General features: G+C 39.8%; 2 protein-coding genes, 4 non-coding genes and 1 pseudogene across 6 annotated transcripts in view; 6 read left to right on the top strand and 1 right to left on the bottom strand.

Moving 5' to 3' along the window:
- Positions 1-18,034, bottom strand: part of SUMO1 (small ubiquitin like modifier 1) — a 26,648-nt gene extending 8,614 nt beyond the window's left edge. The window contains exons 1-3 of the mRNA XM_032860063.1: positions 17,788-18,034; positions 4,304-4,378; positions 1,357-1,434 (exon numbers count right to left, since the gene is read on the bottom strand). Of these exons, the coding sequence (XP_032715954.1) occupies positions 1,357-1,434; positions 4,304-4,378; positions 17,788-17,799 (165 nt within the window). The 5' untranslated portion in view covers positions 17,800-18,034. The remainder of the gene's footprint in view (positions 1-1,356; positions 1,435-4,303; positions 4,379-17,787) is intronic.
- A 1,705-nt stretch (positions 18,035-19,739) lies between these two features.
- Positions 19,740-20,849, top strand: LOC116869234 (annotated as a pseudogene).
- A 20,360-nt stretch (positions 20,850-41,209) lies between these two features.
- NOP58 (NOP58 ribonucleoprotein) lies at positions 41,210-71,267 on the top strand. The gene is made up of 15 exons (XM_032860061.1): positions 41,210-41,439; positions 48,380-48,456; positions 50,032-50,084; positions 52,723-52,844; positions 55,991-56,127; positions 58,377-58,441; positions 59,782-59,916; positions 60,665-60,810; positions 61,570-61,696; positions 63,196-63,359; positions 65,063-65,197; positions 65,374-65,435; positions 67,725-67,858; positions 70,471-70,637; positions 70,996-71,267. Exons 1-15 carry the CDS (start codon positions 41,395-41,397, stop codon positions 71,044-71,046), a joined length of 1,620 nt encoding a protein of 539 aa, XP_032715952.1. The 5' UTR covers positions 41,210-41,394; the 3' UTR covers positions 71,047-71,267.
- LOC116869266 lies at positions 49,194-49,282 on the top strand. The gene has a single exon (XR_004383008.1). It is a non-coding gene; the product is annotated as a small nucleolar RNA SNORD70 (small nucleolar RNA).
- On the top strand, positions 50,185-50,271 carry LOC116869267. The gene has a single exon (XR_004383009.1). It is a non-coding gene; the product is annotated as a small nucleolar RNA SNORD70 (small nucleolar RNA).
- On the top strand, positions 60,871-60,950 carry LOC116869271. Its single transcript, XR_004383012.1, has one exon. It is a non-coding gene; the product is annotated as a small nucleolar RNA SNORD11B (small nucleolar RNA).
- Positions 61,850-61,933, top strand: LOC116869270. Its single transcript, XR_004383011.1, has one exon. It is a non-coding gene; the product is annotated as a small nucleolar RNA SNORD11 (small nucleolar RNA).
- Positions 71,268-72,089: the final 822 nt, after the last annotated feature.

Here is a 72,089-nt window from a genome sequence, read left to right as displayed (position 1 = left end):
TTTATTTATTTGACAGAGAGAGATGCAGCGAGAGAGGGAACACAAGCAGGGGGGTGGGAGAAGGAGAACCAGACTTCCTGCCAAGCAGGGAACCCAATGTGGGGCTCGATCCCAAGAACCTTGAATCATGACCTGAGCTGAAGGCAGACGCTTAACCACTGAGCCCCAGGCGCCCCATCATTGAGCATTTTTAAGCATCATGTTAAGAGCTTTGTGTAGGTCATCTGCATGAGGTAGGTACTGTAATATTCCCAATCTACTAATGGGGAAGCAAAGCACATAATTTGTCTAAGATCCCACAGACAGTGGGAGAGACTGAATTTGAATCTAAGTAGGTTAAAGGTATTATTGATCTAATAATAATTGAGCTCACGAAGGCCAGAATCTGAGGTTTTTCTATTAATAAATCAACAAGCGGCCTTTATTTTATTGAAAAAAGAAAATTCTTTGATGTTGAAAATACAGACTGCAATTAGCAATAATCTGTAATACTACATATAAAGATAATAAACTAACAATACTAGGGGCACCTGCGTGGCTCAGTGGATTGGGCCTCAGACTTTGGCTTGGGTCATGATCTCAGGGTTCTGGAATCAAGTCCCGCATCAAGCTCTCTGCTCAGAGGGCAGCCTGCTTTCCCCTCCCCCTCTGCCTCCCTGTCTGCCTACTTGTGATTTCTCTCTCTGTCAAATAAATAAATAAAATCTTTTAAAAAAATAAAAAATGAAAAATACCCAAACAATATTAGTACTTAACTTTAACATATGGCTAACCAGTCATGATTAAAAATGAGGAAACTTGGGACGCCTGGGTGGCTCAGTTGGTTAAGCGGCTGCCTTCGGCTTAGGTCATGATCCCAGAGTCCTGGGATCGAGTCCCACATCGGGCTCCCTGCTTGGCAGGGAGCCTGCTTCTCCCTCTGCCTCTGCCTGCCTCTCTGTCTGCCTGTGCTCACTCGCTCGCTCTCCCTCTGTCTCTGACAAATAAATAAATAAAATCTTAAAAAAAAAAAAAGGTAAAAAGTTATTAAAAAAAAAATGAGGAAACTTCACAGTGATCACCAAAAATTACTTGCTTTTACTGTTACATATATGGATAAGCCATTAAGATAGAAACACTCATATAACCATTTTTACAACTCTGAGTTACTTTTCAAAACACTTCTGGCATACCTTATGAATTCAAATTTTGAAATGGGCCACAATGGGAAAAAGGCAATTAAACAAGGTATAAGGAGTATTCTCCTTGATCTGCTAATAGTGAAAATAATAAAAGATAATTTTTCTTTTGATAGCCTCCTTACAAGAAAAATTAATGACATATTTTGCATTGTATTTTATTCCATAATATACAAACCTGTCTTTGACAGTATGATTCTTTGAGTTTCTTGAGATGTGTTGTCATTTTCACTTTGAAGTGAATCTCACTGCTATCCTAAGGAGATAAAAGAAAAATAATTATCCTTTTGTGTAAACTATTTGTTTTGCTTGAAACAAATCATTTACTTTCACATATACTACACATAGAAACATAAACCCTGTCACTTATACCTCCCCACTAAAATATTTTTTAACATTCCTAACAAGGTTTATTAAAACACTACTCTAATCATCTTCGGGGCACCCGGGTGGCTCAGTGGGTTAAGTCTCTGCCTTCGGCTCAGGTCATAATCTCAGGGTCCCGGGATGGAGCCCCGCATTGGGCTCTCTGCTTGGCAGAGGGCCTGCCTCCCCACCCTCTCTCTCTGCCCGCCTCTCTGCCTACTTGTGATCTCTGTCAAATAAAGAAATAAAATAAATAAAATCTTTAAAAAAAAAAGCAGCACTCTAATCATCTTCAAAGTTACTTTATGTCCATTTCAAAAGAAATTTAATAAAACAATCAATCTGTCTTGAAGGTTAAAATTAGCAGAATAGGGGCTCCTGGGTGGCTCAGTAAGTTAAAACCTCTGCCTTCAGCTCAGGTCATGATCCCAGGGTCCTGGGATCAAGCCCCACATCGGGATCTCTGCTCAGCGGGGAGCCTGCCTCCCCCCGCCCCTCTCTGTCTGCCTCTCTGCCTACTTGTGATCTCCGTCAAATAAATAAGTAAAATCCTTTAAAAAAATTAGCAGTATAAATAAAAGCATTTATGTCAAAGAATGCATTCCTTCATAATCGCATATCTATTCTATTTTCAAAATAAAGTTGAACTATCACAAACACCCAAAAGCAACTCAAAACAAAAAGTACCCCCCACAACTGACATATTATTGGAAGGTGGTCCAACCTACAAGAGAGGTATATACCATAAAGTAACAGACAAGAAAGTCATGTCGGTCAAGAAGTCACCCCAGAGTCCAGTTTCTCTCGTAAGAGTAAAATGAATAAAAACCTGACTCAAATTGATTTATGGGACCACAGATTATTTTCTTCTACCCAGACTGTCAAACAAACTATCAGGCAACCATCAAAAAATAATACAGGTAAAATTTCAAAGCCAATCCTTACGATTACATATCACATTCACAAGTGCGTATTAGTGAAGGTTGCATGTTTACAATTCTTGTTTGTGACTATAGAGAAAAACAAATTTTCTTCCTATGGATAATTTCACAAACAGATAAAATTTCTACAGCATATCTCATGCCATACACTAAAATCATTTCCAGATAAATTAAGGAGCTAGCATTAACATACTCTTTTACTATTTTCTCTCTTTGAAGAACTCTTTCCCTAACCTTGACATTGGGAAATCTGTATTCTAAAGCAAGATTTTAGCCTAGAAGACACAGCAAAAAAGGACACCGATAACTGAAAATGTCACCCGATAGTTAAGAGACACTAGAGAAAATATTCACAACAGATAGACAAGAAAAACCAAGGGGCGCCTGGGTGGCTCAGCCAGTTAAGTGTCCACCCTGTTCAGTGTAGGTCATGATCCCAGGGTCCTGGGATCCAGCCCTGCGTAGAGTTCCCTCCCTGCTCAGCAGAGAGCCTGCTTCTCCCTCTCCCTCTGCTGCTCCCTGTGCTGTGCTCTGTCAAATAGATAATGAAAATCTCTTAAAATCTTAAAAAATAAATTTTTCAAAATAAGATAAACATAGAAAATGGGAAAAGGATATAAACATAAAATATAAACGTAGTAGAGGCGCCTGGGTGGCTCAGTAGTTAAGCAGCTGCCTTCAGCTCAGGCCCTGATCCCAGGGTCCTGGGACTGAGCCCAGCATAGGGCTCCCTGCTCAGCGGGGTGTCTGCTTCTCCCTCTCTCATTCCCCTTGCTTGTGTTCCCTCTCTCACTGTCTCTGTCAAAGAAATAAATAAAATGTTTTTAAAAAAATATGTAAACGCAGTAGGTAAGTAGTAGCCTAATGTTACACCACAATGCCTACCTCACTTCATCTCATCACGTATGCTTTCATCATCTCACATCACCACAAGGATGAGTACAGTAAGGTATTCAGAGCGAGATCACATTCACATGACTATTACAGTATATAGTTATAATTGTTCTATTTTATTATTAGCTATTATTGCTAACGTCTCACTGAGACTAATTTACAAATTAAAATGCACCAGAGGTATATAGGTATAGGAAAAAACACAGTATATATAGGGGTTCAGTACTATCCACAGTTTCAAGGATCCAATGGGGGGTCTTGGAACATATCCCCACAGATAAGAAGGGACAACTGTATGAAGACTCACTCCTCCAACAATTTTCAACTAACCTTATTATCAGTTAATATCTTTAAAAAGATCAATGAAGATCCAGTCTGAGGAAAAGAGATGCCAGGAAAGACAAAGGGGCAGGAAAATGGTTGAGAAGCCCTTTGGTTTAAGGTCGGCCCCTACCACTCATAGTACTTACTGTATTTGCTACTGAAGATGCTAACCAAAAAAAAAAAAAAAAAAAGTTTTTATCTGGAGAAATTAAGATAATCTAAATCTGCCTAGGATCAATAAAACAGTATCAGCCTCTTCTATCTCCAACAACAGATGCATATGTAGTAAATGAAAATGCCATTTTAATTTTATTTTAAAGATTTTATTTCAGATAAAGTGCATGCATGTACGCACCCACAGGAGGCAGGGGCAGAGGAAGAGGGACAAGCAGCCTCAACACTGAGGAAGAGCAGCCCCATTGCTGGCCTGATCCAGGCCTCCAAGATCACGACCAGAGGTGAAGTCAGACACTTAACTGGCTGAGCCACCCAGGTGCCCCCAAATGCCACTTTTCAATAATTTGCCTTATTTAAATCATTTTTCTGGTGTCAGAAATTATTTACGCTTTAGAGTTAAAGGAGAAAAATAATGAAACTCACCTGTCCAATGACTTTGAGTTTAATGTATTCTCCTTCCTTCTTATCCCCCAAGTCCTCAGTTGAAGGTTTTGCCTCCTGAAAGAAAAGTATATTTAAAGATAAAAGTTCCTATATGCTTTTTTTTTTAATGAAGATTTTATTTATTTGACACAGAGACGGAGATAGTGAGAAAGAGAGAAAGAGCACAAGCAGGGAGAGCGGCAGGCAGGCAGAGGGGGAGAGAGAAGCAGGCTCCCCGCAGAGCAAGAAGCCTGATGCGGGGCTCAATTCTAGAACCCCGGGATCATGACCTGAGCCAAAGGCAGCTGCTTAACCAGCTGAGCCACCCAGGCATCCCCGAATATGCTATTTTAATTACTTACTTGATGAGTACCCACCTCTCTTGAGTACAAAATCTACACTTAAGAATATAAAAATCATTATTTTCTCTGCCACGCGAATTAAGGGAAAAAGTCCTAATTACGATCTGAAACACAATGGTGCTAGAAATCAAAAAAGAGATCTCTTTTATTATAATATACTACAATAATGGTTCTAAAACCTCACCATACATAGGAATCACCTCAAGGGCTTTAAATGCCTGCTGGGCTCCACTTCCAGCTTTTTATTCAGTGGGTCTGGGCTAAGGCTGTAATTTGCATTTCTAGTGAGTTACCAATTGGTGCTATGCTGCTCCGCAGAGCAAAAACCTAGAAACCACAACCCAGTCAACTCCTATTAGTCTGAAGTAGCTTGTTCTCCATAAACCGTAAAACATTCTGAATCCAAGATTCTCCTCTCTCAGCCTATTAGAAGTTAACTACTCCAGTTGCAAAACTGTACCCAGAAATATAAATAAGCCAAATTAGCATAAGAAAGTATTTGGGAAGGAAAATTAAAGAGCCTAATATTAGCCTAATGTACTCTAGAGTCAAATCAGTTTTATAGCATCCACTTATTTTAGACTATCTGAACCAATCTATCCAATTTTAAAAGATTAGGTTTGGCTGAAAAAACTTAGGGGGAATAAGTGGAATAAGTAAAAAGTACAGCATAGGTAGGAACAGGAAAGAAGAGACAAAATTCGAAGCAAGAAAAGAGGGTTATAAAATAATTTTGGGAGCGCCTGGGTGGCTCAGTCGGTCAAGCCACTGCCTTTGGCTCAGGTCATGATCCTGGAGTCCAGGGATGGAGTCCCACATCAGGCTCCCAGCTCCACAGGGAGTCTGCTTCTCCCTCTGATCTTCTCCCCTCTCATGCCTGCTTGCTCGCACTCTCGCTCTCTCTCTCAAATGAATTTAAAAAAAGAAAAATCTTTAAAAAAAATTAAAAAATAAAATAATTTCAAATGAAGGGATACTGAAATGAAAACGAAGTTAACACAATAAATTAGTTAAAACAATTTCATAATTAAGTATCTAAGAAAAGCAAGCCAAGGAAGTAGTTTGGAAATTTTCAGTCAATGTGTTAAAAATAGCTTTCCTGGATACCTTACCTTAATTTGGCCACTGAATTAGCCACTTACTTAAATATATTCTCTTGTTAAACATGTAACAATTTCTGTTAATCCACACTTTTTAAAGAATAGACCAACTATGTTGTATTTTACAACCAAAATAACAGGGGCCACTATAACCTGTATATCTCATGCCAGTAACTTAAAATTCAAAGTCTTCAGGACGCCTGGGTGGCTCAGTCGGTTAAGCTGCTGCCTTCAGCCCAGGTCATGATCCCAGGGTCCTAGGATCAAGTCCCACATCCGGCTCCTTGCTCAGCAGGGAGCCGGCTTCTCTCTCTGCCTCTGCCTGCCTCTCTGCCTGCTTGTTCTCTCTCTCTCTCTCTCTCTCTCTCTGACAAATAAATAAACAAGATCTTAAAAAAAATTAAAAGCCTTCAACATTCAAAACTTAACAGAACATATTAAACTATAAGTAGCTTTTAACTTTAAGATCCAGGATAGAGTCCAAGGAAATACTTAGACTATACAGAATTGACTTCGTTAGTTTAAATCCTTGCCTGTTTTTCATTCTGCAGTACTTTCACCACTTGCTGACTACCGCATATTTTGACAGCAGACAAAATGAACCTTCTTTAGTGAGACAGTATTTCACCTGAAAACTAGATGACTGTCTTTAAATACAGTCTCGCCACCACCTTTCTATGAATTTATATTCATAGTAAACAGTTGCTTCGTCCTTTAAGTATCTAGAGAGGATAAGGACAGTTTATTCCATGCAGTGAAGAGCAATAAAGAGCCATGAAACCCTGAGTTCTCCGTAACTGTGAGGAAAAGGCGTGTTAGGAAGCGGTTGTTTGAATTAACACAAAGGAGGAGAATCCCAACCCCCCGCCCGCAGCAGCAATTCATCGGCACAATGGGAGTGATTTTGCTCCAGTTTCTTAGCTAAGATAGCTGTAGAGGCTACTAAAGGACAAAAGAGTTCTTTCCCCTCCTCCAATGCCTAGTCCACACTGCTTTTCTAAAGCACAGCTTCTCGGACTGGATAACTGCGTCTATCTAAAAGCATTAACAGCTCCCAGTACTTTAAGGCCTAGAACCAAACTCCACAGCACCGAATTCAGTTCCTCCGTTACAAACTCAAATTCTCATTTCTCCCTCACCACTTGCTTTACAAACCTGAGGATTCGCGGAAACTGGACTATCTGCTATTCCCCAACTAAGTCTATCAGCATTCTTCCACCTTCGGCCCTTTGTGGTTCCGGTTTCCTTTATCTAGAATGTATATCCTCCCTCAGACTCTCCTGAAATCACCTCACAGAAATCCAACCCACACATCATTTGAAGTCCAGTATTAAAAAACCAAACCTCCTCCAGAAACCACAGCACCCCCTAACCTTCCAACTGGCCCTAATATTTTCTTTTCATGCTTGTATTTGTAATTTCTTCATCTCTCTCATGGCATTTATTTTTAATTTTAAAATACTCCCTCTTCAACCATTTTCTCCAGTTGTCCTCATCTTTTTCTTTAAACTGCTTAGGACAGTACTTAGCATTAACTGTCTCCACTTTCACCCTTAACCCACTATCCTCTGGTTTATACATCACCATTCCACTTGACACTGCTCTCACCAAGATTACCAGTTTGACTCCTTATTGCTAAATCCATCAGACAATTTCAAATCTCACTTTTAACTCTAACACAGTAAACACTGATGACTTCTTCCTTGGAAACTCTACCTTTGGCCTCCAAGGTTCCACTCTCTCCTTATCTTAGCCAATTCCTTAAATGCTGGGTCTCCTCTAGATTCCATGTTCTCAATCCTCTGCTTTGTTCTCTTTCATGACCCATGATTCCAACCACTTTTCAGATACAAATGACTCAGTCATCCTCTCCAACCAGACAACTTTTCTGAGTTTTACACTCATTTATCCAAGCACTCAGCCATCTCCACTTTGGATGTCCCATGGGTACCTGAATATAAGTATCTAAAACTGAATGCATTATCTCTAACTCCTCTCCTAGTTTTAACTCTCCTTCCTGAAAACCACAATTAAAAAAAGAAAAACAATTCCTCCTGGAGTCCCAATTAAAATAAATGGTTACCACACACTCAACTAACTGCCCCGAAGAGAAACTCATGTGTCATCTGTGGCTATTCGTCCTCTCTTCAATCTCACAGTTAATCTTCATCCTTCTGACAATGTTATCTGTTGGTGGCTCTCAAGTTTGTCCTTCTCTCATTCACTGCCTTATTTCAGGTACTCACTGTTGCACATGAATATTACTACAACAGATGCCCCCAGTCTTCCTCCCTGCAATTCTCCAAATACCACCAAAGCCATCTCAAACATGCAATCTGATTTGCCCAGCATCTTCAATTCGAAGTCCTTAGCTGACATACAAGTACGTGTACTTGTACATACAGTTCATGTACTATTCTCTTACCTCTCTTGCTAATATCATTTGCTCCACCATTTGATCTCTAATTCCTTACACATGGCACCCTCTACCCTATCTCCACCATCTCTGTACATGTTAATCACCTCTGCTTAGAATGCCCTTTCTTACCCTCTTTCAATACCACTCAGGCATCACTTCCTACAAAAATGATTGCTCTAATCACCCTCTTAAACATTCCCATAATGCTTAATCTATTAATCTTACTTTTATCTATAATAACCACATATTTGCATATCTGTATCTTCTACCAGAGTTTGAGTTCCTCACTGGCATACTTCACTCACTCTTCACTGTATTTCTGATCAAGCGCAACAATGCCTGGGACTTTGAAGATATTCAATATGCTTGTTAAATAAATTAATGTTTTCTATGACAGTTTTGTCTTGACTTCCCTACAAGTTTACAAGGAGAGGACCCAAGTTTTTTCATCTTTATCATCTTTGTAATGCCAGGCAAATACTAGGCAGTTATTCAAAGCCTGTGAATAGAGCTAACAACATTATTTTCTGTATCATACCACAAAATCTTACTAATGCTTCATACCTCTACTGTGCACAATAGTCACAACAAGTAAAAACACTTTCAGTTTTTTGTATTCACAGTTGGAAATAAAAGATAATTCACTTCAACTGCATAAGAACATGTGAACAACTAGGATACGAAATTTTCAAAAATAAGCCGCCCGTTTCCCTAGTCACTACATGTCGGTGATCTCTTCCCAACTCTGAAGCACTATGGCAATGTCATCTGTATCACTTGTTTAAAAGCCTCATGCTTGGGGCGCCTGGGTGGCTCAGTGGGTTAAAGCCTCTGCCTTCGGCTCGGGTCATGATCCCAGGGTCCTGGGATCGAGCCCCATATCGGGCTCTCTGCTCAGCAAGGAGCCTGCTTCCTCCTCTCTCTCTCTGCCTGCCTCTCTGCCTACTTGTGATCTCTGTCAAATAAATAAATAAATAAAAATAAATAAATAAATAAATAAAAGCCTCATGCTTGCCTAATGCAGTCATCCAAATTTTCATGTATGTTTTTTCTTTTGACAAACTCGTCTGAAAAACGAGAAGATCTTGGGGATAAAAGGCCAAAGATCATTCCCAGTGATCTCAGTGTCTTTTGTGTGTCTTCTTTCCTTCTCTCCCTGTAAAAGAGCAGCCAATACAGAATAGTATGGCACACTAGTTACAAAAACAGTGTAAGTATTCATTCAGCACTGGGTCTGGGACACTAGGTCATCAGGGAAAACAGAACCCCAGAGAGGACTGGTTGATTTGGCTAGAAAGGATGCATAGCCCTAGAACAGAAGAAACTGTTAATGGAAAGAAAACTAAATATATGAACGAAATCAAAGAGAGGAACCAGAAACCTCTAAGTTTTCAGGTCTGTGTCATCCAGGGCCTGAACCACGGTAACTGGAATGGTAAAGGAATTTACCAGGCACAAGGCACTACCAGCCCTTCCTTCCAAGACATAGAGGGAACAGCTTGAAAACAGAAGATGGCTGGATTTGGAAAGAGAACTAGACTGGAAAGAACAAAAACCAACAAATGTACGAAATTCATGAGAAGAATTTTACTGTGCCATTTCAAAGTCAAAAGAAAAAGAACTCTGATTAGAAGTACTAGCAATCAGAAAGAAAGAAAAAAGGAAAGAGAAAAGAAAAAAAGCAGCATTGGCAATCAGTATGTTGACAATTTAATCTCATGAAGGGAGCATCACACTTAACTACCTCCAACTTGTCAATGACCCTTCGAGCAATACAAGAATTGCCCATTCTTGGGGGTGGGGGATGAGAGAAGGAGCAGGAATCATGGGGAAATATATATTTACTCTTATCTGATGACATTAACAAATCTTCATTTTTTAAGGTGTGATAACAGTATTGTAACAGTATTTTTACTGTTTTTACAGTATTTTTAAATGTGTAACAGTATTGTCAAAAGGAAAAGTTCTTCTCTTTTAGAGATACATATTGAAACATTTACAGATGAAATGATATAATGTCCACCATTGCCTTCAAAATATGAGGAATGGATTGGAGCAGTGTAGATGAAATAAAATAGGCCAGAAGACCGGTATATGAGTACAATTACACACACATTAAAGTTTCCATAAAACCTTTCAAAGAAAATGCATTCACTCAAAGTTTCAAAAAAAAAAAAAAAATCTCTAAACCATAGGTCTGACTATAATACCTCAGTTTATTTCATTTCTTCATGAAAAAAGTCCAACACGGTAAGTTGGATAATTCTAATACTTACATCCATTATTAAAATATACAAAACACAAAGCACCTGGGTGGCTCAGCCGGTTAAGCCTCTGCCTTCGGCTCAGGCTCACATCATGATCCCACCGTCCTGGGATTGAGCCCCAAACTGGGCTCCCTGCTCAGCCATGGGTGTGTGTGTGTGTGTGTGTGTGTGTAACCCAAATTACAATAACATCATCTCCCTCCTATTTCAATGGATTTACCACAATTCTAAAAATACAAAAATAAACATACACTTTCAGTTCCACACTGCATATGTTCAAACTTAAGGCACAGTACTGGAGATTTGTAATGAAACCAACCAGACCCAGCCCCATAACTTCAAGGTTTAAGTCAAGCTGTCCAGACACCAGATCCTCTGCAAATTCACATTCAACCCTACAATTGTGATTAAACACTAGATATGCAACTTCTCAGGAACTAAAATTACAACTGAAAATCGTGTAAAACTACTCTTTGAGCCTAGACTACGGACCCTAGGCAAAGCTTGGAACAAACTGCCTTGACTGTATCCCCAGCAAACAGAGTTAGAGGTATGGCAGACATTGTGGATTAACTATTCAACATCCTTTTTCCCCTTTTTCCTTACAAGGGGAAGACTAGATGTGCCCAGCTAAAAAACATATTTCTCAGTGTCTCATGGCCACATGACATAGTGCTGGCCAACGAGATAAAAGGTGACAGACTTTGTTGGCACATACTTTTCCCCTTTGCTCCATCCCTTTCTCCTGCCTGGAACAAAGACACAAAGTAACTTCTTTGTGTCCACAGGAGACAGGCATGAGAGTGAAGACATCTGTTATGGATGGGGGAAAAAGGAGTATGAAGGCATTGTAGAGCTGCCTTAGTAGGCCTGAACTAACTACTTATATCCAGACTTCCTGTTTCATAAGAAAAATAAGCTGCTATTTGTTTAATGTACTATACATCAGGTTTTCTGTTACTCAGCCCAAAAGAAATCCAAGCAGACATAGAAGGTACTGTAAATAGGTATCATTTGCTTTATATTAAAAACAGAACCTAGAAAACTACCTCAATACGCATCAAGAGTAGAGTAAGTCAGGTGTGGTAAAGTCATACAATGGAATGCAATTTAACAATGCAATTTAATAACATACAACTATGCACAATATGAACAAATCTCCAAACGATGCTGAGCAAAAGAAGTCATACACAGAAGTACACACCATATGACTCCCACTTATGTAACATGGTAATGTATAAAACCAGGTAAACTAATCTAGTAGTCAAACCAGTGGTTCTTAATCTGAGTACTAGCTGCATGGATACGTTCAGTTTGTGAAAATCCAGCAAACTGTAAATGTGTGTGTGTGTGTGTGTGTGTGTGTGTGTGTTAATGGAAAGAAAACTAAATATATGAACGAAATCAAAGAGAGGAACCAGAAACCTCTAAGTATATCTTTGGTAAAACTGAAAAATAACTGGGCCTAAATATTGAGAACAAGAGTCCAGCAAACAGAACTCCACTTTTCCTTCAGAGTCCCATTAGCTCAGTAAAGGCAATGTAATGCAAAAATAATGGTCAAAATAAAAAAGTGTAACAAATACAATGTATCCTAAAATAAACTGAAGTTATGTTGTAGGAATATCCACAATTTAAACTAGTAGGCTACCTGGCTGGCTGAGTCAGAAGAGCATGCAACTCTTGATCCCAAGGTCAAGAGTTCAAGCCCCACATTGGGTACAGATTACTTAAATTAATTTTCTTTTTAAATTTAGCTGTTAAAGTGCTCAATAACAGGATGTGTGACATACCCACATGACTTTTTTAAGGAAGCAGAGTATCAGAAAATGACCTCCCAAAAATCACTTTACAGAAAATTCTAAAATGGGATACTAAACCTACCTTAGAGAAAATTATCCATAACAAACCCAAAGTCCTGGAAAAAGCAAATGACTTGATCTTAGAGATAAAGTTACCAGATCTACTGCTAATAGAACTAAAGATCAAGAAATGTAAAGGGGGCACCTGTGTGGCTAAGCTGCTTAAGTGTCTGCCTTGGGCTCAGGTCAGGATCCCAGGGTCCTGGGACTGAGCCCCACGCCTCACATCGGGCTCTCAAATCAGTGCGGAGCCTGCTCCTCCCTTTCCCTGCTGTTTGTGCTCTCTCTCTCACGTGCGCATGCACGCTCTCTCTCAAAATAAATAAGTAAAATCTTTTAAAAAGAAAAAAAAAAAAGTAATGTAAAAACATCATGAAAACTACTCCATGACAACCAATCCTTCCTCAATAAGGAAGAAACATCATGGAGGCCAAAAGGAGGAGGAAGATACCAGCTGCTTCAAGTTTTTTGTTTTCTTTTTTAAATAAAGATTTTTATTTATTTATTTGGCAGAGAGATATCACAAGTAGGCAGAGAGGCAGGCAGAGAGAGAGGAAAGGAAGCAGGCTCCCTGCTGAGCAGAGAACCAGATGCGGGGCTCGGTCCCAGGACCCCGGGATCATGACCCAAGCCGAAGGCAGAGGCTTAATCCACTGAGCCACCCAGGCACCCCCAGCTGCTTCCAAGTTTTTAAAGCAGTCTTCCAATTCTAGGGCCTAGAATGGTGCCTAGTACATTCTGACATTCTATGAATACCTGTTAAGTGAATGAATCTGACCACTTATTCCTTCAAAAACTAAGTATCCAGTCACTGCGCCGGGCACTTCAGGAAAAAAGAATGAATAAAGCCTGATTTCTGACCCTCAAAAGCAGTCTAATGGAGAAAGACACTTAAGTAAATAATTGTAACACTACATATAAAAGCTATAATAGAGACATTTTCAGCTTTCCTGGCAGTATCATAACCAATGAGGTTTATCCCAGGTGAAGATTACTGCTAATGCTAACATTACTGCTAAGGGGGCTAACAAATAAAGACATATTTGACAACTGCTTTATAGTTCTGAATTTGAACTATTCAACTGACCTTCATCACTACTCTAACCAGTTTTCAAAAACAATTAAATATTGTTTTGATGACATTTTATTTGCAATGTTTTACTATAACCTGTATGGGTGCAACATCCACTAGCAGCAACTCCTGTCTATCACAAAGAAGAGAGACTATATCGTATCGATCCTCTCCTAGGGCATGAAATGCTTACTTTATGTATCAGTAACTACATGCTCAAGTCATAGCTGCAGTTTACCAATCTTATTACGTGATATAAATAGTAGTATACATAATTATGAATTTTAATATATACCCAATTCATCATATTCTCATGCTATCTCAAGCTAACAGTAAGATCAATAAACATAGACAATAAGGAAGAGACAAAGAATACTGAAGGGAATAATGCTATCCTGACAGAAGAAATACCATTAATGTGGTTGATTAAAGATAACTGTAAATTCTTCGTTACTGTTCCCATTGAGAAATGAAATCTAAATGCCTTTTCCTTGTTGACTATAGTTAATAATACTATATTGCATATTTGAAAATTGCTAAGAGATTAGATCTTAAGTTCTCATTACAGGAAAAAAAAACTGTAACTGAGTGGTGATGATTATTAAGTAGACATATTAGAGTGATCAACTCACAATATATACACAAATATCAAATCATTATGCTGTACACTGGAAGCTAACATGTTATATGCCTATTATATCCCCAAAATAAATAAATAAATGACTTTCCCTTGAATTTGGGCTGGCCTTAGTGACCTGCCTGACCAAGAGAATGCAGAGGTCACCTCCAAGGCTAGGTCCTAAGAAGCTTGAGTTTTCCACATACAGTTCTTGGGAGCAGTCACACTCTTGTGAACCCTGAGCCACCACAGATCAATATCCTAGAGCTCCTATGTTGCACAAAACACATGATGAAACCCCTCAGAGACGCCTTGTGACTTTATGAAGAGCCCATCCATTCCAGCCCCCAACCATTAATCCCAGCTAAGGCCCCGTGACACACCAAGTCCAGCCCACAGAGCCCTGACCAAACTGCAGATGTATGAGCAAAATATGAAACTGCTGATTTAAGTCACTAAGTTTTGACGCAGGTTGTAAGGTACCAACAGATAACCAGAATTACACAATGCTTCCAAATCCTTGACTCAAAGGAAAATAAAAGAAAATCACTCAGACTCTCTCTGAGGTGGGAGTGGAGAGACTGAACCTGCTCATAACAGATGGTAGCATTTCAAGTAAATCAGTCATCCAATTATTACAAATCAACAGACCTGAATTAAAGACCTGAAGTTCATGCTGCCTTTGAAGACTTGGGCATGGGTGAGAAGGAAGGGAACACTATAAACCTGAATACAAGGGAGGAAGGGAAAATATTTGTACGAGTTACCCATACCTATTTTGATAGTGAGCTTCTGGTTCTATATTAAGTGCTTAGATTTTGCTGCAAGGTGAAACCAGGCTAAAGGAGAGAACCCAGTGAGATCTATTATTGGTTAAAGGTTACTCTTATCCTTTCTGAGGGATAATGGAAGCTGATGAAAGCTATGGGCCTTTTCCCGCTAAAAATAAATAAATAATTAATTAAAAAAATTTTTTAAATGTGTGTACAAATACAAAACACCATACAATTTCAATGCATTTTTGGCCCTTAGGGTCCACGAAATTTGGGTTTAGAACATGTTTTAGAGGATTATTCAGTAATGGTTCACAAATCCACTATATAACGCTGGCATTGTTAGAATTATAAGTATTTCACTCAAACTTACAAAATAATTTTTCACTCATCAATGGAGGATCCAGCAATTCAAGTCTTGTTTGATTTTAATGTCCACCTCTTTTTTTTATCTAATTGTTACTCAACTGCAACAGCTTAGCCCAGGCAACAAACTTCTGAGAGGTGCCTCAGAAAATGTATTCTTCTAAAAAGATCTTGGTTTAAGTTAGTATTACCTTTTGGGGACAGTGGTTCAGTCTCATGCTGCTGATATTGCACAGTAATAACTTGAGATTCTTACTCCTGCTCATAAGCCAGTTAAGGGTAAGAGTTCAGCTTCATATCACTTTAAATCCTCAGCACCCAGCACTGATATTGTATTGGGTCTTGATTAATAATGATGCTGGTCAAACAGATTGGAGCAACAGTTCTCAAACTTTTTGGTCTCATGACTCTTGTATACTCTTAGAAATTATTTAGAACCCCATAAAGCGTTTGTTAGGTTGGTGATATTTATTGAGGTTTACAGTATCGGACATCGAAACTGAGAAATGTTTTTAAGTATTCATTAATTCATTCAAAAATAACAATAAACCCACTATATATCAGCAGATAAGATTTTTTATTGAAAATATTTTTCAAGGGGCGCCTGGGTGGCTCAGTGGGTTAAAGCCTCTGCCTTCGGCTCAGGTCATGATCCCAGGGTCCTGGGATCCAGCCCCACATCGGGCTCTCTGCTCAGCGGGGAGCCTGCTTCCCTCCTTTCCTTCTGCCTGCCTCTCTGCCTACTTGTGGTCTCTGTCAAATAAATAAACAAAATCTTTAAAAATATTTTTTTTTCCAAAACTAAACTAGCGAGAACAACACTACTTTGAATTTTTTGCAAATCTTTTATGTCTGGCTTATAATAGAAAGCAGCCGGATTTTCACATCCGCTTCTACATTTCAATCTGTTGTGATATCACAGGTCATGTTAGTGTTTAGAAAACACCAGTGAACATTCATGAAAGGATGACAATGAAAAAGACAAATAATTACTTGTATTATCATGAAAATAGTTTTGACCTCAAGGACCTTCTAAAAAAGAACATCTGTCCACCTGTTAGTGTACCAAGTCCGTTATTTCTTCCTTCGTGCCTCTCTTAATGACTGGAATTCAAACTGAAGCAATAAATTCTACAATTTAATTTATAATTCTGTACATTGCTCTTTCATCAGACTATGGTAAATTTCAACATGCTTCTTAACATCAAAATAAAAGGCTGATGAAACTAAGCATTTACCTGTTCTTTCCTCCTTGGTAACCAAGTAAACAACTACCCAGGGAGATACTTATAATGCCACTTATAATTCCCATACCAATTTGGGAATTAATCTAGACTGTTAGTTAAGAAGATCCATCCAAAACTAATCTAGATTATGATTAAGCTTTAAAAATATCAATGTACATTTACCCAATAGTACAAATCCACAAGAGCCTCACTTGCTCTCGGCCAGTGGTACAAAACTGAACCGGGTTGAAAGCCAGGGGAATAACTGTGTTCAATTCAAAAGTTCAAGTACATTAGGAAGTTGAATGGAAAATTTTCTAGATAACTATCACGAAACAAGCAAAAGATCCAAAAAGACTTAAAAGTCAAAGTCATCTGAGCAAACAAAACAAAGCCCAGACAAAAACCTTATGAATTAAAAACTAGCTTAAACGTGGTTAACTGAAGAAGGATGAGGAAGAAAAACTTACCAAGCAAAAGTGAATACTCCTGATCGAGTGCAAATCCCAAGTAAATTCTTGATATGAACACTGAGATGGAAGACTCTGCCATTATAGACAGCTTTCTGTGAATATTATGCAACTGCTCTACATACACGAAGTTTTCCTATCCTTTCCCTCAAAAAGCATCAGTCAGCTTGAGGTTAATGCTCAGATGAAATGTTTTCTGTTGCTCTAGCAGTTTTGCTCTACTTTGTTTCTCGGTTATTCTGAGTGCTCTCTTACAACTGGAGAGTTGCTGAACCAATCCCGAGTAAGAAATGTTAAAGTACAAGAAAAGAGGCGACAGCTCTGCACCACCACACGGAAAGACTCAGCGGAGCAGCGGCGGCCCTGCCCTAGCTGCGATCCGAATAGAAAGCAGAGCTTTTTAGGTTCCCAGCAACACCAGACGTCTCCCGCCCCCATGTCCCCACTCCTGGACTATCTAAACACCGAAAACCAAAAAGTGGAGTCCACCCGCTTTTCAGGGCCAGAGAGTCTCCGGGCTGGGATCCTCTCCCGTTACATAACTGGGGCCTAGCGCCCTGCTTCTGCAGTCAGTCCCCAGGACAGAGAGACGGACGTGTTCCCCAGGGACCCTCTCAGGGAGGTGGAAGCTGGGCTCTGCACCTGGTCGACCCCGGAAAAAGAAGGGGGAACGACTCGAGCGAGGCCGCAATCAGAGACGCTGGGGTACAGGGGGTGATGAACAGGCCCGGAGAGGAGCAGGGCGGCTCCTGGAGGCCCGCCGCAGGCCCCGGCGTCTCCGACACTAGTCCACTCCCCTCCCTCTCCGGCCGAGTCCCCACCGGCCGCCCCCTCCCCCATTCTGCGCTCCCCTCCCCCGCGTCTCCATCCCCGGCCCCAGCCGAGAGGCAGGCGGACCAGCCGAGTAAGGCCTCGGCCACGGCCAAAGGACCGCTCCCAACCCAGTACCTGGTCAGACATGGTGACGGTGGCTTCACCCAGGGTCTCCGCACAGCAGCGGCCTCGGGTAGGCAGAACCTCGCTCCGGGGTTTACAAATCCGTCTCTCTTCCCCACAGCACAACACCGCGGCTGGAGGGACTTCCGCCACGCCCTGCGTCACTTCCGCTACGCGTTGGGAGGAGGAATAGGGAAAAGAGGAAAGGAGAGGCGGGAAAACGGGTGGGGGAGCTGCCCCGGGGCGAGAGGGCCCAAGAGCTGCTTTATTGGTGGTCGCTCGCGTGAATGAACAACAGTCTTTTCTGCTCCACTGAGGACTAGACCTTTCGCCTCCACCCGGAGCCTGCCCTCCGGTGGAAAAGTTCCGGGTCTTAGTGTTTGGAAACATACTAACAGCCACCCTCCTGCCCCTCTAACACCTAGAACGTTTTCGAAAGCTGAGCCAAGAGGTTTCTATTGTCTCTTCCTGGCCTTGCTCGTAAACTTCTCCAAGGACATTAGACTGAATACCAGTGCTTTTTACCATACAGCTAATTTTTGATTAACCGGCCACCCTGCCTATCTCATAACCTCGATTAAAAAAAAAAAAAAAGATCCCATTGGACGCGATCTTGATGGCTACTGATGAAAGAGATTCTTAGGAAAGATTTAAACCAGTGAGGAGGAAGAAGTAATTCTGACCTTGCTTTAAGTTAAAGAATGATCCTTGAATGACTTCTTTAAAATACAATGGCCCTGCTGGCAGAAGGGTAGGAGATAAGGATTTAGACAAATGAAATAGAATTGAGATTCTGGAAATAATAAGCCCTCACACACTGATTTTTGACAAGAATTTTTGACAAGAATATCAAGATAATTCAGTGGTGAAACTCACGAAAAATTAACTTTAATGGATCAAAGGCCTAAATGTAAGAGCCAAAACTACAAAACTCTTAGGAGATGGGGCACCTGGGTGACTCAGTTAAGCAAGGGACTCGATTTTGCTCAGGTTACGTTCTCAGGATTGTGAGATCAAACCCCATCTTGGGCTCTATGCTCAGCACAGTCTGCTTGAGATTCTCTCTCTCTCCCTCTTCTGCTCCCTCTGCCCTTCCCACCTGCACACTCTCTCTCTCTAAATAAGTTAATTAAACTTAAAAAAAAAAAAAAAAAAACCTCAGGAGAAAACATAGGCATAAGTCTTTTTGGCCTTTGATTAGGCAATGGATTCTTAGATATGACACCAAAAACACAAGCAACCAAAGAAAAATAAATAAATTAAACTTCATCGAAATTAAAAACTTCTGTCTTTTGCGTTGAAAAAAATATATAAAGAATGAAGAAAATATTTGCAAGTAATATATCTGCTAAGGATCTAATAGAATACACAAAGAACTATCACAATGCAGTCATAAAAAGATAAATAATACAATTTTTAAATGGACAAAAGATTTAAATAGACATTGCTCCTAAGAAAATGTGCAAATGGACAAATGGATAAGAAAAATGTTCACCACCATTAGCCATCAGAGAAATGCATATTAAAACTACAATGAGGGGTACCTGTGTGGCTCAGTCGAGTGAGCTTCCAACTCTTGATTTCGGCTCAAGTGGTGTTCACCAGGTCATGGGATGAAGCCCCATGTCCAGCTCCCCACTTAGCAGACAGTCTGCTTCTTTCCCTCCTCCCCTTCCCCCAGCTGAACTGTGCACATGGATGCTGTTTCTCTCGCCATCTCTCTCTCTGAAGTGAATAAATTAAAGCACACACTACACACAATGAGATATCATTTCATGCCCACTAAAATGTCTATAACCAAAAAGACAGATGACAATAATTGTTGACAAAGATACGAAGAAATTGGAACTCGTATACTGCTAAGCGGAAACATGAGTTGCTTTGGACATTTCCATGCTACCCAGGGAGGAGTCCCTACAGTGTTATTTTGCATTCCCATCATAACTTAAACGGAAATTTTCACAATGTCCAGAGACATCGATGTCCTACAAATGAAGGAGGAGGATGTCCTCAAATTCTTTACAGCAGAAACCCACTTTGGTGGCACCAACCTTGACTTCCAAATGCAACAGAACATCTACAAAAGGAAAAATGATGGTATCTACATATACATCTGAAGAGAACCAGGGAGGAGCTTCTGCTGGCAGCTCTTGCCATTGTTGCCATTGAAAAGTCAGCTGATGCCGGGGTCATCCATGAATACTGGCCAGTGTGCTGTGCTTAAGTTTGCTGCTGCTAATGGAACCACTCCCATAGCTGGAAGCTTCACTAACCAGATCCAGGCAGCCTTCTGGAAGCCAGGACTTCTAGTGGCTACTGATCCCAGGGCTGATCACCGGCCTCTCTCAGAGGCATCTAATGTCAACCTGCCTACCACCACTCTATGTCACACGGACTCTCTTTATTCCAGATCACTGCGCTATACGGACATTGCCATCCCTTGCAACAAGGGAGCTTACTCGGTGCGTCTGATGTAGATACTGGCCTGGGAAGTTCTGCGCATGCGTGGCACCCTTTCCCATGAACACCCGTGGGAGTCTGTGCCTGGTCTCTACTTCTACAGAGATCCTGAAGAGGTTGAAAAGGATAAGCGGGCCGCTGCTGAAATGACAATGACCAAGGAGGAATTTCAGGGTAAACGGACTGCTCCACTCCTAGATTCACTGCTACTCCGCCTGAGGCCGCAGACTGGTCTGAAAGCGAGCAGGGGCCCTCCGTGCCCAATCAGCGGTTCCCTCCCGAGCACCGGAGCCCTCAGCCGGCCACTGAAGACTGGTCCGCAGCTCCCACTGCTCTGGCCACTGAATGGGTAGGAACAACCCCTGAGTGGTCTTTTTTTTTTTTTTTCCTTTAAGATTTTATTTATTTATTTGACAGAGATCACAAGCAGGCAGAGAGGCGGGGAAGCAGGCTCCCTGCTGAGCAGAGAGCCTGATGCAGGGCTCCATGCAGGGCTCGATCCCAGGACCCTGAGACCATGACCTGAGCCAAAGGCAGAGGCTTAACCCACTGAGCCATCCAGGCGCCCCACCACCGAGTGGTCTTAAGCTGCTCTTTCACAAAGGCAAACAAAAGGGATAAAAGGTTAACAGAAAATAAACCGATTCTAAAAGTTAAAAATAAAAGGCTTTGGAAAATATTCTGGCAGTTCCTCACATTGTTAAAGTAACCATGACCCAGCAATTCTGATAGATATATATCCAAGATAATGGATAAGATACGTCCGTACAAAAACATGTACACAAATGTTCACAGCAGCATTATTCATGATAGCAAAAAAGTGGAAATAATCCAAATGCCAACTAACTTATGGATAAACAAAAGCAGAATACACATAAAATGTAATATTATTAGGCCATAACAATGAACTATTCATACAATGTGGAAGACCCTTGAAAATATTATGCTAAGTGAAGGGAAACAGCCACAAAGTATGGTTCTATTTATATGGTATGTCCAAAATAAGCAAATCTACAGAAACAGGAAGTAGATTACAGGCGCACCTCAGAAATATTGCAGGTTTTATTCCAGATCACTGCAATAAAGTGACTATCACAATAAAGCTAATCAAATAAATTCTTTAGTTTTCCAGTGCATGTAAAAATTGTTTACACTACACTAGTAGTCTATTATGGGTGCAGTCGTATTGTATCTTAAAAATAATGTACATATCTTAATTTTAAAATATTTTATTACAGGGTGCCTGGGTGGCTCCAGTTGTTTAAGCACCTGCCTTTGGCTCAGGTCATGATCCCAGAGTCCTGGGACTGAGTCCCCCATCGGGCTCCCTGCCCAGTGAGGAGTCTGCTTTTCCCTCTGCCTGCTGCCCTGCCTGCTAGTGTTCTCTCTCACTTTCTCTGACAAATAAATAAAATCTAAAAAAATAAAAATTTAAGGGGCTCCTTGGTGGTTCAGTCACTAAATGTCTGCCTTCAGCTCAGGTCATGATCCCAGGGTCCTGAGATCCAGCCCGGCATCAGGCTCCCTACTCAGTGGGAAGCCTGCTTCTCCCTCTCCCACTTCCCCTGCTTGTGCTCCCTCTCTCACTGTCTCTCTCTCTGTGTCAAATAAATAAATAAAATCTTTAAAAAAAAATAAATAAGTTTTAAAATAAATAAATAAGAAACATTGATTCACTTATGTAGACCTCCTATATGTTGACACATTTCATTATAAAATATTTAATAATCATATTATCTTCACAGACTCATCACAAAACATCTTCAATAATATTCATTATTTTTAGACTCATCAGAAAAAAACTTTTATTCATCACTGTCAAATTCACAATGATGAATATGAGTTTTCCGAAATGGTAATTTTTGCATAAAACCTCAGATTTTGTCATTTACAACAAATACTGGCAATTGTTTTCTTTGTTAGACTTATTTGTTCATTTTTTTTGAGAAAATATCTGCTACATGTCTAATGATTATTGGCCTGCCATTTGTTCTATCACTTAAAAACAGTGCTCCTTTTCTTTAAAGTGGCTAAATCAGCTTGTAACTCAATCTTTTATGTACTTTTCCTGGAGATAGCCATCTTATGGAGAATAAATAGCTGAATTTCTTTATATAGAATATTTTTAAAATGTTATTCAAGCACTGACATTTAATAAAATTAGTGTTTTTGTATCCTACTGCTGCTATAACAAATTTCCACAAACTTCATGGCTTAAAAGAACACAGTTTATCTTTTTACAGTTCTGGAAGTCAGAAGTCAAGGTGTTGCAGTGCTATATTCCTTCTGGAGGCTTGAGGGGAGAATTCCTTTTATTACCTTTTTTAGCTTCTGGAGGCCACCTGCGTTTTTTGGTTTGTGGCCCCTTCCTTCATCTCCAGGGCCTGATGGATATTAGCAACTACCTTCTTACCCCTACCCCCTTCCCTCTCCCTCTCCTCCTCACCTTCTGCTGTGGCCACATCTGCTTCTCTGACTCTGACCCTTCTGTCTCCCTTCTCTAAAAACCCTTGTGATGACACTGAACTATCTAGGTTATTCAGGATAACCACCTTATCTCAAGATCCTTAATCACACCTGCAAAATCTTATTTACCTATATGTAAGGTAACATATTCACATATTTCAGGGAGTAAGAAGTGGACATCTTGGGACACCTGGATGGCTCAGTCGGTTAAGCATCTGCCTTCAGCTCAGGTCATGATTCCAGGGTCCTGGGATGGAGTCCCATATCGGGCTCCTTGCTCAGCGTGGAGACTGCTTCTCCCTCTGCCTGCTGCTCCCTCTCTTGTGCTCTGTCTCCCTCTCTCTCTCCAATAAATAAATAAAATCTGTAAAAAAAAAATCTTTTAATTACAAAAAGTAATATATCTTATTTTTCCCTTCTTCAAAAAAACCCAGTTCATCCCAAATTATATACGAAATCAATGGTCTAACCATTAGTGAGTTATTTCATTTCTTTTAAAGGTTTTGTTTATTTATTTGAGAGAAAGAGATAGAAAGCATGAGCAAGGTGGAAGGGCAGAGAGAGAGGGAGAAGCAGACTCCCTGCTGAGCCTGTTGGGGTATTCAATCCAAGGACCCTGAGATCATGACCTGAGCCAAAGGTAGACACTTAACCAACTGAGCCACCCAAGCACCCTAGTGAATTATTTCAAAGACAGTAATCTGATTGTACATCTCTAACAGGATATAATCTAGGAACAAAATGTGTAAACTTTCAATGAATTTAATATTAATAATAATATTAGTATTGTTATTCTGAAGCTATTATATATCAAGTATAGAACAAAGCATATAAATATTTTAAATCTAGAGAATCAGTAGGATGATGCCCCCTTTTTATTCCTGATACTGCTTGTTTCTACCTTCTCTATTTTTTCTTGAACAGTCTTATAAGATGTGTATTAATTTTATTAGTCATTTAAAAAAACACTTTTGCTTTCTTAATTCTCTATACTGCAGGTTTGTTGCTATTTTTTTCCGCTTTTATGCCATTTTTTCCTTATTTTTTTTTTGCTTTTAATTTGCTTTCTTTAGCTTTTTGAGATTAATACTGAGATCTGATTTTTAACCTTTTTTTTCTAATAAATATATGTATTTTTATTTTGTATTATTTTTTTAAGTAGGCTCCATACCCTGAGTAGAGCTCAACAGGGGGCCCAAGGTCATGACCCCGAGCGAGATCAAGACATGAACCAAAATCAAGAATCAGATGCTTAACTGACTTAGCCACCCAGACACCCCGAAATATATATGTTTTTAGAAGTAAATATGTTGGGAGGAGGAAAAAAAAATAAAGGTAAATATTTCACTCTAAACACAGCTTCAACCTCATCCCACAAAGTTTGAAATATTATATTAATATTTTCATTATTAGTTAATTCAAGAAGGAGACATCTTGGGATAAAGCAAAACTTATCACTTAAAAAACACAGTAGTAGGGGCACCTGGAAGGCTCAATCACTAAGGGTCTGCCTTTAGCTCAGGTCATGATCCCAGGGTCCTGGGACCGAACCCTGCATCAGGCTCCCAGCTTGGCAAGGAGCCTGCTTCTCCCTCTCCCCCTCTCTCTGCTTGTGTGCTCACTCTTGCTGTGTCTCTCTGTGTCAAATAAATAAATAAGATCTTTTTTTTTAAATAAATAAGATCTTCAAAAAATTAAAATAAATAAATAAATAAAATGAGATGAATCTACCAACAGCATTTTTCACAGAAGTAGAACAAACAATCTTAAAATTTGTTTGGACCGACAAAACACCCTGAACAGCCAAAGCATCTTGAAAAACAAAACTGGAGGTATCCCAGTTCCAGACATCAAGTTACATTACAAAGCTGTTGTAACCAAAACAGTATGGTACTAGTACAAAAATAGAACATAAATCAATGGAACAGAACAGAAAACCCGTAAATAAACCCAAAATTATATGGTTAATTAATCTTCGGCAAAGGAGGAGAAAGAATATATAATGGGAAAAAAACATTTCCTTCAAGAAATGGTGTTGGGAAAACTGGACAGCTACGTGCAAAAGAATGAAACTAGACCACTTACTTACACTGTAACACAAAAGTAAATTAAAGATGGATTAAAGGCCTAAATGTGAGAACTGAAACCATAAAAATCTTAGAAAAGAGGGCCATTTGGGTGGCTCAGTCAGTTGAACATCCAACTCTTGATTTTGGCTCAAGTCATGATCTCAGGATCATGAGGTCAAGCCCCATGTCAGGCTCTGTGCTTAGCTGGGAGTTTGCTTGAAAGTCTCTCTCCCCCTCTCTCTCTGCACCCCACTCCAAATTAAATAAAAAAATTTTTTTTACAAAAGCTTCTTGGGGCACCTGGCTGGCTCAATCAACAGAGTATGTGACTCTTAATCTTGGGACTTTACGTTTGAGCCCCACATTGGGTGTAGAAATCACTTTTTAAAAAATCTTCACAGCAAAGGAAACAATCAACAATACTAAAAGGCAACTTACCGAATGGGAGAAGATATTTGCAAATGACATATCTGATATGGATAAATCTGCCCATTTTTTAAATTATCTAGTTTTAAAAGTGAGCTGTACTTAGTGGAGGCAGGAGGAATTATATGATTTATGTTTCTATGGGGAAAGAAAACTGCTGCTAAAGTACTACTATTACTGTTACTAAGAACAGCAAACACCATTCGTAAGACACTTTCTTAAGCTGAATCAATTATTTTATTTAATATTCACAATGACCCTAAGAAATAAGTCTATAATAACACTGTTTGCAGATAAGCAAAATGGAGTATAGTTTAAGTAAGTAACTTGTCTAAGATCGCATAGACAAAAAGTTAAAATTTGAGATCGGGCAATCTGGCTCCAGGGTCCATTATCTTAACCCACTATGCCAAGTCATCTGAAATATAGTATAAGTAATTATATTTATATAATATACATATATTCATGTCATTTATATTTATGCCATAAATAAGTTATTTTATATACTATAAGTAATTATATTTCTATACTATGAATAATTTCTGTATCTATCATATATAATACAAATATATAAATATCATATATAAATATGTTTAATATATAAGCATTTATTTATATATAATATACCTAACTTATATATATTGTATGAAATAATATACATATAAAATATGTATATTATATATATAAAATCATATACATACGGAGTATGTATATTATAATCTTTTTTCTTTTTTCTTTTTCTTTTTTTAATGATTTTATTTATTATTTGACAGAGAGAGACACAGTGAGATAGGGAACACAAGCAGGGCGAGTGGGAGAGGGAGAAGCAAACTCCCCACAGAGCTGGGAGCCTGACACGGGGCTTGATCCCAGGACCCCAGGATCATGACCTGAGCTGAAGTCAGACGTTTAATGAGTTTGCAATCTTGTAAACCCCAGAGTTTACAATCTTGTACATCAAACTTTTGGGGGTTTTTAGCTTTTAATTTGGAAATAATTATAAATTCACAGGAAGTTGAAAAGACAGTATAGAGAGGTTCCATATACTCTTTATTCCCCTTCCCCAGTGGCTACATCTTATGTAACTACAGTAAGATTATCAAACCCAGGAGCTTAACATTGTTACAGTATATGTATATGACGTGATGACATTTTATCACATATATAAATTCATGTAAAAACCACCCTGATGAAGACACAGACTATTTCATCACCACAAAGATCACCTTTATGCTCTTCCTTTATAATAGTTGTCACCCCCACTCCATCTCTAACCCTTGTGAACCACTAATTTGTTTTCCATCTCTATATCTTTGTCATTTCAAGAATGTTATATAAATGGAATTATAAAGTATGTGATCACTTTTATCTGTTAGTTTCATGGAAAGTCCCCAGTTCTTGCTCCTTTCTTTTTTTTTTTAATTTTTAATTTAAATTCAATTAATTAACATTTGATGTATTATTTGTTTCGGAGTACAGGTCTGTGATTAATCAGTCTTATATAATAACCAGTGCTTGTTACAACACATATCCTCCCTGATGTCCATCACCCAGTTACCCCATCACTCCACTCCCTCCCCATTAACATGTAATTTATATTTATAAATTCATATATATATTTATAATATATAAATATAAATGTAATATATAAATATATGGGTTTTTTGTTTTGGAGGGTTTTTTGATAGATTTTATTTATTTATTTACTTGAGAGAGAGAGAGAAAGCGCACAAACAGTGGAGAGGGGCAGAAGGAGAGGGAGAAGCAGACTCCCTGCTGAACAGGGAGCCTGCCACAGTGCTTGATCCCAGGACCCTGAGATCATGACCTGAGCCGAAGGCAGACACTCAACCGATTGAGCCACCCAGGTGTCCCAATATATGTTATAGATATAAAAGCATATACATACAGAGTTTACAAACTTATACATCAAACTCTTAACAATTGTTATTTCTTTTTTTTAAGATTTTATTTATTTATTTGACAGACAGAGATCACAAGTAGGCAGAGAGGCAGGCAGAGAAAGAGGAGGAAGCAGACTCCCCACGGAGCAGAGAGCCTAATGTGGGGCTTGATCCCAGGAACCCAGGATCATGACCTGAGCCAAAGGCAGAGGCTTTAACCCTCTGAGCCACCCAGGTGCCCCCCCCCTTTTTTTTCAAGAGAGGAGGAACAGGGAGAGGAAGAGATAAGAGATGGAGAGGAACAGAGGAGAGAGAGAATGTTAAGCTGTTTGCACATCCAGCACTGAGCCCAATGTGAGGCTCGATTTCATAACCCTGAGATCATGACCTGAGCTAAAATCAAGAGTCAGACACTGAGCCAACTGAGTGAGCCACCCAGGTGCCCCAACAATGCTTATTTCTTGAGGAGGCATTACAGGGACTTCTAAATTCTAAGTTATTCTAGGAGGTGCTAACATTTAGATTGTTATCCCATGAATATACTACCTTTGTAGACAAATAACAACTTAGTTCCTGCCATGAGCCAAGCACTGATCTAAGTATGGGGAAAACTGTATTTTAGTAATAAGGTAACTAGCTACAAACAAATAACTCAAAGATTGCAATGTCTTAACAAAATTAGGCTTTATTTTTTATTCACCTCACAGCCCCAACTGGGTGTTTAGAAGGCACTCTTTCTTATTTTGATTCAAGGATTGTGTCTCCTATCAACTTATCGTGGGACCATCTTCTCAGGCTAGTCTACGCAAACATTTTCTATAAAAAGACAAAGAGTAAATATTTTAGGTTTTGTGGGACAAACTGTCACCATTCTGCCATTGTGGCATGAAAGCAGTCATAAATAATAAACAAATAATTGGGCATCACTGTGTTCCAATAAACCTTTATTTACAAAATATGTAGTGGGCTGGATTTCACCCACGGATGACAGTTTACCAGTCCTCATTCCAGGGTCTTCTCAGAGTTCTGGATTGGACCCTCTCTGCATTCAAGAGGCCAGGGGAAATAATAAGGCAGGCTAGAAAGGGAACTCGACTTGACCCATATCCCTTTGGCCAGAATCCAGACACATAGCCCCAAGCAAATGAGCCTGGGATATGATATTTTCTTGTGACTCAACAAAAGGAAAAGAGACTGGTGACCAGCTAGCGAACCTGCAGCAGAGTCAGCTCTTTTTGTCACCAAATATCCTGTTTACTCTTTTTCCTTTGTGTAGATAATACTCTCCATCTCCAAAGAGGACAGCCCAAAGTTCCACCCAGTAAATACATTCAGTTCAAAGTCCAAGCTCTCCAGTTAATGTCCAGTTTTCTCCATCAGACTCGGATATGGCTCTTCACAGTCTGGTGACCTATGAACTAAAAAGACAAATAATCTGGGGCACCTGGGTGGCTCAGTGGGTTAAAGCCTCTGCCTTCGGCTCCCGTCATGATCCCAGGGTCCTGGGATGGAGGCCCTCATCGGGCTCTCTGCTCAGCGGGGAGCCTGCTTCACCCCCACCCTGCCTGGCTCTCTGCCTACTTGTGATCTCTGTTTGTCAAATAAATAACTAAAATCATTAAAAAATTAAAAAGACAAATAATCTGCCCAAACACAGCCACACCCATTGGTAATGCAAAAAAGACAGGAAAACCGAAAAACATACTCATTCAGAAGAAGGAAGAATTGAACACAGAGCACTCACCGGGTCACAGCAATTCTGAAATCCCATTGGGTGAATATGGTTAAGGTCTCTTTCTCTGGGGCTGGGTCCACACCTCTGATGGTTCTGCTACCTCACAACAACCTGCTACCCCATAGGCATGTCCTCACTCCACTCAAGCTCTAATATCCTGTACTGGGCAACCATGGACACGAATGTCTTCCTCCCACTCCAAGTTCTGACACCCATTGCTAGGCCTCCCCTCCACAGGACACCCTTTTTAACCCAGGCAGGCTCTGACCCTCTGTCCAGATGATACCATACTGACACTTAGTTTCCCAGCTTCATCTAATGACTTTAGATAGATAGAATAGTTTAGTAAGAGAAAGAGAGAAAAAAGAAGGAAGAGAAAATAAAAGGTAAAAAGAACAAGGAAAGGCTCAAAGCCCTTTTTTAAAAATAAAGGGGGTTTTTTTGTTTTGTTTTGTTTTAAGAGAGAGAACATGCATGGAGGGGAGGGCAGAGGTAGAGAGAGAGAATCTTAAGCAGGCCCCACACCCACGTCCAGCATGGAGCCAGACACAGGGCTCAATCTCACAACCCTGAGATCAAGACCTGAGCCAAAGTCCAGAGTCAGACACTTAACTGACTGAGCCAGCCAGGTGCCCCAGCTCAAAGCCTTTCTTAACTAATTTCTTATTATTGAGGAGTAGCAGCAGTCAGAATTTTTACCTGCAAGGTTCCAAATTTTAGATTTTATTTCCTTCTATTTCTTTTTACAAATCCATGAGGGAATTCTTTCCTGATCTCATCTCTTTCTTTTAATATCTTGGACACAGTGTTAAAAATAACCTCTATTAAGTTTCTATTTTCTATTCCCCCAGGACTCAGTAGACACATAGTCTGCTGCTCAAGTAATCTCAGGCAACAATTTTGCCAAACGTTTTGCCACTGCATCTCACGACTAACCTTCTTTCCATGGACAGATTTTAGATGCACCGCAGCCCATGACCCAGTTACTGTGTAGACGCCGCATTGGTTTGTCTGTTTGTTCTTATAGTTGTATCCAACTGTAAGGAGTGAACAAAACACATAAAGCCTCTACTCTTACTGAGCTTACATTCTGGAGTATTCCTCTAACTTGTCAGCTGGTTTTATTTTAGGAAGGGCATGATTGTTTTAAATTGTGCTTGGGATTTGTTTTCATCAGGTACAGTAAAACATGGAGACACAGCAACTGTCATAAAGGAAGAAGCGTTTTTATACTCACGGATCCCTAGAAGCAGGGGGCACACAGCACATCACAGAAGACCAAACAGCAACCACCATGAGGCAGACAAGAGGGGGCTGGGAGGAGGGAAGACAAAAGCTTTTCTTTTGGTTTTCTCAGGAAGGAACAGGTGAGGCAGGGTAAGCAAGCTGAGCAGTTTAGGATTGGATAGTTTGACTTCTGTGAGCTCTCCACAATAGGTGTGGTCCCCAGATGCCCAGTACCTGGCCCTGGAGTGATTTAGGGCAGAAGGTTAGGGTGCTGAACTGCAGGAACCTGACCAAAGGAGGTGTGGACTCAGGATTCATTGGTTTGCATATCAAAGACCTTTTCCCAGGTAAGTCCTTGATGATCTCCAGGAATTTGCTAACTCTGGAAGAGGCATTCCTTGCTGGGTCCTTAAGTTCCCAAGACGTCAAAGCATCATAAAATATAAAACATTCTCAAAGGTGAGGAACACTGGGGGCCCCAGCTGGCTCAGTTGGTAGAACATACAACTCTTTGATCTTAGTACTGTGAACCCAAACTCCACATTGGGTATAGAGATTTCTTTTTAAAAAATTTTTTTAATCTTAAAAAGAATTTAAGGGGCACCTGGGTGGCTCAACTGTTAAGCATCTGCCTTCGGCTCAGGTCATGATCCCAGGGTCCTGGGATCCCAGGGTCCCATGATCCCAGGGTCCCGCATGGGCTCCCTGCTCAGCAGGAGGCCTGCGTCTCCCTCTCTCACTTCCCCTGCTTGTTTCCTCTCTCGCTGTGTTTCTCTCTGTCAAATAAATAAATAAAATCTTTCTTAAAAAATTTATATGTGAGGAATACTGATCTCTCTGACTAGAAGATAATCCTATTCCCTACCTAGTTCCCTTCACTTGGATCAGTCCTGTCCACTTAGCAGCACTCAAATGATACCTCCTGCAGCCACATTTTCTCATCCCCAAATATACATCATCCATATTCAAAAAGCATCAAGATTTTGCACACTTCCTTCCTCTCTCTCATCTTCTCTCTCTCCTGAATTTCTCTTAAGGCAACCCCAGACATGTCATTTCATCCATACATACTTCAGAATGCATTCCTTTAAAAAAATGGCTGTTTTCTTAAATTACCATATTATTTAGAAATAAAATCACTCTTCTCTTTTAAAAGAGTAATTAGTATTTTGAGTTACCGTGTTTCTCTGTGGTAGCCAGAATAACCCCCACCCCCACCCCCAAAATGTCCATTTTTAGTCTCTAGAACCCATGGACATGTTACCATGCATGGCAAAAGGGACTTTGCAGATGCAATTAAGACTCTTGAGATGGTAGAGTTATCCTGAATTATTCAGATGGGTCAAATATTATACAAGAGTCCTTAGAATTAAAAAAGAGGAAGGCAAGATAGCCAGAGTCCAAGAAGGAGATGTGACAGCTGAAGCAGGGCCATGAATGTGAGAAACCTTCAGAAGTTGGAAAAGGCAAAGAAACAGATTCTCCCCTGGAGCCTCCAAGCTCTAGCTGTCCTAATGACGCACTGATTTTAGCCCAGTGAGGCCAATTTTTCTTTTCTTTTCTTTTCTTTTTTTAACTTATTTGACAGAGAGAGACACAGCGAGAGAGGGAACACAAGCAGGGGGAGGGGGAGGGGGAGAAGCAGGCTTCCTGCTGAGCAGGGAGCCCGATGCAGGGCTTGATTCCAGGACCCTGGGATCATGACTTGAGCCGAAGGCAGATACCTAACGCCAGAGCCACCCAGGCACCCCAGGCCAATTTTTTACCTACAACTATAAGATAACAAAATCTGTGCTGTTTTAAGCCACTAACTTTGTGGTAATTTGCTACAACAACACTAGCAGACGAATGCACTTTGTATGTGAATATGAATGTATTCTAGCTGACTTAAAAGTACACTATTACTGAAACATACATCTATCGATAACTGATAACATCTTGATTATATATAATTACTTTATAGAAATTGAGCTTTCTTTTTCTTTTAAGATTTTTATTTTTAAGTAATCGCTACACCCAACATGGGGCTTAAACTTACAACCCCAAGATGAAGGGTTACATATTCTACCAACTGAGCCACCCAGGAGCTCTGAACTTTTCTTTTATTGAGCAGTTCTTTGTAATTGTGAGCTTGAGAAACAAGAGAACTTTCATAGTCGTGCTGAAATAATTAAGTATCTGGAAAATGCCAACGATATTTAATTATGATTAGCATCATCTCCTTTAACCAGGTGAAAGTGAACTTCTTTGTGGTTCATCCATTGCTATCTAGGAAACTCCAAATAAAGTTTAGGTGTAACTGTTTTACTATTTTGAATTTGAGGTTTGAGTGTAAGAACAATATTTTAAAATCTTATTTTTAATTTAATTTAATTTAAAAATTTTTCATTTTTTAAAGATTTATCAGAGAAGACAAGATATGAACATAAGTCATATAAGTATTAATATTTATAAGCCAATCAAAATAAGAGTTCTGTTAAACTTTAGATAAGTGGGGACATGTGGGTGGTTCAGTGGGTTAAGCCTCTGCCTTCTGCTCAGGTCATGATCTAGGGGTCCTGGGATGGAGCCTTGAGACAGGCTCCCTCCTTGCTAGGGAGCCTGCTTCTCCTTCTGCCTGTTGCTCCCCTCCTTGTGTGTGCTTGCTCGCTCTCTCTCTCTGGCAAATCAATAAATAAAATCTTTTTAAAAAACTTTAGATAAGTTATAATCTAATTTATATATATATTTTTGAAATGGGCAAAAGTCTACTGCATGTTTATTTTACTCAGAAAATATTTCACACAATAGAAGAATCTTATGTAAATCTTGGGCAAGCTAGGAATTTCGGAAGAATTTTATAACGGGATTTCTCCCTGTGTCATTATGCATTGTGTTTTGTAATACTTTTAAGTCAGGCTATGGACCAAACTAGGGGCATAACTTTAAATTTATTAATATCTTGTCCATACATAAAGCTTTGCTCCAACTTGGCTTAGTTCATTTGTATATTTCCATAAGGCTTTCCTATTTCCCTTTGAAAAAGGGAGAGAGAAAAAGTCATGCTTCTAGAACCCTTTAGATTTCTTGAGAGATCATGAAGCTCCAGACAAGTCAGAAACATCAAGTCCTTCTCTAGATTTCCATTCTATCACGCATTCAGGCTCATTCATGTAGCTGTTATATAAACCAAATGAATCACTTTTTTTTAAGATTTTATTTATTTACTTGAGTGAAAGAGAGAACATGAGCAGGGGAAGGACAGTGAGAGAGGGACAAGCAGTCTCCCTATTGAGCAGGGAGCCTGACATGGGGCTCGATCCCAGGACCCTGAGATCACGACCTGAACTGACATCAGATGCTTAACTAGCTTAGCCACCCAGGTGCCCCTCAAATGAAGCATTTTAAAGTTCTCTTGTCTCTTCTCTAAATCTATATGCCTGGAGTTAACCAAACTGCAAAGTTCACAGCCATCTGTCATGTTTAGGGAGCACACAGTCCTCCACAAGATTGTTTTTACTCTGACACTAAATGCAAATTTTAAGGGGTTCCCCAAATCACCTTGAGGCTTGATAGTGTACTTGAATGACCCAAGGAATTTACTGAAAGCTGTTGTACTCATGGTTACAATTTTTTTAAAGATTTTATTTATTTATTTGACAGACAGAGATCACAAGTAGGCAGAGAGGCAGGCAGAGAGAGAGGGAGGAAGCAGGCTCCCTGCTGAGCAGAGAGCCTGATGCAGGGCTTGATCCCAGGACTCTGAGATCATGACCTGAGCTGAATGCAGGGGCTTTAACCCACTGAGACACCCACGCACTCCCATGGTTACAATTTTTCTAAAAGATTTTATTTATTTGAGAGAGAGAGAGAGACAGAGATAGTGACAGAAAGCACAAGTGGGGAGGAGAGGGAGAAGCAGGCTTCTCACCGAGCCGAGAGTCCAATGCGGGACCCGATTCCAGGACCCTGAGATCATGACCTGAGCCGAAGGCAGACATTCAACTGACTGAGCCACCCAGGCGCCCCCATGGTTATAATTTTTTGCTTTTAATTAATATCCACACCCAAAGTGGGGCTCAAACTGACAACCCTTGAGACCAAGAATTCCAATTCCATGGACTGAGTCAGCCAGGGGATCTTCATGGTTACTATTTATTATGAGGAAATGATAAATATCAAAATCAGCCAATGAAAGAAGCACAATAAGGCAAAATCTAGGAGAACTCCAAACACAAAATTTCCAACATCCTCTCCCATCGAGTTAGTATGTTGTTACTGTCCCAGCGTTTGTGTTTGACAATATTCGTGGACTTCCACCAACCAAGGAAGCTCCCTTGGCCTTCCAGGTCCAGAGTTTTTATTAAGGCTTCATTACATAGGCATGACTGATTGAGTGATTGTCCACTGGGTTGAACTCAGTCTCCAGCTTAGTCACATGGTTGGTCACATGACCAACCCCGACCCTAAACAAAGACACTTCTTTCAACCAGAGATTACCTCCCAGAAGCCAAGAGCACAGGCCAGACCTCTCTTTGAGAAAAGTCAAATTACTTCCCACAGATCTTTGAAAAGAATTTCAGTTTTTTTCTTTCATTGCATTCATTTTCTTCCCTTCGATGGTAATCCTTCTGATTGCATACAAATGACAGATTTTTATGATCAATTAGTTTTCAATAGTTTTCAGAGAGAGGTGGGTAGTCACAGATACAGAAATATAAATGAGCCTGGGTGGCTCAGTGGGTTAAAGCCTCTGCCTTTGGCTTAGGTCATGATCCCAGGGTCGAGCCGCGAATCGGTCTCTCTGCTCAGCAGGGAGCCTGCTTCCTCCCCTCTCTCTCTGCCTGCCTCTCTGCCCACTTGTGATCTGTCTGTCGAGTAAATAAATAAAATCTTAAAAAAAAAAGAAATATAAATGAACCATTATAAAGGCTCCCGACTTTTCTCTTTCAGTGAAGGAAAATATTTTCTTCATTTATGCACAAACAGAAAACTAGTAGCCACAGTTTTCCAATTCAAGGGCTGAAAGGAAACACAGCGTATAAAATTCACCAGCTGGTTATGGCTGTTCCAGATATCAAGAGTTGTTTTCTATTCACAGACACATAGAATGTTTTTAAGCTCATAATGACTCACAGAACAAACAAAAAGACAAACCAACAAATAACCAAAAAGTAAAAAAAATTTTTAAAGACAGTTACTCATGTATATTAACTGTATTCAATTAAAAAAAAAAAAAAGACAGACTTTCTGACTTCTGCTACCCAACCATGACCAGACTCCCTGTGTCTGTCTGCCATCTGGCCTAGAACAAATGGTTATATCATAAACAAACAAATAAATAAGTGCCAGATTCCATGTTTCTGCCACCAGCAATTGTACACAAATCAAAACCAGAACTACATCCAGACCTGGTCATAAACTAGAAACAGAATCAAACAGAAAAAGAATTTGAGCGAAGTGCTATTGCCACAGGAGAGTGAACTCAGAAGCTAAGAAGATTACATCCAGGTAAAAATAGCCCACATGGTACCCTTCTCTGGCACTGCAGTCAGTCAAGATCTGATAGGTAAACTCTACCTGGTTTCCCAGTGGAATTGGTAGAACTGCTGAGGAAGTCTAAAAGAGAAAGTCATTTAGGAAAAAATTTACTTGCCAAGGAAGTTATTGAAGGGGCTAGTATTTAAAACACTTGCTCATCACAAACCAAAATGAAACAAAAGAACCAAACATGTATTAAAAAGAAAATACTCATTTAATTTGGTTACCAAGGTTATTTAATAAAAAAAAAAAACAGCAGTTTTTTCGCATGAATATCTCATCTATCGAGCTTTTCCCTGTCTGCAGGTATTAACATAGCAAAAGGGAGGGATGGAGTTGTTTTTGTTTGAGAGTATAATTTACATTAAATTGCAAGATTTCATTTAACTAGGGATCTACAACTAAAATCTGGTTGTGTTCTGTTTTGTGTTTGTTTTCTTGGGGGACAAGTGGCGTGTGTGTGTATTTATTTCCTATCTGTAGGATGTGATATGCATGTTTACTCTTTTTTTTAATATTTTATTTATTTATTTGACAGACAGAGATCACAAGTAGGTAGAGAGGCAGGCAGAGAGAGAGGGGGGAAGCAGGCTCTCTGCTGAGCAGATACCCCCTCCAATGTGGGGGTTCCATCCCAGAACCCTGGGATCATGACCTGAGCTGAAGGTAGAGGCTTAACCCACTGAGCCACCCAAGCATCCCTGCATGTTTACTCTTAGTGGAAAGAAAGCATGTCAATTTTGTTCCACATTTTTTATTTTCCTTCTTGATCTCTCCCTCCTCTGGTCTATTTGAATCACAGTCCTTTTTTTTTTTTTAAATATTTTATTTATTTATTAGACAGAGAGAGAGAGACAGAGACAGACAGAGTGAAAGAGAACACAAGCAGGGGGACTGGGAGAGGAAGAAGCAGGCTTCCAGCTGAGCAGAGAGCTCTAAGCGGGGCTGGATCCCAGGACACTGGGAAGGTAGTTGCTTAACGACTGAGCCACCCAGGCGCCCCTGAATTACAGTCTTAATTTAATTTAATTTAATTTAATTACATGGTAATCGTTGTCATTTACTGAGCACTTAAATAAGGTCAACAAAGATATTATCTTGCTTAGTAGTCACAATAACTCTGTGAGGTAGATGTTACTCCTATTTTACACACAAGAAAAGTGCCAAGAAATTAAATCATTTACCCAGGGACCTAAAGATCTGTTAAGTAGTAAGAGGTGAAGCCGAGATTTGGACTCTGGCTTACTTTTGCTGCGTTGTAATTGTGTTGTACTAGTCTGCTTTCCCCACAAATCAGCAGCAACTTGAGGGCAGGGATTATGTATTCCGTATCTTTGACCAGAACAAAGTATAGGGTCTAGAATGTAGTAGATATATAAGTGAATGAGCTATTCTTTTTTTTTTTTTTTTTTTTTTGAGAGAGAGAGAGAGAGAACATGAGCAGGGGGAGGGGCAGAGGGAAAGGGAGAAGCAGACTCTCTGCTCAGCCAGGAGCTCAATGGGGGTTCAAAGGCAGATGCTTAGCCAAGTGAGCCACCAAGGCATCCCATGAATGAGTTACCTTTCAGTATTTTAGAATTTTTAAACATGCATAGGTCTTATTTTTGGAAAAGCTACATTGAGCTCATTGTGGGCAAGGAATGTTGAAGTTAGACTTGAGGTACTAATGTCAAAGATTAGAAGCCAGCTAACAGTCTGTTCAGGCCCATATCAGGATGTCATTCAGGGTCTGGACCTTAGCCTTATAAGTAAGAAACTCAATTTTGACCAGGAATCCAGAGTTGATTAGTTTAGAGAGGATTGTTCATTTTGTTCCAAGTTCACAAGAAAATGAGGAAAGAGGGGCGCCTGTGTGGCTCAGTGGGTTGAGCCTCTGCCTTCGGCTCAGGTCATGATGTCAGGGTCCTAGGATGGAGCCCCGCATCAGGTTCTTGGCACAGTGGGGAGACTGCTCCCCCACCCCTGCCTGCCTCTCTGCCTACCTGTGATCTCTGTCAAATAAATAAATAAAATCGTTAAAGAAAGAAAAAAGAAAATGATGAAAGAGCGTAATGGTAATTAACTGGTCAGAGATGAGACTTTTGGGGGCTGTTCAGAGTTAGGTGACACAGCTTCCCAGAACATAGATCACTTCTGTGTTCTCTAGGTAGGCTACCCTCTCTGAAGGCTACCCAAACTGTTATGTCTCATTGTTCTGGAAATTTTTTTTTTTTAATTCAGGAAACTTTTTAGCTAAAATAGTCAGGAACTCAATTGAAACATGCTCTTACATAGGATCTACAGTACATAGGGCAAATAAGGGAAAGTCATTAATATTTTCATTTAGGGGGCGCCTGCCTGGCTGAGCCCATAGAGCGTATGACTCCTAATCTCAGGGTTGTGAGTTTGAGCCCCACTTTTGGTGTAGAGATTACTTAAAAATAAATTCTTTTAAAAAAAGAAAAGATTTTCCTTTAAGTACTGATCTGAAAAGGGTTTCTGAGGAAACCCTCAGAAAATGCCAGGCTGGAGAGATGACAACAGGCTCATGAAAGGAAATCATCCTGAATCTCGTTGCATGAGCCAGATTGAGCAGGAAAGAAGGCATGGCTGTTAGAATGGGTGGTCTGAGACTTGAGCCTGTTTCCAACCCATGTCGTAACTGCCTCTTTCTCCTCCAAGTACCCATGGTCTCTTAAAGGAGAGGACTTTGGCAAAACAAAAAATATGTCTCACAAAAGAACAGGTGAAGAAGCACCAAACTGCTTCCTTGCTACTTGGAGAGGAACAAGAACCCTTGAAGGTGGTGTCGTACAGAAGATGGGCCATGGTGTGGGCAGCACCTGTGTTCAGTGATGTGGCAGCTGTCACCAGAAGGACAGTGCTACAACCGACAGCAGAGCACAGGCAGCAGCTCAACAATTCTATGACAGAAACAATCTCTACGGCCCAGCCTCTGGGGATTCCTAAAGGAAACCATGAAGGAGGTTGTGTCATCATGGGTTCTTAACTTCTTTGAAAAGACAAGTGAGGGTAATAATTAGAGTACTTGTTGCCTAAGTTTGTTGTGAGAATTACATCATATGACGAGCATTGAAAACAAATACTAATTGTTACATTGATAAACATGTTAATTCATTAATTTTAAATGGGGTCATTTATTAGTCAGTACTGTCATACTGGTCATATTGGTCATACTGTTCTGAGAACATACCAGGCACACTCTTCCTTGGGTATCTTTAAATAAACTGTTCTCTTTGCCTGAAATAATTTTCCTCCAGATATTGTGAGAGCTGGCTCCCTAAAGTTATTTATTCAAATGTCAACTCAATGAGGAATTTCCTGGCCATCCAGGAATATCTTATTCCCCTATCCTGCTTTCTTTTTCTCTGTAGCACCTAGTATTCTCTAATATACTAGATATTTATTTATTTAGTTTCCCCTCACTAGAATATAAGTTCCATGAAGTGTGGAGATTTTTCCATGTTTTGTTCACTCTTATGTCCTTAGTGCCTGTAAGAATGTTTGACAGAGAGTAAAGACTCATATCTGTTGACTACATAAAAGATGTTTACTACTTGAACGACATGAAAGATCCAAACATCTCCTTCCGTTTATTACAAGGCACATGGGAGGTCTCAGAACAAAAGGATATATTTTGCTAGTATCAGTTGGTCCCAAGAAGTTCAGGGAGCCTGTATTAGCACCTTGAAATTTAATCCCATTATTCATTCCAGTCTTTCATTCACTCATCACTAGTCATATTTATGGAGTCCCTACCATGAGCCAGATACTAGCTTGGTACTGGGCATCCATCAGTGAAATTTCATGGAGCTTATATTCTAGTTAGGTCAGGGTTGGGGCTAGAGGTGGGGAGAGAACCAAAGAACCATGTTTCTTATCTTTGTCATTTCACCATGCTAAGTCATTACTGAAGTTATAAGTCCGTCTTCTGGGTTATCTATACTCTCCCATGTTCTCCTCATACTTCTTTGTGCTATCTCCCCTTGACCTAGTACTTTGTTTATTCAAGTATTAAATCTCTTATTTTTCTCTTGCAACAGGGAATTTTCAGACAATTACTGTATTTGGCCAAGATCCAAATCCAAATCCAGAGTCAGCTCTGAACCCCGCACTAAAGCAGCACTGAGCTGATTATATAAATGGCAACGTGCAAAGACAACTTCTTGGAGAAGCCACAGTAAAGAGGGTGCTCCGTGAATAAGTGGTTTCATTTCTCTCTGAGTAAAGGATGGAAGCTTTATTTATTTATTTTTTAAATATTTTATTTATTTATTTGACAGAGAGAGATCACAAGTAGGCAGAGAGGCAGGCAGAGAGAGAGGAAGGAAGCAGTCTCTCCCCTGAGCAGAGAGCCCGATGCGGGGCTCAATCCCAGGACCCTGGGATCATGACCAGAGCGGAAGGCAGAGGCTTTAACCCATTGAGCCACCCAGGCACCCCAGGATGGAAGCTTTAGATGCAAGAAAAAGAATTTTACTTCCCGCAAACATTTATTCATTAAATGGTTAAGTTTTTTGAAGAGGGGCACCTGGATGGCTCAGTCGGTTGAGCATGCGTCTTTTGATACTGGGGTTGTAAGTTTGAGCCCCATGTTGGATGTAGAGATTACTTAAAAAAATAAAATCTTAAAAAAAGGAAACTAGACCAAAAAAGATACATCTTATGAAATGATATGATACCACAAACAGACGCACTGCTTCCACTTCAGCCATCTACCCTTCCTTTCCCAGTGAAGCCATTTTGGTTTCTTTTGCCTCCCTGACCACACTGAATCCTACAGGTATAACCAACAATGCTCTTGTCTGTACCCTAGATTCCCCCATCCCTTGATTTTCCCCCATGTCCATCTTTTCTGTTATTCAGTCCAGGATTTTCGTTCCTCTAGATCCTAGGTTTCAGAGCTGCTTGAAAAAAAAAAAAAATCAAGTTACTTAATGTTTCAAAACTTTCAGCAGGTTGCAACTTAATGTTTACAGACAATCTGCATATAAGGCCTGGGAAGTGAGGAAGGAAACTTCACTCCTTTTGAAAGCCAGGCTTGTGGAATAATTGAGGTATTTAAGTCATTCATTCAATCTGAAAAGTCCCAGAAAAGCCAATTCCACTAAGACAAGGACGTAACGCCTAAATGTCTACCCTAGAATCACTGCAGCAAAAATAAGAGAGGCCTACATATACATGAGACATCTGTGCTAAAAACCAGTTTGGCCAGAGAGAAGAGAACGGCCAGCCCGGCTCGCATGCACAGGGATAGTCATGGTGTCATCCTGAGAACCTCACTTCAGGGCAGCGCCATCCAGGGAGTAAAATTAAGGAGCTAGCATTTCCCAAATTTCAGATGCTTTGGGCAAACGCACGAAACAACTCCGCATTTCTCTCATGGTAAAATATATCACAAACAGGAATTTAAAAAAATAATAAAAAGCAAAGTTTTTCCCCTTTAGGTTTCCGTACCGCATAAAAGCTCGCTTTAGTCCCTAAGAAATCTCGCGACATTTTCTTCCTTTCTCTTTTTTTCCTTCTCCCCCTTCCCACCCGGACGGCGGGAACAAACCGGAAGCGACGTCCCGTTACCTGTCGGAAGTGACGTCACACCCCAGAAGCCTTGGAGAAGGAGAAGCGCGTTCCGGCGTTCTACACAGTCGAGTTTGGAACGTTTGGGCAACGTGGTCTGATTCTTCGCGAGAAGGCGTGCGCATTTGTGCGCGGCCTGTTGCGGCCTTGCAGGCCTTTGGGGGCCGAAAGTTTGGTGTGTTTTCGTTGATATAGAGCCGCGGCGGGCCGCGCAGCCCCCTGACTCGGCCTCACCATGTTGGTGCTATTCGAAACGTCCGTCGGCTACGCCATCTTTAAGGTAAGTTGCAGATTGAACCGCTGGAGGGGCAAGGCTTGTGTTGGACAGGAGAGGACAAGGAAAGACGAAGGGAAGGACGACACTGCTCAGGGTCGCGTGGGAGCCGTTTTCTCTGAAAATTAGCAGAAGACTTTGGGCCTGGGAGGCGCATGTTTCGGTGAACACGTGGCCGCGCCGTTTTGGGCGCCTGGTTCTGTGTTACGGATTTGGCCCGGTGAGATGGGTGGGCAGGAGGCTTACAGAGTTTCACAGGTAAAGGTATGGAGTTTGGGGTTTATTCTGAGTGTTTTTGAGGAATGTTTGAAAGGTTTTAAGCGGAGGAATGACCTGATCTGAAGTTGGCTTTTAATGAAGTTGTTTTCCTCTGTGGAGAATAGATTACAGGAGGCAAGAAAGGAACCAAGAATATTTTTGTGTTAATCGAGACAAGATGAAATTGCTTGGATCGAGGTTGGTATGGAGGGAAACAAATACCAGGAGAAATTTTGAAGGTAGAACTGGTGGGATTGGTTGATGAATGGAGAATGTGGGTTTTTGGGTTGCGTAAGTGGGTACGTGATGGTGGGGAAGAGAAAAAACGAAGTTTTGGAGGGGGGGGCTTCTCCGGGGGGAAGATACTAAAAAGGTCCAGTTTGGGCTGTGAAACTTGGGGTATTAGTTAGACGTGGAAATGCAATCGTCATTTTAAGTTTCAGGCCTAAGGGAGAAATCCGGGCCGATGGTAATCAATTTGAGATATGGTTGTCTTAATAGGGAAAGTTTGAAATTTAAAGATTATCAGCCCAGAGCTGATTGAACCCTGGGGCATTTGTGTGGTAGGATGCTATTGAGCTGTTCTAAAGGAGGAGATAAACTGAGTACTATGCATGTGCCAGGCACTCGTCTGAGCTCTACAAATGTAGCAACGAAAAACAGAATTTTCATTTATATGCTCATAAGGTAAAAATCCTGGATAAAATGTTTATAGTATGGTTCTTTGAATCAAAAAACTATGTATGTGGTATGAGTGCAGAAAATCTGGAATCAGCATTCCAAAATGTTGATTTAGAAGAGCTTTTGAGGTTATTTTTTAAGCTTTTTTTTCAGACATTTGAAAATATTTTCCATTTGCACTTGTTACATTACTTACTATTTTTAAGAGATAAAATAATAAAAGCCGAAAGCTAGCTTTGCTTATTTTTTCTCATTGGGGTTGTCTGTAATTGCAGTAGTAGAAATTTTAAGGGACTGTAGAAGGCTTTAGAGCTTGGGAGTGTGTCTGATTTTACTTTTACCCAGCTTTTTGCAGTCTTTTCTAAATTCTTTTTTTTTTTTTTTAAGATTTTATTTATTTATTTATTTGACAGATCACAAGTAGGCAGAGAGGCAGGCAGAGAGAGAGAGGAGGAAGCAGGCTCCCTGCTGAGCAGAGAGCCCGATGTGGGGCTGGATCCCAGGACCCTGGATCATGACCTGAGCGAAGGCAGAGGTTTTAACCCACTGAGCCTCCCAGGCACCCACTTTTCTAAATTCTTAAGTAGAATTCTGCACATGCCCCCAAATTTTCTTAGCCAACATATTCATATTCGTATTTTGAATTAGTGTGTGTGGATGACTTATCATCTAAGTAGATGTTAGGTATACTGTCCAGCACTAAGACAGGGAGGCACAACTGCACAGTCAGTCCACTGGTTGCTGCTGTTGGTAGGGAGGAATTGGCTTAGCAATCGTCTGGTTTTTAAACCTGGGTCATAAAATATTCAGTCATGTCTCTTGATGAATTACTGATTTCTTTTAATGAAGGGTATTCTCCATAAAAATAAGTCTGGAGTATTCTGTCAGTTTTTAATGGTATCCATTTGCAGGTTACTGTTCAAAATTACTGAATTGTGGCTTATGGTTTAAGTAACGTAATAGAGAAATAACTAAAGGCTTGAATACATTGGTAAAATAATTCGATTCCATATATTTCAGTTAATAGCAGTTACTAATTGTTAATAAAAGAGACATAGAAAATGTTCTGGAATTGGTGGTTGCATACTTTTCTGAAAATATACTGAAAAGTAAGTTGTACATGTTAGAAGGGTGACTATTATGGTGTATAAATTATACCTCAAAAATAGATCTATTGTACAAGGTTATTAGCTCTGTTTCCCATAATCAGAATGCTGGGGTATAAAATTACATTGGGTGCATAAAATTCATGCTTTAGTGGGAATGCTTTCAGAAATTTTTAGAACTTTTTAGCTCAGGCCATAGGAATACATTTTATATCATGATCTAGTGCATATATGCACATAATGCGGAGTGATTTACAAAGAATTAATTTGCTTGTAAAAGATTACTGGATGTTAACAAGGTTATATATGAATGCAAAGACAATGCTAAATGAACTGTTAATATTTTTAGGGTATTGTAAAAACTCAGCTTCTGTCCGTTGTATCATGAGGCATCCTTTAGTTTTACTCATCCCAGACCTTGTGTGGCTGTGCTGCCCAAAATGATTGCCACTGGCTATGTATTTAGCACTTTATCTACATAGCTGTTTAGCACTTCAGATTTGGCTAGTAGAGCTGTGGAAATCAATTTTTAGTTTAATTCATTTAAATTTCAGTAGTCACATTGGGTAGCACAGCCACGTGCTATAGTGTTGTGTTCATTTCCTCACACCTGGAGGAAGAGATTTTTTTTTTTAATGTGTATATCAGAGTTTATGTATTGATAAGATTATTGAGCAGTATGTTTTTCCAGCTTCATTTATTGGGTATAGTTTACATACTGTGTAACCTACTATTGTAAATGTGCAGTTTGATACATTTTAGTAAAATCTGTACAACTGCAAGTTGCAATCCAGTTTTAAAATACTTCCTCTTAAAAAGTTACCTCCTGACCATTTGCAGGTCAGTCAGACGGAGCTCTAGGCAGCCACTTGCTGTATAATTTTGTCATTTTTAAAAATTTCATGTAAATGGAGTAATAGTTTTTTTGTGTCTGGCTTTTTTCACTTAGCTTGCTTTTGAAGCTAATCCATGTTGCATATATCAGTCTGTTCCTTTTTGAGTAATTCGCTTTTGAAACTATGCCAGGTCGTCCTGTACAACTCAAGGTTCCTAAAACAGTGCTTACCTATTTTGTTTGTGGAGTAACTCTAAAAAGTTAGCATTTTAGCTTTGAATGTTTAGATAAAACAGGACATCTCAAAGTAAGCAGTTAAGTGAAAATTAAGGACACTTTTGATATAGTGTGCTCTTTCCTCTATAAATTTCATGCCTGTCTGGAATGGAGGAAGATACTCTAAGAACATCTGGCATGCTGTGGATGCATTTGTGTTTGTGTTTTACTCTTTTTGTGAAAAATTTCAAGGAGACAAGTGGTAGATTATAAAGAACCTCCATGTACACCATCACTCCGTTTCAGCAGACCCATTTTGTGGGCCAGCTCTCCCCTTCGCCTCCCCACATTGTTTGAAGCAACTTCCTGCACATTTAGTTTTATCTGTAAATAAGTATGTGTCGTGAGTACACTGTGAAGGTGCACACCCAAGTGTCTTTCCACAGTGTCACCCCCCCTGTTAGCTTTATTCAGTTTTAAAGCAAAGGTAGTATGATTATAATGCAGGACTCCAAACAGGATGACCTTTCAGCACCTGCTTAACTTGGCTTACACGTCACAGCAAAGCTCAACAAACGGCAAACAAGACAGAACAAGGGGAATTGGAGGTCGGAAGTTAGTGCCGTCTTTGATTGCGCAGTTGAAGTAAGGCCGAGGTCTGGTCCAGGTCAGCTCATAGCACTAGTTGCTTATTTTCAGGCAGTGGAGGACCTTTTTTCTTTTTAAGATTTTTATTTATTTATTTGAAAGAGAAGTGCACGCTGGTGAGCCAGGGGAGTGGCAGAGAAGCGGACTCTCCACTGAGCAGAGAGCCCAACGTGGGACCCGATCCGAGGACTCCAGGATCATGACCTGAGCTGAGGGCAGATGCCTAACCACCCAGGCACCCCAGACAATCTATATCTTGTTCAGAGGTCACTTGGGCACTGCGTTCCATGGCAGCTACCTCTCTGATGTGGTCAGATGTGAGAGGATTAAAAAGGTCTTGACGAATTTGCTGTGCAAATCTTTCATTTCAAAAGGGATTTATTCAGTCTTGATTAGCAAACCTTTGTTTCTGCTGGTTATAGTTTCTGAGTGGGTCTCAGCCGGTGCTGGTTCGGCAGTATTTGGTCTTAGCTGCAATGCCCTTGGTTGCTTGTGCCGCTGCTTGGCAGAAGTTACTGCTTGACAGGAGTGACTCCATCTTGCTCTCTCTAGTATGGACAAGATAAAGACTAGTATTAAAACTAGCAAACGGTAGCTGCTGTGCTTAAGATTTTAGTGTCGATAACTACACACCATTTCTGCTTGGAAGTGGAGATAATTCCATCTTAATCCAAAATGGACTGAAATATGGACTTTGCATACAAATGTTTTCAGATTTCTTTGTGTGAAAATGAATGACTAAAATTTGAGGCATATTTTTCAGGAAATGTAGCAGTTATTTCTAATTATTTTGTTCAGACTGTCTCTTTTGGTAATTTTCTCTTAGGTATGTTGTAGCACAATTGGGAGTGCCAAGGTTTTATCTGCCGTAACAGTGTCTTTGGAGACCTTTGAGTAGTCATGAATGTTTCCATTACATTTCCTTTGTTACTTTAAGAATGCTGATAATATCTTGAATATGCCGATTGTTACCCAAATGTTATCTACAAATATACTTGTTTTTCAACTAGGAAAAAATGTAAATTTTATTCATTAGTCATATCCCGTTTGGTACAAATCCTCTCAACAGTTCCTGAACTTGAACTTTGGATATGGTTAGTGGATTCTCTGAATAAACTATTTCCAAAAATCAGGACTGTTCTGTGAACTTCCTTTATCAGAAAATAACTGAATTAATGTTTCAGCGCATTCATGAGGAATGTCTTTGGATTCTAAAGTTCTCATGATAGGCAAAATAGAACTGTTAGTGGCTTGTAACTTTTAGTATGTGTGAAAATTTTATTTTTAGTAAACTCTGTGCACAACATGGGGCTCTGAGTTCAGAAGTTGCATACTCTGGACTGAGCTAGCCAGGTGCCCCAGCTTGTAATTTTTTTTTTTAAGATTTTATTTATTTATGACCGAGAGATAGCGAGAGAGGGAACACAAGCACAGGGGAGCTGGAGAGGGAGGAGCAGGCTCCCCGCTGGGCAGGGAGCCCAATACTGGGCTAAAATCGATTTAACTAACTTCTCAAGTTCTGTAAATACATCAATTCAGCTGTGTGTGATTGAATTTAACCAACACAACAGATCCTTAAAATCCTCCAGCCAGGGGCGCCTGGGTGGCTCAGTGGGTTAAGCCGCTGCCTTCGGCTCAGGTCATGATCTCAGGGTCCTGGGATCCAGCCCTGCGTCTGGCTCTCTGCTCAGCAGGGAGCCTGCTTCCTCCTCTCTCTCTGCCTGCTTGTGATCTCTCTCTGTCAGATAAATAAATAAAATCTTAAAAAAAAAAAAAAATCCTCCAGCCACACTTGCCTGACAGAAATTAAGTGCAACTTGTAGTGTATTCATGCTTTATCACAAAAATACGTACTAGACTATAACTGGGCAGTAAATCCTACTGTGTAAATATTCTGTGATAATACAGATTTGGTGAAATGTTTATCAGTATAGTTTTTAATTTTATCAGCTGGAATTTTTCCCCATAAGAAGACATGCATAATATCTACTTGCATCTTATTTCACCAAGTTGTTTTTTAAAGATTTTATTTATTTATTTGACAGAGAGATCACAAGTAGGCAGCGAGGCAGGCAGCCATCAAAAGTAGAGAGGCAGTTGGGGGGTGGGGGTGCAGGCTCCCCGCTGAACAGAGAGCCCGAAGTGGGGCTTGATTCCAGGACCCTGAGACCATGACCTGAGCCTAAGGCAGAGGCTTAACCCACTGAGCCACCCAGGTGCCTCATTTCACCCAATTTAATATGCTCTTATTTTACACTGCTAATTAAACTTACTCCCATCAATTATAAGGCATCCCAATTTTAAGAATGTTAAGTATGGGGAAGTACATTTTAGAATTGATTCTATCCTGTGTAATACTTAGGCAGTTGACTTACTACATTGGGTATTGATTGGACTATAGGGAAATAAGTTTAATTAATTCTTGATTTAAGTGAAATTAATAGACTCTTTTGAAAGCAGTTTGGTAGCATCTGTCAGATATAAAGTAATGCATTTCCTATGTGATTAATTAACTCCACTTCCAGTAAAATATGTCTTATAGAAGTACAACATATATACATACAAAACTGTTTTCAGAAGGAGAATAAGGAAAATTTAGAAAAACCCTGAACATCTGTAAGGGCATAAAATGATGGTATATTCATATAGTGCAGTTCTAGGTTGTTAAAACCTAGAATGGTGTCCATGTTATGCTAAGTGGTATTGTATGATTCCTAAAGGTATGTGTAAATAAAATGTTGACAGTCAAAAAGCCTTAAAGATTATATATACCTAAATGTTAATAACTTTTTTGTAAAGTGCCCCCTTTTTAATCTTTTTAAAGTTTTCTTATAACAGGATATATCTTAGGATTGATGGTACCTTAGTTTTAGAGAGAAATCCATTAGCAGTAAATAAAACTTATATTCTAGAAAGTAGGCAAAAGAAGTCTTTTGATGTTATGTGAATATGATAGGCTTTGTGAAGGGGTTAGTGGCTCCTTCAAAATAGGAGGTTTTCATCAAAGACCTCAGCTAAATTCCATTCAGTTTCTCAGTATTAATTTGACCAAAACTTTATGGTGGGTAAGAAAACTGTCTTGTTACTTCAGTGAGAAAAATAGCTTCCACACTCATTTTACATATGCAGTTGCACTTGAAGTGTGTAGTTATGTATGCCTAAGGATCCCATTTAAATAAAATTATTTAAATATTTGTTACAGGTTTTGAATGAGAAGAAACTTCAAGAGGTTGATAGTTTGTGGAAAGAATTTGAAACTCCAGAGAAAGCAAATAAAATGTAAGCCATCTTGAAACTAAGAACTTAGAAGTTAACATTTTGTTGGTGTTTGTTAGTGGTGGTGGTGGTGGTGGTTTTAAGATTTTTATTAGAGAGAGAGCCGGGGGGTAGGGGCAGTAGGAGCAGAGGGAGAAGGGCAAGCGGACTCTGGTGAGCATAGAGCCTGGCATGGGACCTGATCCCACAACCCTGAGATCATGACTTGAATGGAAATCAAGAGCCAGACGCTTAACTGTCTGAGCCACCCAGGCACCCCTGTTGTTTTAATCAACCACAGTGTGGGGCTTGAACCCATGACCCCGAGATCCAAGAGTCGCATGCTCTACTGACTAGGGCCCCAAGTGGTGAAATCATTGAATAGTAGTATATCTGTAGATCTCTTACTGACTTGGAGAGAGGTCAGTGGTATACTGAGGAAACCATGCTTCAGAATGATTGTATCATGGGATCCCATTTTTGCAGGATTCTTGTATATCTCTATATGCTCTTATGCAAGCAGAGAGAGAGAGGAACAAATGCCATTTCAGAAAGGTGAAGTGAGGCAGAATAAGATGAAATTACTGCTTTTCCTAAAATCGTTGTGTTGTTAAGTGTGTATTTAAGGGACCCCCCCCCCGGGGTTTTTGTTCCATGGCAGGTAAGAAAATCTTCCTTAAAAAACCACTATTTTAGGTAAAATAGAAGACTAGTTTTTCTTTTTCAAGAGCTGTATGCTTCATTTGTCTGAGTTAACCTGATTCATTGTTGTCAATGATGTATTCTTGTTGGAACTGAATATAAATGATCTAACTCAAATATTCGTCACTACCACTGAGACAACAATGAATTATGAATTAATTGTATATTTCTGTTTCAATATAAAATCGTGTTACCTTGCATATACCCTACATGGGGGGGGAAGGTGGCTAAATAAGGGTAACAAGAATCAGATTTGATGATAAGCTATTTCTTTTTTTTTTTTTAAGATTTTATATATTTATTTGACACAGAGAGAGATCACAAGCAGGCAGAGAGAGGGGGCAGGGAAGCAGGTTCCCTGCTGAGCAGAGAGTCCAAAGCGGGGTCCCAGGACCCTGAGATCATGACCCAAGCTGAAGGTAGAGGCTTAGACCACTGAGCCACCCAGGCACCCCGATGATAAGCTATTTCTTAACAGCATTTGTACTAGATAGACAAATCAGTGTTGTGAGATTCCTGACTTAGGAGGGACTCTTAATACCTTTTCTAAGGTCTCTTCTGTGTAATACAAGGATGTGTGTCCAGCTTCATAAGCAGCAGAGATGATGCTGAAGCTTCAGCATCTTTCCTGCGGTCGGGATATGGTATCAGACCGCTTTGCTGATGTTCATTTTCCTTCAAAGTCTCCAACCTCTGCAGCAGTCCAGACATTACTCACCTAACATTTAGAGAAACTGGTTGTTTCAAGAATTTACCTAACTTTGCACCCCGATGCCTAGTGATGGGAAAGTTTATTTTGTTGGTACGTGCTTTGGAAACAGTCCAAAACCTTTTTTCTAAATACGTGGCTTTTACACAATCAATATGCCCTCGTAACTCTTCTTTTTTTCCTTCTAGAGTAAAGCTAAAACATTTTGAGAAATTTCAGGATACAGCAGAAGCATTAGCAGGTAAAGTGAAAGACTAGCTTTTTTTGGTTTTGTTTTCAGTCTTGTCAGTTGATTATCCTTATCAAAAGATTATTTGCTTCGGTTGCCTGAGTTAACCTTATTCAATGTTGTCAATGATGCATTCTTTCTGGAATTGAATGTAAGTGATCTAACTCAAATTCGTCACTACCACTGAGACAACATTGAGTTAGCTTTTTTCACCATAGGGTTTGTTCCCCCCCCGTGTGATGAGAGGTGAGAAATGGTTAAATTGATCTCCCTGTGGAAACCAACAGCATAATGCTGAAGCACAATTCAGTAAAAGCTGTACTGCAAGGGACCAAGGTAATGTAGTCAAGTACATAGCTCTCTGATAATTTTAATCCAAGGGTAAAGTTGAGAATAGCTAGGGTACACAATTGAAGTAATAATAAAGCAGCTCTCCAAAAGTATGTTTTTAGTGCAGACGTGCACATTATTATTAAAAGCTTTAGGAAAACTAGTAGGCTTTTGTATGTATGGTTTGGTTTGGTTTTTAATGCAAAAACTACACCTAGGAGAGAAAAAACTACACCTAGGGTGAAGAGTTAATCCGAAGGGGACATAAAGAATGGATGACTCCTGTCCTTCAACCGGTCCTCAAGATGGGGGAACAGACAATAGGGTTTACTAACTCGGCTTGGCTTTAGTAGGCAGTTGGTCTCAAGGTTTTTTTTTTTAACGTTAGGAAAAACAAGAAGGCTGGATATATGGATTTTTCAGTTGCTTAATTCCGTATATCAAATCAGCCAACTGCTTGGCGGTATAATTTGAAAATGTAGGACCATAAGGAAGAATATGGCATATAATTAGGAATTTCACAGACCCAAATAATTTTGTTCATCAGCCCCAATAAAAGGGTATAATTCTCTTGTAAAAATTGGGAATGTAATCAGACATGCTGGAATATTAATGGGCTGCCCCAATATTAACAGTAGGGTAGCTGAAGGAACACCCAAATATGGGGCCAGTTTTTTTAATTTTTAAAAATAGTTCAAATAAAAAATATATAAAAAAAAGTAAAATAGTTCTAGGACTGCTTTATCGGTTAAGTCAATAATTAAAGCCTCATAAAGCCATTAAAGCACAACTGTGATAACTTTTGCCTGGAGGGGTTTTTATTATTATTATTATTTTTAAATAATCTCTATTTCCATCATGGGGCTTGAACTCATGGCCCCAAGATCGATGGTGTAGTTGGTAACTACACAATTTTTGGTTTCAGCTCAGGTTATGAGATGGAGCTGGCTGGCATCCGTGTGGAGTCTACTTGCTTTCATATTATCTCTAAATCTTCAAAAAAAAAATTTATATTGGTCGTAGAAGTTCAGATATACATTTGTATGGAGAGCTTTATTTTCACAGTCTGATTTTTCAAGTTGCAAGTCTTCCAAATACTGCAGAAAATTTTGGTACTATCTCTCTCTTTGACAAATAATAAAATTAAAAGAAAGAGAAAAGAAAAATATTTTGGTACCAGCCTACATTTGGATGAAGTGGAAAGATTACTAGGGGATGCCAAAAAGTGGCTAGTAAAGTACAAGACTCAGTTTCCCCTTTACCTTGTCACCATTTCTGGCATCTTTTACTAGAAAGATAGAAACTTACTAGAAAGGTAGGTTATAAGGAGTCAGTGTTATACAATATGGTATATCAAAGGTTTTAACCTAACAAAAGTAGCTTGAGACTCTGCTTCTTAGAATATGGTGACCTCTGTAAGAGCTGTGTCGTAGCTAGGTGATTTTTGTCCTCACCATTCATCTTCCCAGATAACAGATGAAATGGACTTATAACTCAAATGGATGGAGATGTGGTCAGGAGGAAAGAGAAGGTACCTGGCTGATTAAGGATTAACTACCTGGTCTTCGAAAATGTGGCCGACTTCTTCCTGGAAGGCATACTTTAAATTCAGCCCAAACTCTGACATATAGCAGAAGAGATGTTAACCCATGTAGGTCCAGAAGATTCTAAGTGTAGGCCTAAGGAAGGGTGAGAGTTAACAAAGTTGCAGATTTAGAACCTGCCAAAAATGAAAGTAGTCCCAAATGTAATAGCCTGCCTTTGGGTAGTGAGTTCTCCATCACTGGAGGTTTACAAGCAGAGGCCTGATGCCATATCTGATCTGGAATTAGCAAAGCCTCCACTCAGGCGTGCTTACACTGCAGCAGGACTTTCCAAATGAATACCCTCCTTTTTACCACAGTCTTGACAGGATTTTAGTATATTTCCCAGAACATCAGGCCAGTCTGTCTACAGTGACCCTGGAGAGTGAATCTATTTGTCATTCCAAGATAGGTTGTTTCTAACATTTTATGATTCTAGTTCTGTCTGGATTCAAGAGTAGATTTCATGTGACACAAGGAATGTTGGATCTGCTTTAAACTTCTGGTTGTGGAGCTGAAATGAGAGTGGAAGACCGGATGAGACTGGAATGTGTAACTCCTTCACTGTCAACTGCATTTATCATTTCATTTTAGAAGTAGTGTTAAATTCAGAGTTTTTTTTTTTAAAGGAAATGCTTATTTTCCTTTATTCTTTAAGTTTAAATGGGATCTTGAAGTTCTTAACATTAAAAAATCTTGAGAGTTAACTCTTTTTTGTTTTTTCTTTTTCCCAAAAGCATTCACAGCTCTGATGGAGGGCAAAATCAATAAGCAGCTGAAGAAAGTTCTGAAGAAAATAGTAAAAGAAGCCCATGAACCCTTGGCTGTAGCTGATGCTAAACTAGGAGGGGTCATAAAGGTAAGTATGTTTTTTGTGCCTGCTAATCAGAGCTCTCCATACAGCATAGTAACGACAAAGCATAGCCTTTGTATTGAGTTGTTTCTTACAAGTTCTCATACGTGATCTTTTTTCTCCCTATGCTACAGAATAATTGATTTCCAATATGATTATCAGGACTAAGTACATACAAGTAATGCCTGTTCATTGTAGAAAATAATTAATAACCCCAAGAAGTAATAAAAGTTAGCTTTAACCTTGCCACCCAGAGATCTGTTAACACTATGTATATCCTGCCATATTTCTGTTGAGTCACATTTCTTTTTCTGAAATTTCAACAGGAATGAGGACGTGACATTTCTTTTTAGTGTATGTATTTTATTAGAAAACTTTCTCGCAGAGGGTAGAGTCTCTGGAGATGAAAGTGGAAAGACTGGAAAAGTGGGCTCCCAAGCATGAAAAAGCAAAACAGTTTGAAAGCTGGTTGTGATAGTTTGATCTTGTGGTTATAGTAAATACTGTAGGGACAGTGAGCATACCTCTGATTTTTTAAGTAGGATTTATATTATGTTGTAGGTTTTTTTGTTTTTGTAATAAAGATTTTATTCATTTATTTGACAGATCACAAGTAGGCAGAGAGGCAGGCAGCGAGAGAGGAGAAAGCAGGCTCCCTGCTGAGCAGAGAGCCTGAGATCATGACCTGAGCCAAAGGCAGAGGCTTTAACTCATTGAGCTACCCAGGCGCCCCTGTTGTATGTCTTCTTAGGTGGAAAAATGCTAAGGACATTTGAGAGACTGTTTTTTTAGGTCAGGGTTGTGAATTTAAGAAGTTCAGTTAAATTTATTTCTAATTCTCTCTGGTGAGTAATGAAGTTTTCTGTGATGATGCAGCTATCCTCATTCTTTGAACTGCCCATAATTCTTAGTTTGTATTTTTTTTTTTTTTTAAGATTTAAAAAAAATTTTTTTTTGACAGAGTGAGATGCAGTGAGAGAGGGAACACAAACAGAAGGAGTGAGTGGAGAGGGAGACTAAGTGTGGGGCTCAATCCCAGGACCCTGGGATCATGACGTGAGCCAAAGGCAGACACTTAAAGACAGCCACCCAGGTGCCCAGTTTGTAATTTTCTGTTAAAAAAATATTAAATTTTAGGGACGGGGATCCTACTTCTTATCCCTCTACCTGCTGCTCCACCTGCTTGTGCGCTCTCTCTCTCTGTTACAAATAAATAAGATTTTTTTTTTTGTAAGATTTTTTGTTTATGAGAGAGTGAGAGAGAGCATGAGGGGGGAGAACAGACTCCTTGTGGAGCTGGGAGCCTGATGCGGGACTCAATCCTGGGATTCTGGGATCATGACCTGAATGGAAGGTAGTGGCTTAACCAACTGAGCCACTTAGGTGCCCCAAGATCTTTTCTTAATTTTTTTTAAAAAATATTTTATTTATTTATTTGACAGATCACAAGTAGGCAGAGAGTCAGGCAGAGAGAGGGAGAAAGCAGGCTCCCCACTGAGCAGGGAGCCTGAGGCGGGGCTCGATCCCAGGACCCTGAGACCATGACCTAGGCTGAAGGCAGAGGCTTAACCCACTGAGCCACCCATGTGCCCCAAGATCTTTTTTTAAAAAAAGCATTAAATTTGGGGCGCCTAGGTGGCTTAGTCATAAAGCGTCTGCTTTTGGCATAGGTCATTATACCAGGGTCCTGGGATTGAACCCCGCCTCCCTCTCTTACTCTTCCTGCTTGTGTTCCCTCTCTCACTGTTGCTCTCTCTGTCAAAAAATAAAATCTTTTTAAAAAAAGTATTAAATTCTAGCATAATAAATATAGAATGATAAATTGCTAAATGGTGGGATTATAGGCATCTTTAATTTTTTTTTAAAGATTTTATTTATTGGGGCGACTGGGTGGCTCAGTGGGTTAAGCCTCTGCCTTCGGCTCAGGTCATGATCTCAGGGTCCTGGGATCGAGTCCCGCATCGGGCTCTCTGCTCGGCAGGGAGCCTGCTTCCCCCTTTCTCTCTGCCTGCCTCTCTGTCTACTTGTGATCTCTCTGTGTCAAATAAATAAAATCTTAAAAAAAAAAAAGATTTTATTTATTCATTTGACAGAGATCACAAGTAGGCAGAGAGGCAGGCAGAAAGAGAGGAGGAAGCAGGCTCCCTGCTGAGCAGAGAGCCCAATGCAGGGCTCGATCCCAGGACCCTGGAATCATGGCCCGAGCCAAAGGCAAAGGCTTAACCCACTGAGCAACTCAGACGCCCCAAATGAATTCTTAAAAAAATTCTGTGTATAATTTCTGACTCCCCCAGGATTTTACTACTGAAAGCCTAGTGTTGACCAGAAGTCTTACCAATAACGTAAATAGCTGATTAACCCATATTTTGTACGTGTGTTAGATACTGTGTTCTTAAAATAAAAACAGAAGAGAAAGATTTTACTTATTTGACACAAAGAGATCACAAATAGGCAGAGAGGCAGGCAGAGAGAGGAGGAGAAGCATGCTCCCTGCTGGGCAGATAGCCCGATGCAGGGGGTCTGTCCCAGGACCCTGAGATCATGACCTGAGCTGAAGGCAGATGCCTAAGTGGTTGAGCCAGCAGGTATCCCCAAAACTGTAATTTCTCTCTCTTTTTTTTTTTTTTAAAGATTTTATTTATTATTTGTCAGCAGAACCATCAAGAGCAGCAGGCAGAGGGAGAAGCAGGCTCCCTGCTGAGCAAAGAGCCTGATGTGGGACTCCATCCTAGGACCCTGGCATCATGCATGACCTGAGCTGAAGGCAGACACTTAACCGACTGAGCCACACAGGCATCCCTATTTCTCTTTCTTTAAAGATTTTCTTTATTTTGGGGGCACCTGGGTGGCTTAGTCGGTTAAGCATCTGCATTTGGCTCAGGTCATGATCCCAGAGTCCTGAGATCGAGTCATGCATCAGGTTCCCTCTCACTGTCTCTCTCTCTCTCTGTCAAATAAATAAAATCTTCAGGAAAAAAAAAAGTTTATTTTGAGAGAGAGAAAGCATGAGTGAGGGGGAGGGACAGAGGGAGAGGCAGACTCCCTGCTGAGCAGGGAACCCAATGGTCCAATCCCAGGACCCCGTGATCATGACCTGAGTCCCCTAGGTGTACAAAACTTCTATTTCATTAATACAGATGTTCTTCTTACAGGAAAAGCTGAATCTCAGTTGTATCCATAGTCCTGTCGTTAATGAACTTATGAGAGGAATCCGTTCCCAGATGGATGGATTAATCCCTGGTGTAGAACCACGTGAAATGGCAGCTATGTGTCTTGGATTGGCACACAGGTGAGATTTACTGGAGAAGAAAGTCCACTTATTCCTGTTTAGTAAGCAGTTGCGTTGCACTGGTTTAAGCATATTAAAATACTAATTTAATTCTCAGTAATCTTTTGAAGAAGGTAGTAGTGGTATCCTCATTTTATAGATGAATCTGATGCCCAAAATCAGTTCACCTGGTAAGTAATGAAGCCTGGATTGGAGCCCAGGGAGACTCATCATAGACATTCTCTGTCCTTCAAGTGTTGGGCCCCACAACTCTTGGGCTTTCTCTTTTCCCTAATCTCTAACTGAATCATTTGGTATTCCTCCATCTTTTCATCTCCCCAAATCTTCTCATCTGCTGTGGTCTTCTTCTGTCTGTATCTGTTGTTTTATTCCGATTTGTATTGACTTTTTATAGTAAGGTGAAGAGAAGCACATTGACCTATTGTGTTTAATCTGAGGTCCATCAGAACCGCATTTCTGCTGAGCTGTGATATGTTCTGAAAAGCTTGGCATTCTGTGAAATTGCACTAAAATAACAGGTTTTTTTTTTTTTTTTTTTTTTTTGTAAGATTTTATTTAGTTATTTGACAGAGGGGGCTGGGGAGCAGGCCCCCTGCTGAGCAGAGAGCCGGATGCAGGGCTCGATCCCAGGACCCTGAGATCATGACCTGAGCCGAAGGCAGAGGCTTAACCCACTGAGCCACCCAGGTGCCCCAATAACAGGGTTTTTAAGTGAGGAAAAATAGGGTTCAAGGTGGGCTTCTGGGAACTTATGTGACATTATAACTGGAGCACTGTCAAAACTAGCGCTACGTACTAATGTAGTTAGAAAGATGTGTACATTTATGTTAAAGGAATAACAAAACAAGCAGAGGTCTGTACCTTTGGACAAAAAATAGCATCAGTTAACAGAAGGGTTAAAGCTGCTGAGTTACAAAGATGAGCAAAATACATGAAAATCAATAACTTTGTAATAAGCATTTTTAAGAGCACACAAGCAGCTAAGCTGAGTCAAGATTCAAGCTTGTGATTAATTGACATTGTATAACAGTAGTGTTCTCATTCAAGGGCAGTTAAATATCACTTAAGAGGACATTTGGTGATGTCTAGAGACATTTTTGGCTGTTACAGGTGGGGTCAGATCTCTACTAACATAATGGGTAGAGGACAAGAGTATTACTAAACATCCACAATTCACAGAATAGGCCCCTACAACAAAGAATTATCAGGCCTACATTGTTAACAGTGCCAAGATTAGGAAAACCTTATGTATAATATTGTTCCTCCATATCCTTCTGTTTTCAGGTGTTAATGCTACACATTTATTTACCTGCTGGTATCCTTGAAACCCTGTAAACATCGTATATGGACCAATGTGATTTGTACTACACAGCATTATCCTGTTTGTCTTTCACAAATTAATTCATATTTCAGGAACATGGGTTATAGCAGGACGTATATTCTCTTTTTTAAGATTTTATTTCAGAGAGCAAGTTTGAGTGAGGGGGAGGGGCAGAGGGAGAAGCAGAGTCCCTGTGGAGCAGAGAGCCCTATGTGGGGCTAGATCCAGAGACCTGGGATTATGACCTGAGCCAAAGGCAGATGCCCAACCAACTGAGCCACCCAGACGTCCTTGTATTTTCTTTTTAAGTGTGTATTTCCTAGTTTGCACATTGTATTCTCATTCATCTGGTTTTCCTATGTTGGGAAAATTAATGTAGCTCTAAGGAGAAGGATGTGGGGGGTTTTTTGTGGTTTTTTTTTTGTTGTTGTTATTTTGTTTTTGACAGACTCAGAGAGGGAACACGAGCAGGGGAAGTGGGAGAGGGAGAAGCAGTCTTCCTGCTGAGCAGGGAGCCCGGTGCAAGGCTTAATTCCAGGACCCCCGGGATCATGACCTGAGCTGAAAGCAGATGCTTAAAGACTGAGCTACCCAGGTGCCCCTAGGGATTTGGGTTTTTAAAAAGTTAAAAAATATATAAATAAAGAGTTTTTTAAGATGTTAATTAAACTAATTTTGGAGGCGCCTGGGTGGCTCCGTGGGTTAAAGCCTCTGTGTTCGGCTCAGGTCATGATCCCAGGGTCCTGGGATCGAGCCCCACATCGGACTTTCCACTCGGTGGGAGCCTGCTTCCCTTCTTCCTCTCTCTCTGCCTGCCTCTCTGCCTACTTGTGATCTGTGTCTGTCAAATAAACAAATAAATAATAAACAAATAAACTCATTTCGTAGATGCTGTCAGTAATTTTTTATTTTTCCCCTTTATCCCCAGCTTGTCCCGATACAGATTGAAATTCAGTGCTGATAAAGTGGACACCATGATTGTTCAGGCAATTTGTAAGTATAGTGCATATGATATCTGATCCTTATAACTTTTTTGTGCTGTTAAAACTGTCTCTTAGGGGCACCTGGGTGGCTCAGTGGGTTAAAGCCTCTGCCTTCAGCTCAGGTCATGATCCCAGGGTCCTGGGATCGAGCCCCACATCGGGCTCTCTGCTAGGCGGGGAGCCTGCTTCCCTTCCTCTCTCTCTCTGCCTACTTGTGATCTCTCTCTCTGTCAAATAAATAAACAAAATCTTTAAAAAAAAAAAAAAACCTGTCTCTTATAATTTTATCAGTTGAGGAAGGAAAAGGAGGTTGATTAGAATTGTTAATAGTGAAGTAAATAACTAGAAAATGCAGAATAGAAAAGGCAAGCCACCCGTAATTTGACTAGTTGGAGATAATGTGAATTAACACTAGTGATGTTAACAGATTTGTTTCCCATGAGGCAGATCGGTACGTGGGATCTATTGCTTTGTGCTTTTTACACTTGGCTTTATAGTAGGTCAGTCCTATGCCATTAAGTGTATTTTGGAAACCTCAAATCCTTGTTTCCACTTTTAAAAATCCCTTTAGATGGCAATTACATTTCTGGATATGTGCTCCAAAGAACCGAAAGCAGGTACTCACAGATAGATATGCACCTGTGTCTGTAGCAGCGTTATTCACAATAGCCAAAAAATGCAAACCACCTAAATACCCATAACAGATGAATAGATAAACAGAATGGGGCCGATTCACACAATGGATAATTTTTATTTTTACTTTTTTAAAAAAAAACATTTATTCTTAAGTCAGAGAGTGTAAGCATAAGCAGGGGGAGTGGCAGGCCGAAGGAGAAGCAGGCTCCCTGCTGAGCAAGGAGTCCTATGTGGGACTTGATCCCAAGACCCTAGGATCATGACCTGAGCCAAAGGCAGCTGCTTAAACTGCTGAGCCACCCAGGCATCCCAGATAATAACTATTTTTAAACCATAAAAAGGTTTACAACATGGATGAATTTTGAAAATGTGCTGAGAAATAAGCCATACAAAAAAGACAACTGTTGTGTGATTCCACTTATGAGGTACCTAGAACAGGCAAATTGATAAAAGACCGAAAGTAGAAGAGATGACCAAGAGATGGGGGAAGATGGGGGATGAGGTGTTACTATTGAATGGGTGCAGAGTTTCCATGTGGATGCTGAAAGAGTTCTGGAAATGGGTAGTGGGTGATTGTTAAATAACATTGTGAATGTGCTTGATACCACTGAAACCTGCAGTTGAAAATGGTTAAAATGATAAGTTCTATGTATATTTTAGTTTTATAAAGCCATTTTATGTTCCTCTTTTCTCTTTCATTTTAATATACTGCAGCCTTGTTAGATGACTTAGATAAAGAACTAAACAACTATATCATGCGGTGTAGAGAATGGTATGGCTGGCATTTCCCTGAATTAGGAAAAATTATTTCGGATAATCTGACATACTGCAAGTGTTTACAGAAAGTCGGTGAGTAACTATCCTTTAAGGCATTGAAAATAACAATTTATTTGCATCCCAAAACATGAGTTGTAACATTTTTTCTTAACAAGCTTCCCAGAGTTCCTTATGCCTTGTGTGTATTTTGGGAGTATAGTCAAATTAGGGTCTATTAGAATTCAGAGACCATTAACTTGAACTTTGACTTCAGTGGCGGGTACAGCAAGAGATCATGGTTCTCATTTGGTTTTTCTTAAAATGGCTTCTTAACGTGGAATGTATCTCATAGGGAATTTAATAGGGGCAACTGAGACTTGGAATATCCTGCATATGTTATAACACTAAAGTTGGTGCTGCTCTCTATACTGTTAGTGTTTGTATTCCATACCAGTGTACAGTAATATTAGTAGAAAAACCTGAATATTGTTAATAAATAGAATTTACCAGGCTTATATTGCTGCCCCAAGAATTCATGGCCCTGGATTTAATAAAACCTTAGCTATAAATTGTCTGTTATAGTGTTATTAGTTCTATTGTATGGGGTATTTTGTTTTTATTCTAATTTATATCTTTTTAGAGGGAGATGATGGGGAGAGATTTTAATCTCTAAAAATCAAGCATTCCATAAGGAAAATTAGTAGGTCAAACTTGTTCACTTTTTGTTTTGTTTAGGAACCTTTTTCATTGGCTTACCTCTACTTTTTTTTATTTGACTATTTGGATTTTATATAATTTGTTGAAGAGTGATTCTCCCTCATCCTCTGCAAACATTCCATAGGCGATAGGAAGAATTATGCCTCAGCCAAACTTTCTGAACTACTGCCAGAGGAAGTTGAAGCAGAAGTGAAAGCAGCTGCAGAGATATCAATGGGAACAGAGGTTTCAGAAGAAGATATTTGCAATATTCTGCATCTCTGCACTCAGGTAAACTGTACACATGGGGAAACTGGTTGTGGTGGGACCGGCTATGTAATGATAACTTTCTGATGGCGATGATGATTTTTAAACTTGATCCACCTGATAAATATGAGGGTGTTCAGTCACTACCTCATCTGATGCCATCTTGATTTCTATACTTTAGGGGGGAAATACATACTGAAGTAAGTTGAAAGAAGATTATCTAATTTATTTATACTGGCATTGTCTGGATAATGAATTATGAATCCCTTAAGGGAACAGAAATACAGCTTGAGTTATTTAATTCCAGCCTTTATGTTTGTAGCCTGGAATGCTTCTCCCCGCCCCCACGCCCCATTTGGAGATCACTGAAGAAGAATAACAAAAAGGAGGCTGGCCCAGTCAGTAGAGCATGTGACTCTTGATCTTGGGGTTGTAAGTTCAAGCCCCATGTTGGGTGTAAAGATTACTTAATAAAATCTTTAAAAAAAAGAATCACACACGCAAAAAAGAATCACAGAGAGGATGACATAATGTCTAGCCCTTAGAGTTTTTAAAAATAACAGTAATATTGACTGGTATTTTTAAGCAGTATATTAGGTTGTTTGCATTTATTATCTCATAAAATTTATGAAAATGGGAAGCTGAGAGAAAGGATGCTTTGTTTTCCCAGGATTACGCGGCTTATCTAGGACAGTTTAGGGCTCCAGTGTTTTCAGACATGTGGTTTTTATGTGATTTTTACACAAGTCATTTATGGTATATTCATCTTGTTCCTTATACTAGGTAATTGAAATCTCAGAATATAGAACCCAGCTCTATGAATATCTACAAAATCGAATGATGGCCATTGCACCAAATGTTACAGTCATGGTTGGGGAATTAGTGGGAGCACGGCTCATTGCTCATGCAGGTGATGATTTTAATGTAACCTATAAATAGGGATACCTAGAGTAGATTGTTTTCTACCTAGGATTATTTTTTCATCTTCAAATTACATTTATTAGAAATTATAGGTAATAAATATAAGTAGATGGTATATGGGAGAGGACTAAGGACCAAGTAGGTGTTCAGTGATGATTCTGATTCCTGTGCCTGATTTCCTTTTGGATAATGAAGGCATCTTCAGTCACTACCTCTTCTGAGACACTTGTGGTCCATTGTCAGAAGTTTATTACCATTAGTGAGAATAATCAGATGAAAGCAGGAGAATGAAATCAGTTAATATTTCCTAATACTAAAAATTTAACCAGATTAGGGGCTCAGTTGGTTAAGTGCTTGACTCTTAATTTTGGCTCAGGTCGGAGCCTGCTCAAGATTCTCTCTCTCCCTTTCTGCCGTCCCCCCTGCACACACACCCCTCTAAAACAAAACAAAACAAAAAAATCATCAGATTAAATAGCAGTAGTTCTCACAACAGGTGATACATACCCTTGATCAAGAATCTGGTTCACTGCTGAATTTGTTATTTTAATGTATTCGACATGCAAAATATTTTTAATGAATTTATAATAAGACCTCATGTATGTATCTGGTGATGTTACAAAGAAGGTATGCTATAAAATATACTGTATAATTGAATATTAGCAAATAGAGTGAAATACTACTATATTATTGGAGTTAATCATTAAAATCTATCACAGAAGATCATAAAATATCCTCTATATCAAAGTATCTAAACTAGAATAGGGCCCTGTAACAACAACATTAATCCGACAGGCCATTCAGATGCCCTCAGCTGTGAGGCTGGGATTGTCTGGTTGGTTTTGTTTTCTGCATCCAAATTTTCGTAGCCTTAACTACATTTCGGGGGTACGAGATGCAGGGCTTAACAGAAGTCTGTTGAATTTTAAATAGGTATCTAGTGGTTGGGCATTAATACTGGGGGTCTGTTCTGACAAAATCTATGCGATAAATCTAACAAAGCAGCAACTTTTTATACCTGATTAGTATGCTTCTATCTCCTCATCCATTTCTTAACAGATAAGAGTGTGAGAAAGTTAATGCATAGTGATACTGTTGAGATGTCCTATGAGTGTCCCTCTGTTTGTATATTTTTTTCATATCTAAAGTAGAATATTTGATGTCTAAAGGCCTCCTCGGTGGAATGCTAATGGAATACAGAATAGTATAATACCATCTCTGGGGCAAATAAGTATATAATTGAAGTAATAAGCTTAACCTTCAGTTCGTCCTCAGTGTTCACTGTAAGCCTCTGCTTACGCTGCTCCATGAATGAACCACAAAAACTGAGGCTTTTTAGGGAATCTCAGACTGGAATCTGTATTGTGTCAGATTTTTATTTACTCGGTGCCTGTAATACTAAGATTATATGTCTTACACTTAATACATGGAACTTTTAAGTACTTGGAATTGCATTCCTTTTAAATACTTCTTTTTTTTTTTTGGAAGGTTCTCTTTTGAATTTGGCCAAACATGCAGCTTCTACGGTTCAGATTCTTGGAGCAGAAAAGGCACTCTTCAGAGCCCTCAAGTCTAGACGAGATACCCCCAAATACGGTCTCATTTATCATGCTTCACTTGTAGGCCAGACAAGTCCGAAGCACAAAGGAAAGGTGAGTTGCATGTCTTCTGAGGCAGGTGGTTTTTTTCTTTTTTTCCCCCAGATAACTCATCTTCTGCCTGTTCTGTGGTATGCAATAAAATTTTCCTGTTTCTTTTTCATTAAATAGAGAATGATGATTTTTTTTTTTAAGATTTTTATTTATTTGACAGAGATCACAAGTAGGCAGAGAGGCAGGCAGAGAGAGAGGGGGGAAGCAGGCTCCCTGCTGAGCAGAGAGCCTGATGCGGGGCTCGATCCCAGGACCCTGGGATCATGACCTGAGCCGAAGGCAGAGGCTTAACCCACTGAGCCACCCAGGTGCCCCGAGAATGATGAATTCTTGAGCTAAAAAGCACTTTTGTGTACTGAAAGAAAATAATAATTAGTAAGTGTTGCTGGGGGCGCCTGGCTGACTCAGTTAGTAGAGCATGCAGCTCTTGCTTATGGGGTTGTGAGTTCCCAGCCCCACGTTGGGTGTAGAGCTTACTTTAAAAAATATATATATTATTACTATTATTTTTTTTAAGATAAAGTATTACTAATTTTTTTTTTAAGATTTTTATTTATTCATTTGTCAGAGTGAGCACAGGCAGACAGAGTGGCAGGCAGAGGCAGACGGAGAAGCAGGCTCCCACTGAGCAAGGAGCCCGATGTGGGACTCGATCCCAGGACGCTGGGATCATGACCTCAGCTGAAGGCAGCGGCTTAACCAACTGAGCCACCCAGGCGTCCCAAGTGTTACTAATTTTGTTAAAGCCATTTTCCTTTGCTGTATTAGGATTTTTCTAGAATCCACCTGTTTGTGAAGGATGGCGTGGATGGCACATCAAAAGTTTTCTATGTGGCAAGAAATCAACTTAACATCATCATTTATAAATTATGAAATAATAACCATGCACTGTGCTCAACTCTTAGTGGGACTTAAGTGAGTCCTTTTAATAGCCCTGTGAGATGTAGGGTATCTGTTTTACAGATGAAAAAGCTGAGTCTGGGGCACCTGGGTGGCTCAGTGGGTTAAAGCCTCTGCCTTCAGCTCAGGTCATGATCCCAGGGTCCTGGGATCGAGCCCTGCATGGGACTCTCTGCTCCTCGGGGAGCCTGCTTCCCTTCCTGTCTCTCTGCCTGCCTCTCTGCCTACTTGTGATCTCTCTCTGTCAAACAAATAAATAAAATCTTTAAAAAAAAAAAAAAAAAAGAAGAAGAAGAAGAAGAAAAAACTGAGTCTTCGGCACATTTTTTGCTTAGGGCACATAATTTAACAAGTTGAAATGTTAAAAAAAAAACGTGAAATGTTACGAAATTCAGAGCTGATTGATGAAAGGGGCTGAAAAATTGTTAATTAGCTTACAAGGGCAGCTGTGCCTTTTCCAGATGACATCATGGTGTAGAACTAAGGCCACTGAGTAGAAAGTAAAGGAAGACATTAGAAGGGTAGTTTGAGCTTGTGTGAGACACGAACTGCTGCAGGATCATCTCGCCCAGCAAAGTGAACGGAGTTGTGTGTAACCGGCTCGCCACTGAGAGGTCCGGATAAAGCTAGGTGGCTTGGGTTGTGGGAATCGTAATAATTTTATAATTCCGGACTTAAAAGAATCCTCCAATGAGTGATAGAGTTGATGATGTGCCCCAGTTTTCGCATGAGCACGCGGTTGAGGATTTTCGGGTCTCAACTCGGAGTGCGGTCTGAGTGCCTCTCACTTCACGCTCCGTCAGATCTCTCGGATGCTGGCGGCCAAGACTGTTCTGGCTATCCGGTATGACGCTCTTGGCGAGGACTCCAGTTCTGCGATGGGGGTTGAGAACCGAGCCAAATTAGAGGCCAGGCTGAGGACCTTGGAAGATAGAGGGGTAAGGACCATATCGTGCCTGTTGGCAGAAGTGAATAAACTTAAACTGGTTTATGTACTTGTTCATTTCACCTACTAAGCAGCTTAATGATTAATATTACTGTATCTAATTATGTTTTTTTCCCTGCTGTTAAACAGTTACCCTTGTATTTACTAAGAATTGATACCTTTTCTTAGATAAGGAAAATAAGTGGAACGGGAAAAGCATTAGCAAAAACAGAAAAATATGAACATAAAAGGTGAGTACATCTGGGGAGGATGGGTGAGCAATACCTGCTTGATGGAATTTTAATTGACAGCTGCAGTGTTTATAATAAAACGTAAACACTTGAGTGTCTTATTTTTCTTTGCTATTTATAGTTTTCCATATTTTGAATTTTTAATCACATGAACATTTTTATATTGTAATAAATATATACGTAGTGTATATTTTGGTTTTTCTCTTTTTTTCCCTCTTATTTAAGTAATGTCTGTACCCAACATGGGGCTCAAACTCAGAATCCAAAGATCAAGAGTGAGGTGCTCCTTGAACCAAGCCAGCCAGGTGCCCCTTGGCTTTTTTTTCCCTTCTTAATATTTAACAAGTTCATTTTCGGGTGTTGATAGTAAATATTTGTCATTCATAGCTTCTGTATAGTATACCGTCTGTCAAAAAGAAAATCAATTCCATTAATTCACAATGAAACCTAAAGACAAAAGTCTGAAAATAGCTAAAAGGCATAATAGTAAAGTATTCAGACCTCGCCATGAAACAAACAAAAGATACGTGTAGGGAGAGGTATTGTGGCTATTTGAGGTGATGTTCAGTACTGCTAAGTTTCTGATGATGGAAGTACAATGTGGCGCAACTTTTCTGGGAAGTGGTTTGACAGTATGTACAGGAGCCTTTAAAATGTTTCTAGTCATTAACCCATACATTTTCCCTTAGGACTCCTGTAATTCCTTAAGAATTTTAATAGTAGGGGCACCTAGGTGGCTCAATGGGTTAAGCCTCTGCCTTTGGCTCAGGTTATGATCTCAGGGTCCTGAGGTCGGGCCCGAATCGGGTTCTCTGCTCAGCAGGGAGCCTGCTTCCCCCTCTATCTCTGCCTGCTACTCTGCCTACTTGTGACGTCTCTCTCTGTGTCAAATAAATAAATAAAATCTTAAAAAAAAAGAATTTTAATAGTATGCTTTTAAACTGGGAAAGGAGTAACAATCTTACTGTATATACTTATATATATATTTAAACATATGTATTTAGAAAAATTGTTTCCTTTATTCTGGAAAGAAAGCAAAAGTGTTCTGTGGGCATCAACATTTTGTTTTATGAATTTTCCAAGTTTTCAACAAGGATTGTGTATATATATATTTTGTAATGTTTAAAGTTGAATTTGGTGTCTTTATTTGATAAGTGTGGATTTTATTTTTTTTAAAGATTTTATTTATTTATTTGACAGGGATCAGGAGTGGGCAGAGAGGCAGGCAGAGAGAGGGAAGGAAGCAGGCTCCCTGCTGAGCAGAGAGCCAGATGCAGGGCTTGATCCCAGGACCCTGGGATCATGACCCAAGCTGAAGGCAGAGGCTTAACAACTGAGCCACCCAGGCGCCCCTACTTTTAACTTCAGTATATGTGCTGCCGAAGCAAGCACGCTGCTTTTAACTTTAAAGACATGTACTTGAAGCGCCAATTAGGAGATTTATTCTTGTTTTAGGCACTTAGTGCTTCAGTTTTTTCTGAAAATTTTTTTTTGCTACATTAGAACAAAGGCAAATGAAGGCTTTTAGGGAATCTTTTTTTTTTTTTTTTTAAGAATTTATTTGAGAGAGAGAGCGTGAGAATGGAGAAGGTCAAAGGGAGAAGCAGACTCCTTGCGGAGCTGGGAGCCCGATGCGGCACGCAATCCCAGGTCTCTGGGATCATGACCTGAGCCGAAAGCTGTCGCTCAACCAACTGAGCCACCCAGGTGCCCCTGAATTACCCTATTTCTAAAACTTAAATTGCTTCAGTTTTTAATTTCTAAAATAATCATTTGTTGTAAAGAAATTTTGTTTTTCCCCGTACTGACTGAATTTTTTTTTTAAAGATTTTATTTATTTATTTGACAGACAGAGATCACAAGTAGGCAGAGAGAGAGGAGGAAGCAGGCTCCCCACTGAGTAGAGAACCCGACGCGGGGCTCGATCCCAGGATACTGGGATCATGACCCGAGCCGAAGGCAGAGGCTTTAACCCACTGAGCCACCCAGGTGCCCTGACTGAATGTTTTTCTATACCATAGTCAGTCATTACATTGATTACTAAATGAGAATTCATTTTAGCTCACCACTTCCTTTTAAGTGTGATTCACTTACGTGGAAAATAGTGATTGATACCTCCTTACCTTTTGGAAATTACTAGTTTTCATAAACTGCCTCAAAACCACTAAAATGAAACAGTATTATATGCTTACGTAAGTATTATCTAATGGCATTTCTTTTAAACTACCTTAGAATTAGTTCATTTATAAGTATTTATAGAGATTGTCTATAATTCTTTGACTCTTACAGTGAAGTAAAGACTTATGATCCTTCTGGTGATTCCACACTGCCAGCCTGTTCTAAAAAACGCAAGATAGAACAGGTAGATAAAGAAGACGAAATTGTTGAAAAGAAGGCCAAAAAAGCCAAGGTTAAAATTAAAGGTCAGTTTGAATTTTTTTTTTTTAAGATTTTATTTATTTATTTGACAGAGAGAGATCACAAGTAGACGGAGAGGCAGGCAGAGAGAGAGAGGGAGGGAAACAGGCTCCCTGCTGAGCAGAGAGCCCAATGCGGGACTCGATCCCAGGACCCTGAGACCATGACCTGAGCCGAAGGCAACGGCTTAACCCACTGAGCCACCCAGGCACCCAGAATTTTTTAAATATTGTTTATATTCATATTCTTTAAGAAAGACTTCGTATGTCTTGGGGAAGCATATGCCGTTGAACTTTATTGAGAAACCACCCATATTGAAAGTTAATGGTGTTTTAATAAGCCATCGTCATGTTCCTTGAGAACAGTTAAGGTATTAAATTTATCAGACTTCATAGAGGAGTGTGAGAAGCATTTCTTTGAAAATACGGAATCACGTATTATGTTAAGTTTACCAAACTTTAGTTTCTACCACGTGAACTATTTTGGTAATTAGCTTAAAAAGAAAAAAAGTTCATGGTTTTTAAATTAGTTGCCAAAATATTTTTGTTATATTGTTTTCTGTTACATAGAATGGACTAGAGTAATAACATTGGTAACATACCATTATAGTAATAATATTTAATAGGTACTCTCCAGTGAACTCAGCTATCTTGCAAAGCTGATAAGCAAGTAACCCCATTTACTAACAATACCTTTGTTGAGTTTGGTTTCTAAATAGCTTAGTGGTCAAAAGTATATTATCAGCAAATGTGGGTTCCTGCCCAGGCTGAAGACAACATAAACAGCTATTTAACTCCTATGTTTCTCTTTGTTTATTGAACAGGGAGGTGATCCCTAAGCCCATTAGTAGCATTTGAAACAGCAGACTCCAGTGTCTTCACTTGGACATCCAGTATACGTTTTAAACTTAACATTCCTATGTCCTTGTCACTCTCAGTCTGTTGCTCCACAAATTTGTCTGTCTTACTAATGGCAGTTCTAGTTGCTTTAGCCTTTAACCTTGACTGTTTTCTTAGAACCCAAATCTACTCTGGCACCAAATCCTCTTTTTTGTTTTGGTAAAATTTTTCTTAAGTAAACTCTGTTCCCAGTTTGGGTCTCAAACTTTAAAAAGTCCCAAGATCAGGAGTCACATGTTCCACCAACTGAGCTAGCCAGGTGCCCCTATTCTGGCAACAAATCCTGTCAATGCAGTTCTGCTTTGAAAATATATATCCAGAATCTAACCACTTGCCTTATCCACAACTGCGTTTCTTTTTTTTTTTTAAGATTTTATTTATTTATTTGACAGAGAGATCACAAGCAGGCAGAGAGGCAGGCAGAGAGAGAGGAGGAAGCAGGCTCCCCGCTGAGCAGAGAGTCCGATGCGGGGCTCGATCCCAGGACTCCGAGATCATGACCCGAGCCGAAGGCAGCGGCTTAACCCACTGAGCCACCCAGGCGCCCCCACAACTGCTTTTCTTAATGTAGCAGCCACAAGGGCACCCCCCATTAATTCTCTCATTCAGTTTTATTCCTTTTAGCCACACTGGCCTCCTCGTTATTCTTTGATCCTGCTAACTCTCCTCCTCTTCCAAAATAACCTTAGCTTTTGCTTTTCTCTTTACCTGGAGTATTTTGCCTCAAGACAGGTGCCATCTTTTCACTCCTTTGCCTCTTCCAGGTGTTGCCTGGCTGACTGTCTTGTCTGAAGTACCGTATGCACTGCCTTCCTCAGTGTTCCTCTTCCTGCCTTATTTTCATTCTTAGCAAGGATTACTGTGTAAAATATTATATAGTTATCCTTTGATTCCCTCCAGTCCTTTAAAAAAAAAAAAGGCTACATATGGACAGGGATTTGTCTGTTTTATGTCCTGTTGTGTCCAGTTGTCTAGGATATAGCCTGGCACTTAGTAGGTGCTAAATAAAATTTTTGGTGAACGAGTTTCTAGTGATAGGTATATATTATGGAGTCTTTTTTTTTTTTTTTTTAAAGTCCTCATTCTTAAGAGCCAAGCATGATACGTTATCTCGTTAAATCTGGTAAGATGGGCAGTAAATGGGGTTTAGAGAACTCAGTGACTTCTCAGGGTCACAACAGGTTGAAACAAACCCAGGTCTTTTAACTCCAGAGCACAGTTTTGTTTTGTTTTGTTTTGTTTTAAGATTTTGTTTGTTAGAGCAAGAGAGCACAAGCAGGGGGAGGGGAGCATCAGATGGAGGGAGAGAGAGAAGCAGGCTTCCCGCCGAGCAAGGAGCCTGAAGCAGCGCTCAATCTTAGCACCCTGGGATCATGACCCGAGCCAAAGGCAGATGCTTAACCCACTGAGCCAACCAGGCACCCCTCCAGAGCACAGATTCTTAATCCTTTCTAATAAAGTGACAACTGCCAAAAAAACATTGAGTTTGGAGATCCAATGATCTGTCCTGATCCTAATTTCCGTAGATAGCTGCATGACTTCATAAAGTTAGTGATCTTGGACTAGGTAGGTGTTTGAAGGACCTTTCCACTTAAAGAATTTTATAATAAACATTGGATAGTCAGCCAGAATGATGGGAAAAAAACTGAGATTTGAAAGGTGGGAAAGTGAGGTCTGATAAAATGTTAATTGTTGTGTCTGTGCTTAACCCCACTCAGTTGAAGAAGCCCCAGTAGCAACAGAGGAAGAAGAAGAAGAAGAAGGAGTACTAGTGGTAGAAGAACAGGAGACATCTGTGAAGAAGAAGAAAAAGAAGGACAAAAAGAAACATATTAAGGAAGAACCACTTTCTGAGGAGGAACCATGCACCAGCACAGCAATTCCTGTATGTTTGTTTTTAATACTTTGTTGGCACAGGCCGGGTTTCTATTTTATTGAACTGTCTGTATTAGAAATGAGCAGGCAGTTGAGGTGGTTTTTATTGATGGAACAGTAAAATAAAAATGATATTGTTGTAAAAAGGCCAAACCTAAAATCTTAACTACAAAATGGGTTTACTTTGAGGAAGAGAGAATATAACTTGCTACAGATTTTCATAGAGGTGATTTTTATATTTTTAGGTCTTAATCGTTCACCAAATTTGTTTTTGAGGGAAATTGAACTACTTCGCTTCTTATAAAGTTACTGTTCCTCACCCATACATTTACAGCTCTTTCAAAAGCATTCTTATTTGTTACTTTCAGAGTCCAGAGAAAAAGAAGAAAAAGAAAAAAAAGAAAGATAATGAGGACTAATTGAAGGGAATCATCTTTGAGTCATCGGGACACATCACACCTAAGATTCAGTCAGGAGTGTATCAGAAATGTTCCGTAATTGAGCGAAGGTTGGATGAAACAGAGTTCCTACTCATCGATACCTTTTCGAACCTACGTGTCTTGACACCAGTTCTGTTAACTTGATTATGTCATTTCTCAGTCTTTGTTATACAAATAAAAATATTTTCTTTGTATTTTAAGGTAGTTCTGTGATCTCTGTATTTTAGTACACAATTATGATCCTTTCTATATTTAGCATTTAATGATGATTATTGCTTTGATAAGTATAGCTGAAAAGTGAGAGTTGTGAATTGTTCATTTGAAACTTAACTCTAGCCTTCTGGAAGGCTGTGATTAGGTGGACCAATTTAAGAGCTTTACTCTAATGTTTCTTTTTCCCTTTTTGACTTTTTTCAACTGTTTCTCTGCTTCTGTATTTATTTAAATAAAGCTGTGTTTTGTGTTCACAATTTTAAAATTAGGTGAGCAAAACTTTCCTGTATCCCTTCAGAAAGAAAAAAAATTGTATCCATAACATGATTTTACTTCGTAGTTCTGACTGGAGCAACAAAATAATTATTAACATTAACATAGATGGAGATTTTTTTCTAAGGTGACATTTTTAAAAGGATAACAAAATGATTTTATAATGGTAAAGAATGGGCAGGGTAACAGGAAAACAAGATGACCAAAAATAAAATGTCCATGGGTATAAACCAGGACATAGAACACCAAAGAGAAATCCTTGTTTCTAAAATAGTGTTTCCTGGAAGTGGAAAACAGCCTAGTGGACAGCTACGAGTTTCGTAGGACCGTTCAGTCTTGCATCGCTTGTGTGCCGTGGGTGTGATGGTGAAGCCCAGCTCAGTAAAAGCATTCAGCAGGTGGATGAGCCAAAATGATTCTAGTTTTGGGACACCTGGGTGGCTCAGTCAAGCGTTTTGATTTCAACTCAGGTCATAAGCTTGGTGTCTTGGGGTCAAACCCTATGTCTGGCTACCTGCTTAGTGGGGAGTCTGCTT

This window comes from Lontra canadensis, unplaced genomic scaffold (assembly GCF_010015895.1).
Source record: "Lontra canadensis isolate GAN:19392208 unplaced genomic scaffold, GSC_riverotter_1.0 scaffold18, whole genome shotgun sequence".
In the NCBI taxonomy this organism is placed as follows: domain Eukaryota; kingdom Metazoa; phylum Chordata; class Mammalia; order Carnivora; family Mustelidae; genus Lontra; species Lontra canadensis.
Note: the sequence above shows the minus strand (reverse complement) of the source record. Positions and strands in the feature narration are given on the sequence as shown.

Coding starts and splice junctions, on each gene's coding strand:
- NOP58 (XM_032860061.1), top strand. CDS start 41,395: ATGTTGGTGCTATTCGAAACGTCCGTCGGCTACGCCATCTTTAAG. Junction 41,440..48,379: donor TCGGCTACGCCATCTTTAAG/GTAAGTTGCAGA, acceptor TATTTGTTACAG/GTTTTGAATGAGAAGAAACT. Junction 70,638..70,995: donor GCACCAGCACAGCAATTCCT/GTATGTTTGTTT, acceptor TGTTACTTTCAG/AGTCCAGAGAAAAAGAAGAA.